At 28.9% G+C, this 62,604-nt stretch overlaps 4 protein-coding genes and 1 long non-coding RNA gene across 6 annotated transcripts; 4 read left to right on the forward strand and 1 right to left on the reverse strand.

Annotated features, from left to right (window-relative positions):
* The first annotated feature begins 10,740 nt into the window (after nt 1–10,740).
* On the forward strand, nt 10,741–14,439 carry LOC132933894 (uncharacterized). The gene is made up of 2 exons (XM_061000170.1): nt 10,741–11,051; nt 13,539–14,439. Exons 1-2 carry the CDS (start codon nt 10,741–10,743, stop codon nt 14,437–14,439), a joined length of 1,212 nt encoding a protein of 403 aa, XP_060856153.1.
* Nucleotides 14,440–15,484: 1,045 nt separating this feature from the next.
* LOC132933903 (solute carrier family 49 member 4 homolog) lies at nt 15,485–34,754 on the forward strand. Its single transcript, XM_061000181.1, has 12 exons — nt 15,485–15,494; nt 17,983–18,137; nt 22,082–22,255; nt 23,080–23,233; nt 23,410–23,497; nt 25,290–25,402; nt 25,519–25,653; nt 25,736–25,877; nt 25,951–26,059; nt 26,136–26,322; nt 26,433–26,598; nt 34,475–34,754. The coding sequence occupies exons 1-12, from the start codon at nt 15,485–15,487 to the stop codon at nt 34,752–34,754; spliced, it is 1,713 nt and encodes a 570-aa protein (XP_060856164.1).
* A 3,590-nt stretch (nt 34,755–38,344) lies between these two features.
* LOC132935144 (uncharacterized) lies at nt 38,345–42,830 on the forward strand. 2 transcript variants are annotated; one of them, XM_061001609.1, is made up of 9 exons: nt 38,345–41,155; nt 41,243–41,353; nt 41,660–41,701; nt 41,775–41,816; nt 41,929–41,970; nt 42,027–42,098; nt 42,170–42,367; nt 42,425–42,571; nt 42,686–42,830. In XM_061001609.1, the coding sequence occupies exons 1-9, from the start codon at nt 41,021–41,023 to the stop codon at nt 42,761–42,763; spliced, it is 867 nt and encodes a 288-aa protein (XP_060857592.1). In that variant the 5' UTR covers nt 38,345–41,020; the 3' UTR covers nt 42,764–42,830. The 2 variants fall into 2 exon arrangements, with proteins under 2 accessions (XP_060857592.1, XP_060857593.1); XM_061001610.1 differs by lacking the exon at nt 41,660–41,701 and having other exon boundaries at nt 38,346–41,155.
* Nucleotides 42,831–43,338: 508 nt separating this feature from the next.
* Nucleotides 43,339–45,725, reverse strand: LOC132935146 (uncharacterized). The gene is made up of 3 exons (XR_009663174.1): nt 44,216–45,725; nt 43,983–44,134; nt 43,339–43,818 (listed from the first exon to the last, which is right to left on the reverse strand). It is a non-coding gene; the product is annotated as an uncharacterized LOC132935146 (long non-coding RNA).
* Nucleotides 45,726–50,697: 4,972 nt separating this feature from the next.
* On the forward strand, nt 50,698–60,094 carry LOC132933922 (nuA4 complex subunit EAF3 homolog). The gene is made up of 9 exons (XM_061000200.1): nt 50,698–50,728; nt 51,415–51,616; nt 53,839–54,017; nt 54,084–54,625; nt 54,690–54,763; nt 54,837–54,939; nt 56,337–56,457; nt 58,912–58,993; nt 60,020–60,094. The coding sequence occupies exons 1-9, from the start codon at nt 50,698–50,700 to the stop codon at nt 60,084–60,086; spliced, it is 1,401 nt and encodes a 466-aa protein (XP_060856183.1). The 3' UTR covers nt 60,087–60,094.
* The last annotated feature ends 2,510 nt before the right edge of the window (nt 60,095–62,604 follow it).

Below are 62,604 nucleotides of genomic sequence, written 5' to 3' on the forward strand. Positions count from 1 at the left end.
CTCTTCAAGCCGTGCAATAATTTCCAAGTATTCGAAAATAAGATCTTTAATTAGATTTAAAATATTGTCAAAATATTAAATACAATGACTCAGCGACTATATATTTTTAAGTATTCCCTATCAAGGGGGTGTGGTGCCTCTTGATCTTGAATCGTATTAAAAAAAAAACCCTGAAATAATAAATAATTGTGGTATATTATTATCATGGCCTGCGCGGTATAAATTATTATATCCATTATGCTCGTGTAATATTTCGTTCGAACAAACGCCCGAAGAATATAAACGAGCAAAAAAGGAAAAATAATATAGTTCGTCCGTTGCTGACAGTTTCAAATAATTATTAATAAACGGACAATTGCTTATGGGTTAGCGACTAAATTTTGTTTTATTCGGAACAAATTTTTTTTTGAGAATAGCACTCGCCCATTTTCGGTTACTCTTGATTGTACAATGTACAATTATATTTTCTTTTCGGGCTTTTCAGTAGGTTAATATAATATTATAATGGGTCGGACCAGTAGCAGCGCTAGGGACCTACCACGGGCCTGACCTTAGACATAATAATAATATATTAATTTTTCATAAGCAGAAAATACTGATATTTGTATTTTGTTCACTGTATGTAATTTAGATTAATATACTTCTACATTACATTATATGATGATGATTGATAATCCTCCTAGAATAAATAATACTCCTACTTGTATTTATAATTTATTGGTGTTATTACGACGTAATAAGATATTCATTATCGTATTCATTATTAGTTTTTATTTATTACCTGATTACCTGCCAACGAATCTACGATAATGATTCATTGTATTAAATATTAATATGTCTTGTGATTACACTACCAGGTATCACAGAATATAATAATACTATTCAGCTGATGTATGGATAGGTATAATATTAAAATAAATTATAGATGTTTTCCAATTTCATAACTTTCTTGGAACATGACAAAGCATTTTCAGAAACATATAAATTATGCTCCATTGCCATAACAATACCTGTGTCATCACTCATCAGCTGCATGTGAACATACATTCTCATGTATGAAACGCGTCAAGAATTATTTATGAAATAGTTTACTAGACACTAATAACCTTACAAATTTAAGCATCATATCAATTGAAAACGTGAAGCAAAGTCACTAGACATTGAAATCGTAGAATTATTTTAAAGTACCTAGTTTTGTTATAGGTAGTGTTATCATCATTTAAAGTTTTTAAATAATATAGAAATTCGCTAATATTAATTTTTTTTTTAATCTTATTTTTTGTGGCCCTACCTTATAATTGTAAGCTTCTCATTGGCCATACCTAGAAAAAAAATGCTGGCACCGCCACTGTGTTACGTGTATATATTATGTAGCCTGATGTTTAAGATTTAGATAAGCATATTATGGGTGTTTACTTAATAATAAATAAACTTGCAATAGTCATTTGAATATAATATGATCTCTATCTAGGGCAAGTAGTTGAATCAAAAATTGGATAGATTCATTATCAAATCAAAACAATGATGGGAGGGTGAACCGTGCTCGGTGAATCAACCTGTACATAAATGAGTGGTGGAAATCCAAAACGGAATAATGACAAAATTAACAAAATTGAGTTAGGTATCGATTCTTATGGAAAAAATATCGATACATCGATTGGCGTCGTCAGAATAGATCAAAACATACTATTTCCTGGTCAAATCAGCGATTCAAAATGACTGGTTAGACCAAAACGAACCTTTCCCATACATAAAAATGATATTTAGAAAATCAAAAGTACTTTTTCCAGATTTAAAGCCAAAACGTACTATTCCCTAAGTCAAAAGAATAGGAACAAATCATTAACTATATCAAAACGAACTATTTCCAAAACGTACTTTTTTTTATATTATAACGTACTGTTACCCGTGTTGTTCGTATCAGAGCTTGAAACCGATTACAGAAACCGGTATAAACCGTTTTAAAACCGAAACCGAAACCGTAATCAAAAACGAAACCGAAAAAAATGGATACCGGTATTAAAGTAAAAACCGAAACAGGAAAAAATTGGATACCGGTATTAAATTCAAAACCGAAATCTGAAAAAATTGGAAATTGTTATTTTAGATTCCGAGTGGAACGATGAATATATTGATTTTACAATGATGTGTGTTTTTTATTTTTTGACACATCAAAGTTAAAACTCGAACGAGTAGTCATTGACTTGTGTATCTTTGTGTACTAATGGTAATCATGATAGGTCCATGATAACGTGTTTAGAAAATGAAAAATCTTCGATGTTAAGATATTATTAGCCATTTTTTTGACGAAGGGTTTTTGTTGTGATATACGTATTATAGATAAAAACATTTATATTTATTTAATCGAATATTTGTAGGTGTGTGTCTTACAAAATATGTAAGATAGTATGCGATAAACATAGATTATATTATGATAATATTATTATTATATGGGTTTACATGGATTGTCACTAAAAATTAGGCGTTTTCGCCGTGCTTGACATCATTCATAATGACTCCGATGGTGAGAAGGTAAAATGGCGTAAGCAGCACTTTTTTCAGTGTTAGTTAAATGCGTCAAAATTTAATACAAGGCTCCTGATATATTTCTAAAACAGCAGTTGAAAAATAATAAAAATACACATGCACAGTTTTTTTTTATATTAAGTATTTTTGCCATTTAGTCCAAACTAATTAAATCATTCTAACTTTTAATTTGCATTTATTGCAATATTATGTTTTTATATTATATTATTATAAAACTAAAAAGGGTTATGTATTGACAGTTATATCTATTGTTTTAATAAAAACTTAATTTTACTCGTGTTTTTTGAAGTTAATTGAATTATGAACATTATTATTTTCATTATAAAAATAGTCTTTACTTATTAATTTAAAATTTGTTAACTATGATTTTAAATTTGTTACTGATTTTTTATATAAGTAATTGTGTTTTGATTTTACTGAATGTTGTTTATCCGTTCTCAGATTGTCAATATTTTGCAAATTAATTGCAAATAACGTAAAATTAGTTTTTAAAATCTGCAAATCAATATTTTTTTTTTGTTGAATTTTATAAGTCGGATAAAAGATGTAAATTTGATAAACAAAAGACAAGTTCAATAAAAAAAGCTTAGTTGAATAAAAAATTAGATTTTTGATCATCTTAATTTGCCTTTTTAGATTCTGAGTGGAACGATGAATGTATTGATTTTACAATGATGTGTGTTTTTTTATTTTTTATTCTATTTTCTAACCTTTCAGGACAGTAAAAGTGCTTAGATTTTCTTCAACAGTATCTTTTTTGATAGGAAAGTTAATTTAGTTAGTACTTTGGGAAGTCAAAAGTGAAAATTTCCCAGTAGTTTTCAAAAGCGCCGTTAAAAACCAATGAAAAATTAAGAAAAAACTGGAATTTTTTCCACAAAATCGATTTTCGTTTTTGGTGCAAATACAAAACGAATGACCGTAAGTACATGCAATTTTGACTGTTTTCCAAATATTTTGACTTATTTTTAACAGTTTACCGACATTTTCAGTTTTTATATTTTTTAGTTTTTTTATTCTATAAATATCAATAAATTTTTATTTGTTGGTTAAAAAAGCTTGAAAATTTAATAGAAGATTCCTAGTATATTGTTTCAAAGGCAGACGAAAAAAATTTAAAATCCATTTTCACAATTTATTTTTATGAGCATTTAAATTTTAAAGTTCAAATATTGACAAAATACGTAAAAATGACGAAAATTTGCAAATTATTTGAGTTAGAAATTCATAAAAAATTTCCTTTTTAAATATAAGATTTGAAAATGTAATACAAGATTCTATATAAGTTTCTCTACCTTTATCAAAAAAAAAATGTCTATGACAAAGTGAAATTAATTAAAAAACGAATGACTGTAAATACTTGAAAATTTTACTGAATTTATATTAGCATTTTCTATAAGCCATACAATTTTAAATATAATTTGCCTCTTTTTGAGCTTTTTACGGACCATTTCAAACAAGCGTGAAAATTTAATGCAAGACTTCTGCTTTTTTGTTACTATAGCAGTTAAAAGATATTAAAAATACATAGGCACAATTTTTTTTATAAGCATTTAAAGTTCGAATTTCGGCTTAATTTATCTTAATTTAACAACTATTTTGTAGTAAAAAATTTAGTAAAACTTTATTGTTAATTATTTCCGCCTAAGCCTATATTAGAATACGTGAATTGAAAACTACAAATTAATGCAACGGGTTTAGTGTTCATATTATGTCAAGTAATATAATATATTATTATATATTATTATTTATTATACTTATGATGCTAAGATCAGGGCCTTGCACCCGATTTAACCCGAACCCCTAACACCCCTAAACACCTTTAAAAAATCAAACACCTGAAACCCGTATAACCCGAATGATTCTGTTTTCAAAACACCCGTGTTAACCAAAACCCGAATAAATATTTGGGTTAACCCGAAATCCCGAATAATTTTTATTTCTCATTCTTCATGCGACATATCATTTCATATGTATTTCTTGTGGTGAGTTCGATTTTGTAGAGTTAAATAATCAATAATAATAATAACAGGAACAATCTAACAAACAATCATATTAGGTAATTCCTTGAAAATAAAATCCATTAAAATGTTTAATAATTTAATTGATTCTGATTAAAATATTAAGTATTTAATTATTTCTTATACCTATTATGTTATATAATTTATTACTTTATTACTTTATTAGTAAAATAAATCCAAATATAGCCAATAGCAATATAAAATAGACGTGGTCTCAACAAAACTGAAAGTATTGACAGCCGTGACCAAAATACCAAACACTAATAACTAATAATAACTTGTGTTATTTCATTATTTGCGACGAACTTCCAAAGCGGAATTACCTATGTCCTATAATATCTAATTTAGTAACTCGAATATCGTAATACGCGGCTATATTTATTATTTACCAGTTTTTCGGTAATCACGAAATCATAATTTATATTTTATTTTATTTGTCTATGGCTCAACAGTCAGCGCCCCTATGGCCATCTATTTTAAACATTTTAATATTTTATTATTTATTATATCTATCGACTTGGCATGTAGGAAATTGTACATTTGTAATTTGTATCACATTCGGCTTACGAGTCTACGACGCGCCTCTCACAACATACCTACTCAATTTTCAATTTTATTATTATTTCATCGTACAATTTGTAAGTACCTATACATTTTTTATATTACCTTTTAGTTATAGTATAATAATATTTATAAAGATTATTTTTTTTAATTTTTAAGTCATCACAAAATAATCAATACCTATAATTCTGTTATATAGGTACGTAACATTATGCAAAATTAAAATATCAATCTGTTGTAACTGTTGATTTTGTAAAATATACCTATTCATTATGTTTTTGTATTTACTTTTAAATGGGATTAGGCTCTAGGAAGTTAACTATTTTTTGACCACAAAAAGCCTTGTAAACATTTTGATTTTTGATGACGTTGCGAATTTGGGTAAAACATTTATATTTTATTATAAATAACATAAACATGAACACTTTTTGTTTTTTTTTTTGGGGGGGGGGGGGTCATCAAAAGTTCTGTTTAATCCAGATTTCTCAGCACCCATATTAACCAATATTAACCCGAATAATAACGGTTTTGAAAACCCAAATGTTTGTTTAAATTTTTTATTCGGTCGTTTGAACACCCAAATACATCCAGCACCCGAAACCCGAAACCCGAATAAATGATTCGGGTGCAAGGCCCTGCATGGGCACAGCAGCGGACAGTAATCTATGAATTATTTACGTAAGTATTTACGTAATTATTTACGTAAGTAGGATAAGTATAACAACTAATAAGACATATTGTTTAGGTTATTATTCTGAAAATGTATACAATTTGTTCACTGTCAGTGCTTTGATACCTATTTTTTTGAGCGATATACTCAACTTGGGCACAAAAATATGAAGCATTGGAATAAAAAAGTTAATTTATTTTCGAAATCCAGAGTGTTCTTTCCGATAAATATAAAACAAGACCGTTTTGCTCACTGGGTACTTGTGTGTGCAGACGTCGTACAGAAATGAATCACTTATTGTGACAGTCTCTTTGAGTGTGACAGTTATTCATGTTCGGATATTGTACGTGAATATTTAAAGGAAGAACACCGAAAAAAGTTGGGTATAGACGACTGGAAATTAGCAATAATTACCAATTATTGGTGTTAACCTCTATCAGAAGAACGGAAGAGAATGTAGAGTGTTAACCTGCATATTCGCGGAGTATTTATCGAGGGATGCTGCGTTCAATTTTAATCAAACTCATATTATAATGTCTTATTATGTACTTTTCCTGATAGATTCCAAGTAATTTCATTGATAATGAACTTTTGTTTGTTGGGAAAAAAAACTTAACAATTTTCTTGGTCCTAACAAAGTCATTTGAGTATTTGACACGTTAACCATGAAGGTTTTATGATTTAAATTATTAATATTTAGATTTAAAGTAATTCGATAACGGCAACGCCATCTGCTGCCGCCAAATAATTTTTAACTTAAATGCGTGGGTGAATAACTGGCTCTCACTGCTACTCATTTTCCTAGTTAGATAGCGTTGCCATATATGATTATGGTTTAGAAATAAAATATTATAATATAGTTTTTTTTTTTAATAGTAAATTATCAATATTATTATTTTTAAATTTATAAAATATTTAACGATGATCCATTTTTATAATAATGATAATATTCACGTAATATAAATGGCGATATTAGGTAAGACTTTCGAAAATTGCTAAAAGGGTCCGAATAGTCAGTTGTGGAATGGTGTGCCGTGTGCGACGTAATAAAACATCATCGAACATTGTTTAGTCATAGGTATAGCCGTATAGGTATATTTAAAATTAAAAATTGTTATGCAAATTTAAAAAATATTAAGGGGTACTTGTCAATTATCATTAGTAGGTATGGAAAAATGCTATAAAAATTTTTTTTTTTTCATTTCCAATAATATGGATTATTTAATGGTTTGAGACAACTATTATCAATATTTTAGAAATGAAGATAATCTGTCCCTGTGTAATTTTCGATATTTTAATATTACTAAACACAATAATTCAAATTCAAAATGTAAAATATCATAATTACCTCCTACCTATTAGGTATATCTAAATATTTGGCACTGCAAATAAAGTATCGGATTTCGACTAATAAACCTACATAATAAACTTCTTCTCTTCAATATTTGAATAATAATTAATGATCATACTATAAATTCACTCAAGTAAACATATTATTGGAAATAGGTTAGGTTTCAAATTAATTCACATTAATTGTAATTATTAGTTTGTAAAGTGATCACTTACTAAACACACATTTACACGACCAGAGTGCCCACACATTGCCTCCATTGGACTCCTTAAAAATGTATTACAAAGAAAAATTATGCAACGTCAACCTATGAATAAGTGTTGAACACAACAAAAAAAAAAAGGTGGATAAATGAATGTCGCTCTAATGTACAGTAGGTTGAAAGTGGTTCACTGTAATGGATGTTGTTAAATTTGAATTCAATGATATAATATCATTGTATAAGAAAAACGATTCTGAGCGAAAACGGTCAGTCAGCCTATGATATTACCAAGTATATTTGATGATATTATTGTGAATAAAGTAATTTATGTATAACCTATTTATGTGGAGCCTTGTTTTAAATGTTCAATCCTTAGCTATAAAAGTTGAACATTTTATAAATTTTTAACTACTAAATAATTATTAAATTTTAAAATAAAATAAAATAATTAAATTAAAATTAAATTTTGTCGAAATTTGAACTTAAAATACTTATAAAAAAAAATTGTGCCTATGTATTTTTAATATTATTCAACTGCTATTGTAACAATATATCAGGAGCCTTGCATTAAATTTTCACGCTTTATTGCCTAACAAATAAAATTGTATTGATATTTATAAAAAAAAAAACTAAAAAAATTGTAAACTGACAATGTCCGCAAACAGCTCAAAAAGAGTCAAATATTTTCAAAATTGTATGGTGTATTAAAAATGAAAATATAAATATTCAGTGAAATTTTCATGTATCTACAGTTATTTGTTTTTGAATAACAACAAAATAGCAAAATTTCAACACATGAGTTCAGTTTATTTCGTTATAAGTACGACATTTGTAATTTTTAATTCAGTTCTGTTTAATTTAACAATTTTGTTTTTAAATTATGGATGATCATTCAGAAAGTAATTAAAAATTAAGTTACTATTAATATGTAGGAATTCATTTCAAAGAAAAATATCTAATAATATTATTTATTTAATTAATTTAATATTATTTTATTTATTTAATAATATTTTCAATTTTTATTCTATATTTTTCAGTTAGTTCAGAAAATGACTGTGGCAAGGTGTTTTTAATTTGAGATATAATTGAACTCTTTATTCGAAAAAAAACATTCTGCACAATGGAAATGGTTACATCTGTTAGAAATAGAATTAGTAGAAAAGAAATATTTGAGTTCATACAACAAAAATGCGCTGAATGGGATAGTAATTATATTATATCATTACTAAACAATGAAACCGTAAATTTTTCTTTGGTATTATCAAGAAAATTGTTGAAATGTAATAGAAAACTTGATAAGTTGGAATTAGCTTATAAATAAGCTACATTTGAAATGCCTTATTTAAAACCATAGTCTTTTATACCAAAAACTGCTAATTTTGGTTGTACGCCTAAAGCCCTAAAACATTTACTGAGTCATCTGAACGAACTAAACGTTGTAAAACGACTAATTCGATTGAGTCTTCGAATATGACTTCCCCAGAAAGAATATACGCCTCAAATAGAATAATGCAACAGAGTGGACAAAGAAGTGTGGTCCAGCTTTTTAAAAATGCTAAATATTGAATGTAAAATTAAAAATGCGATCAAAATTCAAAATCACTGAAACTGTTCCATTTACCGCTAACGAAGCTTTGGCTTTTTTTGTTGAAAACGATTTAAGGATAAGCCAGTGGTGCAACTAGGGCTAAAATGTTGGGGGCTGTAGCCTCCACCTTATATTACATGAAAAGTAATCCGTGATGGCAATGCCCCCACACCACCATATTATATATTCACATAAAAATATAAAAATCAATCACAAAAAATATATTATCTATTTACTCCAATTTCATTTTTCACAGTTATAGTATACTATACCTGTGGTATTCAAAATAAAAATCCCCGGACTACAATATTAGTTTATATTACTCACAAACACATGAAAATGATTGAGCAAATATTTTTTAAACGCTATAATTAGTGTAAATATCACATTATCAATATTTAATTACAAATATGTACTTATAGTATAGGTAAGCACTATATCATTAAAAAAATTAAAAACCAAGTAGAGATTAAAGACAAATTAAATTAAAAAACCAATCTATGTTCAAAGTTTAAATATATATGTAGGTAGGTAGGTGCCTATATTGTTGAAAGTGAAGCTTGACGAACTAATGACTTTAGTATTAAGATAATAACTAATAAGTAATAACTCGACAATATGATTATCTATAATATAATATATAAGTAACGTACAACTTGGACAGTTATCTGTGACTATACACACCGTATGATTACCGTACGGCTTCCGTGCAAGTGAGTATTACATACATCAAAGGCACTATAAATAATATGCACAATTGAGGTCATCCCGTATTCCTATATAATATAGAAAGCGATAGTAAAAGTGTTGCACACCTATATCGTAACTGCTTAAGTATCTATTAGAAAACGACAATGTACATGCACACGTGTTTACATGGTTTGAATACTAAAATTAATTGTATATTTCAACACCCTCTCTCAATTAATAATTTCTTTAATTATTCTAGTCACTCCTATGACTGACCGCAATTTCTCGAAACGTTCCTTCACCAAAGGCTTTATTAGACTGTCTGCAATCTGGTACTCCGTAAGGATAAGATATGTTGAAATCGGAGCCCTCCTTCAAAAAGAAATTTTGTATACAGGATAAAAAAAAATAAACACCATTGTAAAACCACTAGATCCTTCACTCCGCTCTGAATCTAATAATGATTATAGTTGTTTTGTTGTAATTTATAATATTAATTCAACTTACAGGCTATAATAAAATAGAAAAACAATATAAAATATCTAAACTGACAAACCTAATTTCATATTATGTATTTTCTATTGAATTATTCTTTGTAAACTGTAATTTTAACTAATTTAAATATACACGCCTTTTTATTCAATAAATAAAATTTTCTACCAATTATTGTCATGAAATTTTATATAAAATACCCTAAGGGTCGCGACACACTACAGCGGTTTTGACGCGCGGTTTCAACGCGTGATTTGGACGTGCTACACTAGCGCGGTTTGCGCGCGTTCACTACGTGTTCAGACTTGCCTGGTTGATGATTCGGTCTTGTGCAGCTGTCTTGCACCACTGTCTTGTAGTTATTTCAAATTTGAATATTATTTGTATATTTTTTATTGATTTTTTTAGTGAATAGGTATATTGACATAATTATTATATATAAATAATTTATATTAATCCGTGGAACTAAATAGCAAATATAAGCAAGTACCTAGTTGAAAGTAAGTAGTAACGACTAACAAATATATATATTTATTTATTTATCCATATTAAAAAATATAAACTTCTATTTGCATATATTAAATTAAATTAAAATTATTTTTAATTTGTTTATTCAGTATGGATTACGATTATTATATGCATGCATTGAAAGTGATTGCAGTGGCAGAATCATTTAGGTATCTGAACCCACCAAGATCAGAAAGATCATTTTGGATTCATCCATTTAATGCAGTACGGGAAACTAATAATCGTTTTTTTTCTTTTTATGGAGAAATTCGAAAGTATCCGAGCAAATTTTCTGAATATTATCGAATGTCAATTTCTTCATTTGACGAACTATTAGAAAAACTACGTCCCCACATAAGCAAGAAAATCACCAAGTTCCGACGTCCGGTGTGTCCAGAAGAAAGATTGACTATTACAATCAGGTAATTAAATAATAATTAACTACCTAGTAAATATTATATTTGTATAGAATAAGTATAGTTAAATAAATTAAACCTTTTTAATACATAGGACAGTATTCAATATTTCAGTAGGTACCTATATGATTATCAATAAAACATAAAATAAAACGTAATTAACTTCAAAAACTTTTTATATAAATTAAAAAAAAAACAATAAAAATAACTTCTGTAACTTTAAATACCTACTTGAAGCAATACAATATACAACATATTGTTTTGTTCGTAAACAAAAAAAACATAATAATAATAAATTATAAAATATAATATAAAACGTAAATATTAAACGTACCTAATATGTATTAACTTAACTTCAAAAACTTTTAAAAAAATAATAAAAATAACTTCTGTAACTTACTAGAATATACTAATACTTGTATAATACAATATAAAACAAAATATAATATTATTGTTCCATTCAAAATAAAAAAAAAAAAATAATAATAGGTGTATTGTTCTATAATATTAAACACTATGGTTCATCCTAGGTACATCTTCCTGGCTGTAGTCTGGAGGTGAGGTTGGTGAACTATAGTTTTGTGGAACCGAGTACCTTGAAGAGGGGTGCACAGGTAGATACTGTTGTGAATAGCTGGGATAGGTGAGAGAAGTTTGCTGACCAAAATTGTTTGGATAATTATTGAATTGGTGAATGTTTGCGTTAAAATTCTGCGAGTGGTCAATAGGAGGGTTTAAAATATTTTTTACTGATTGCATGAATGCTATTTTAAAATCGAGTTTTTGGTTATCATTCATTTTTTTTGAATTCTGGAAGGAATGATAACAAGAAAGCTTTATCAGGATCCATGTCTTCCGAGCGTGATTGTGTGGGTGGGTGTTGCATAAGGTGCAGTAAATTTTGCTGGAAATGGGTAATCTTTTGTTTTTTATTCTGAGGCCCTGGTGTATTCATGCTGTTGTTTGATGGTGGAGGTGAAACATAGTCTTCTTCGGAAATGTCACCAGCGTCAACAGAAATTTCTATTTCTGGATCATGGATGATGGATGATGATGACATATTACCTGTTGTCCTGCAATTTTAATAATAATGTGAATGTTAAGAAAAGAATTTTGTTCCTAAAATGTATTTTACTTACTTTCTTTTTTTTAAAACTGGGTGTAAAAATGATAGTACATCAGCATAAGCATATTTTTTGGTAGGATTTGCTCCACTACCACTTGGTGTACTATTTTTTTGTTTAATGTCTCGAGCAAAATTGTCTTTGATATTTTTCCATTTTTTTTTAATTTCATCGACTAAAAAGTATTTTTGTATATAGATAAATAAGGTTATCTTATAAGAGTTGAAAAATTCTAAAATAAGTAAATACAATTCTGCAGTCTTGCAAAGTATTCAAATAAAAGTATTCAAATACTTTTGTCTTTCCTTTGCGTCGAACTAAATTTTTTGATGTGAGGCAATGAACAATTACTGATACCCAACTGTCTCCATAGGATATTAAGTCGTGGGGCAACCCCCACCCCACCAATTTTTAATCTAAAAAATATTTACACAAGTTATAATATTTACTGCATTAATAAAATATAAGTAAGAGTCACCACGAATAATGTTTTTGAATTATAACAAAATAATGAATATCGTTAATCTTCGTTTAAACATCTAATTTCGTCCAAGTTTTAACTTAAAATTAAGACTATACAAGAAAACTGTGATCGTATATTTTTTTAGATTTTTTGGTTACAGTATTACCCACTTAAGAGAAACCTCTTTTTAAATTTCCAATCCTTAGCTCTACAATTTGAAAATTGTATACATTTTTAACCAAAAAAAGATTTGCAAATGTTCGCGATATATTGACTATAATAATTATTTTGTAAAAATCTGTATTTAAAAAAAATAATCGTAGGTACATAATGTATTTTTTTTTTCAAAATTTCAAATGTCTATAAATAGGTCAAAAATAGTCGAAATATTTTGAATATTTTATCATGTAGGTACCTACAGACAATTATAATATTTTATTATAATTATTTGGTGGAAATTTGAAGTATCTATTTATAGTTAATTTTTGAAGTACAACAAAATATCAAAAATCGTTAGAGGAGAAACTATTAATTAGGGGTTGAATATCCATCGTAAGAAATTAAATTTAAAATGATTATACAAAATGAATGTGACTTTCTGGTTAACTTTTCTTTGGTAGGCAGACGAAAATATTTAAATTTTCTCAATTTTAATGCATTTTGTTAAAGTTATAACTTTAGACGCGTAATAAAAAAATATATAATCCAAACATCATAAAAAACACCCCTAATGAAATATTTTTTAGAAAATATTATTAGGTACTACCTACTCTAAAAACTCCAAACATAATATTTGATTTTGAGAAAAAAACATAAAATTATATGATATTACCTATATAGTATAATATAATTTAGTATATTATTTATATTATATTGTATAATATGGAAAGTCATAAATTATTTCAGATATCTGTCAGTTGGAACAAATTTTGTGGCGTTACAATATGAATTTTTGTTGGGACGAAGCACAATAGGAAATATTGTTCGAGAAACCTGTCAGGTCTTATGGAACACTCTACAGCCTGAAGAAATGCCAGAACCTAATCCAGACCAATGGACAGAAATAGCCAATAAATTTTATTTAAAAACCAACTTTCCAAATTGTGTAGGGGCAGTCGATGGCAAACATATTCGTTGTATTAAACCCATTAATTCCGGATCAATGTTCTACAATTATAAAAAGTATTTTTCCATTGTATTAATGGCTGTAGTGGACGCAGAGTATAGTTTTATTTCAATCGATGTCGGTGCATATGGTAAGGAGGGTGATTCTACAATTTTCAAAAATTGTCCATTCGGAAAAAAACTATATTCTGAACTATTAAATCTACCAGCACCTGTTGTTCTCCCAAATACAGACAATTTTCCTCAGCCTTTCGTGGTAATTGGTGATGAAGCTTTCGGACTACACAAAAATCTTTTAAGACCATACCCTGGACGAGGTCTCACACAAAAAAGAAAAATTTTTAACTATCGTCTATCAAGAGCTCGAAGGTACGTAGAATGTGCTTTTGGAATACTCGCAAATAAATGGCGTGTTCTACATAGTGCTATTCTAGTTGAACCCGATTTTGCAGACGACGTTATAAAAGCATGCTGTATTTTACATACAGTTACATGCATATTTTACATGCATGTTAGACGAAGGGATGGTTATAATTTCGAAGACACCCTCTCAAACTCTTTGGAAGACATTCAAAATGAAAATAATTCTGGAGCTCGTCAACAAGGATTAGATGTTCGAGAATATTTTGCTGAATATTTTATGGATGCAGGAGCAGTTCCGTTTCAATATCAATTTGTTTGATTTTTTTTTACTTCTAAGTTTTTTTTTTAATATAATATCAAAATTATAATTTTATATAATATAATTATATATTTAATATAATATAAAATAAATTCAGGCGATCATATTTTACAAAAATAAGTAATTTTTAAACTATTGTTAATACACGTTCGACGCCGGTATCAACACGTTGTCGACATGCAGCAACCTGCTCGTACTTCACTATTTATAAATTTACATTTACATTTCATAGATCGTACAAATTTAAAATATTTGTGTCAGCCATTCAAAAATTACGTACCTATACTTATGTTTTGTTTTATTTAATTATTTTAAAAGTACGTATTATTATTATTTTCTTTATATAATATATAATTTTATTATAAATTGCATAGAAACATAAAAATTAATTATGCTTACCGTAAGATTCTTGCTCCTTGTCAGAAAATGTATTCCAATTTTTTAATACAGCACTGGCCACATTTCTCCAGGCCTTTGTTTTGGAGTGTTTGTCCATATATTCACTACTATTAATATTCCACAGGCATTCTTCTTTCTCCACTTCGTGGATTAAAATATCAATATCAATCATATTGATATATTTTTTGTTAAATAAATTAACTCGACAAAAAATCAATTAGTCAATTTAAAAACTAAAAAACTGGTAAGAACAGGTAAAAAAACTGGTTTTAAAACGCGTCGTAACCGCTTTGGTATGTCGCATGCCATATAAAACAATGTGCTACGGTTCCAAGCGTCAACGCGTTCAAAACGCAAAACCGCGACAGGCAGCGGTGTCACACGGCAACGCGCGTCAAAACCGCGCTAGTCTGTCGCACTTCATTTACATGTATGCATTTCCATCCCGCGTTTTCGACGCACGGTGCTCGCGCGTTTTCACCGCGCGTCAAAACCTCTGTAGTGTGTCGCGACCCATATGCTGTGTCATATTATACTAAATACACCTGAAGTGAAAATTGTTATGTTTAAAAGATTTAGTTTTAATTTAAAACAAGGATTATATTACGCGAATCTGCTGAGCTGTCTCGAACGATAATTAAAAACGATGACTTCAGGTAAGTATGGTATTCTGTATAATGGCGCGTGGGCGCGTGGCACAAATATCGTGTTTGGTAGATATATATATATATATATACATATACAAAGTGATTCACCAAGCATGCTCACTTCCAATTTGTTATTTTACTTATTTTTAATTAATAACAAATTAAGTCAAATTCTGATTTTTGAAATTTTAATTTATACTCGTTGACCACATATTTTCAAATTCTTCAAATTTGTTTGTATTACTCAAGGAGAAATATTTCTTGTTGTGATGCAAACTTCTGTTTTTCATTTGAGAATCTACCTTTTTACTGTAAATTATTCAGTGGATTATTTTTTTGAAAATGTTGACTTATTTCAAAATTCAAACAAGTAATAGTAGTTACTCAGTTATTAAAATGTTTACACCAAGGAAACTAGTCCTCAAAAGTGGTTTTACATAAATATATAGTGGATGTTATTTTGCATCTAGTATATTTATTTAACTTGGACCGATTTAACAAATTAGGTATACATAGATTAATATTATTTACTAATATTTTATAATCAATAAATCCCTCATATTAAATTTTTAGTTTTTACCTCCAACATTTTGGAAAAAAACAATTCTTTTTATACACATTCACATTTTTGGATATCAAAATATGTTGTGCAATTAGTACTGTTTGAAGTAAAGTATAAAACGTTTTGATAAAAAATTCAAAAATTTCACAAATATCTAAAAGATGTCCTCTAACTTTGTTCTACATATAATATCAAATATAAATAGACATATTATTATATTATTATTATATACATATTTTAAAGCTTATGGTTTATAATATTTATACAAATTTATTACAATTTATATATTTCCTAATTTCGTAAACTTGGCACGCTGATAAACTTTCAACGGCTTTAAAAAACAATTTACTGCTCTGATTTATATGAAATTTGAACTCTTTGTATAAAACTATTATAACATTATAAATTATGGTTTATAAAAAATCGTTTGTTTAATAAACACTTGAACGTGTAATTTGCATAAAAAAATGTATTAAAGATTTAAAAAAGTCCATTGTTAATTGATTTAAATTTCTATATAGAATCTAAAAAATTGAACATTGTTAAACATTGAATAAAAAAATTTCTTACATCCAAATTTATAAAAGGGGAATAAAGGTAACCGCTCTTATGTATACGGTATAGAAGTCAAGTGTACCTATTCCCTCGTCATTCAGTAGATACTTATGGATGACGTGTTAAATTTTAATTCGATGATAAATCCATGAAAAACAATTTTGAGCGAAAGTAACTAACGGTCTAAGTTTTTGGTGAACAAGGTTACTTAACAATTATTTTAATAATAATAATAGTAAGACTACAGACACATCGAGTCAAATTTGAACTGACGTTTGACCTGTTTATTATACCTATTATATTAACATTTTTAGTTAGAGTAAAATATTCCATTACAAGAAGTATATAATATATACTTATTCTCTTTGGAAAAAACCATAGCACGCTACTCGATATTTTCCCTCTAAAAATAAAATCAATGAATCATAAATATGTTTTTGTTAATAAGTAACCACGACAAGAAAACCCTTATGTAAAATCGGTCAGAAACAAACAATGCAGCATAACATAATATTATATTTAAAAAAAAATGGAACGTCTATAATATGAAATTCACTTGTAGGTAACATTTGATTTTGTCCGTTATCCAGGAGATACGCGCCTCGTCATTGTTTTTATACGTTCGTCCAATATTGTAATTTTCAATGATTGGTATGAATAAACCATCAATTTTTCGTCGTTAGTATCGTTTAGTTTTCGTGCTGACCGCTCTATATATTGTACAAAAATGTAATTTGCATGCGCATTTTCGCCATACGCGTAGGTATACCTAGTACGCCATATAATTTTATAATTTCTTTGAGTTGGTTAAATTTGCAGAACAGATTACATTTTTAATTAAAAAAACGAGTTTTTGAAACAGATAAACTAAATTAGTTTAGTTAGTTTAGTTGGTTTAGTTTAAACTAGAACCAGAAACCACAATACTAAATTTGGAATGACGATGGGACGGATATCAGTCGTATATACATGCAGCTTTCGGAACACTTACGAGTGACGGCACAAAATCGTTTTCGCAGCCATCGAACCTCGCAGACTTGTAAGTTTAACGCCAACGTCGCGCGTCGACCGCGTTTCATGAGACGCCACTTTCCTTTCGTCGAACTATGCGTATTCACCACCACCCTTGATCGTATTTGGGTAGCTTAAAAGGTCTGCTGTTCGGACATCTTTGACAGCGGGGAGGCCACTTTTTTTCACTGAAGCATAATATTATATAGTGATAATTATTAAAAAAATCGTTGCCATGTGTACACAATGTTGTATTTCTTTATTGTTTACTAATTAGACGTTAGTATAATATGGAGCAATCGTCTTTCATATTATTCGCGATACAATGTTTTCATTCAAACTTTATAGATAATTCATCTCGCGTTATAGTATACACTACGGTTAAATCGACTGTGCAACTCCACTGTCGTACCCTGGCGAGGACGTCCGACCATAAGGAAACTAATTCCTTGCACGAGTTAATCCACAAGGAATCCAGTATTCATTTGTTTACGATGTTGTTAAACGCCGAAGAGATTATTGAAGTACGTACGTACCTACTCATAAGATGTATGTGAAGATCGCTGTGTATAAGTACTTAGGCCGAAGGCTGGAGCCACGGGGTCTTGCAAGGCATATGCAGCTGGACGTCCTAAAATATTTCATAAAACTGCTGTGTTGTATGCATATTTTGGTCCGTTTTAAACTGTATTTTTTTATCATCTTTTATTTGTATAGTGCATTAAATTCACATCCCCAGTTATCAGACATAAAATCATATTTCCTACTTTTAAATCCTTGCTCAAGTTTTGACATTTTAATTCTAACAAATGTGTAATATCTAGTTTATTATTTTTGTAATATTATTGAGTTTTAGATACAAATGTATATGGTAGTAGTATGGGTGATAGATAGGCCTCTCATTAATTCATAGGCCGATTAAGATTCCTGCCCACTTGAATACAATTATTCTGGCTTCGACTATTATGCATAGATATCCTTAATATATTATTATATTGTATTACAACCGCTCCATATAGACAACTCCAAAAAGGCCTAAAGTGGTGTAACAATATTATTATAATATTATAATTTATAATAACCATCGTGGTGGAATATTATTTTGTTATCTGACATCATTAGCTGTGTGCTAGTGCTATTAATCTAATTAAAAATAGAATAATTCAGATTTACTTAAAAACGCCTATACGTAGTTCAGTAGTATATTGCATACAATCAAGCCACCATGGTTCATCAGAGGTCACTACTATCTGACGTAAAAAGGTGTCTAATATAGTATCATAATATACCAGGCAGACCTGCAGTTGCCATTTTACCGCCACCTCCAGCAGCATACCCCATACAGCATAAAAATATTTCCCAACTAAGGTAAAAATATATTTTCAAGAAAATAATATAGTTGTCAAAATATTTTAAAAAGTTGCGTAAATAATTAGGACATATTTTAGTCATATTCTTTGGCCTAAAAGTTCATATATTTGAAAATATTTTATAAAAACCATTTACAAAATATTTTAATCATATATTTTCAAAAGACATTTTTACAGAAACTTTATAAAATATTAAGTCAACATGTTTATGCAATCATATAGTACAATATTTTTTTATCATAAGAAGAAAATATTTATAAAATAGTATTAGTTAAGTATTTATTATTCAACCACTTTAAGACTTTCACAAAATATTATCATTTCCAAATGCTGTGTGGGCGACTCTTGGATTTTTAGATTTTGAGCGAAGCGATTTGATTTTACAATGATGTGTTTTTTTTTTTTTTTTTTTAATTTTTTAATTTTTTTTTATTTTTGTGTCTGTCATCACCTTTTAGGACAGTAAAAGTGCTTGGATTTTCTTCAATAGTAACTTTTCTGATAGGAAAGTGAATCTAGTTGGTACTTTGGGGGGTCAAAAATTTCCCAGTAGTTTACACAAGCGACGTGAAAAACAAAAGAAAAATTATGGGAAAACGGGAATTTTTACGCAAAATCTGTTTTCGAGAAAATAGATTTTGGTTTTTGGTGTAACTCTAAAACAAATGACCGTAGGGACATGAAATTTTGACTGAATGTTTATATTAGCATTTTCTATACACCATAAAATTTACAAAATAAATTTTTGAGCTGTTTACGGACATTGTCAGTTTTCAATTTTTTTAGTTTTTTTTTCTATAAATATCAATAAAATTTTATCTGTTGAGTAAAAAAGCTTGAAAATTTAATAGAAGGCTCCTAGGTTATTGTTCCAAAGGCAGATGAAAAAAATTAAAAATCCTTAGTCACAGTTTTTATTTATAAGCATTTAAAGTTCAAATTTTGACAAAATACAGAAAAATCACGAAAATTAGCAAATTATTTTGAGTTGAGAATTCATAAAAATTTTTCTTTTTAAATCTAAGATTTGAAAATGTAATATAAGATTACTCATAAGTTTGTCTACCTTTATCAAAAAAAAAATGTCTACAAGAAACTTTAATTAAATTTTTATGAGCGTCTGAAATTTATATTTTTACAACATTTGATATTCACTCGATTTCTCATGTAACAATTTTCTTATTTTATTGTAATTAAAAAACGAATGACTGTAAATACTTGAAAATTTCACTGAATGTTTATATTAGCATTTTCTATACACGATAATATTTTGAAAATATTTTGACTCTTTTTGAGCTGTTTACGGACGTTGTCAGTTTTCAATTTTTTTAGTTTTTTTTTCTATAAATATCAATAAAATTTTACTTGCCGGGTAAAAAAGCGTGAAAATTTAATATAAGGCTCCTGATATATCATTCTAATAGTAGTTAAAAAATATTAAAAATACATAGACACAATTTTTTTTTATAAGCATTTAAAGTTCAAATTTTGACAACATTTATCAAATTTATAATTTATTAATTATTTTGTGGTTAAAAATGTATAAAATGTTTAACTTTTATGGCTAAGGATTGAAAATTTAAAACGTCAATAGGTTATATATAAATTACTTTATTCACAATAATATCATCAGATATACTTGGTAATATCATAGGCTGACTGACCGTTTTCGCTCAGAATTGTTTTTCTTAAACAATGATATTATATCATTGAATTCAAATTTAACACCATCCATTACAGTGACCCACTTGTAACCTATTGTACAGCAGAGCGACATCCACTTATCCACCTTTTTTTATTATTATTTGTGTCTGTGTACAGTCGAAATAATGCTTCGATTTTCAACTTATCCACCTTTTTACTATTTGTCTTAAGATCTTAACAAACTTATAAGTTACCTTCGAACTTAAACTAATTTGTTGTTTTAATATAAAACAAAGTACTGCAGTGTATAGTTATATTCATGTACATAATATATATATCGACGGTGGGCATTAACTTGTTAAAAAGTTAATTTTTTACCTTACTTAAACTAGTTAATTATTTTTGTTTTTAACTTATTAACTTATTCAGTTAAAATTTTTATTGTTGTAACTTTTTATAGTTAATTATCATTGTCGTGCAGTAAAGTTAATTTTATATTCGTGGCATGCGTAATCAACTAGACAATACTGATTCGTTAACTTTTTTTCGATTTTGGTAATTTATTTTCAAATTATATATTATAATAATTTAATTGTTTACACAGTGTTACATGTCTTGGTAAATGTTTGTGTATAACAAAACACTAGGGCACCTTAAAAATATTGTAACTTGAAAAAAAATTAACTTTTTCTAACCGAGTTAAGTTAATTTTGTTTACTCCTATTAAAAATTATCTAGTTAAATTTTTTTTTGTTAACTTGTAACTTAACTGAAGGCAATTTGATTGAATTAACTAAACTTGCCACTGTTAATTATTTTTATTAGCTGGCCCACCGTTGATATATGTATATAGGTATATAATGTATAAGTAACGGTTGTTACTAATATTAATACCTATCCGTAAGACAATAAACTCAAAATGTAGAAAACTTATTTACGGTGTTCATCCCAACGTGAACGTGACTCGACGGACCGATAATGTGTTATTGGCACGATAACGGTTTATGGTTTTTACCGAATAACAATAACATGTTAACGGTTATCGAGGGCTAGACGTCAGACCATATTGTAAATTTTAGAACTCAAAACGTTATGTATAATACGATGCATCGTTATAATATTTAAAAAGTCAGCGGCAGCTATGTCTATACAGATATTAATGTGCATCGAACAACTAAACACAATATGTATAATATGTTGCACCAGTTGTAGCGTAAAACAAAACTTAACTCCTTTATCGTGCATTTTGTTTTTTTTTTGCATAGTGTGGTGTTACATTTCATTTTATAATATTGTAATATTTGTGTCCAACCCGCAAAATTTGAAAGATTTTGGCGGTACAGTCACCTCTGTGTTATTATATATTTATATAGTACTTATATTATACGAGTTGTGAACACTATTAATAAATCAATAACTGTCATGTGGCATATCTAATTTTGATTTTTCTCAAGAAAATCGACAATGGACTGTCGTCTTCGTCCGATGCTGACGATACTTCGACAATCTTTCCAAGCTTACCAGTCCATTCGGTTACGTCGTACAGTTCCAACAGCAGCAAGAGTATCGGCCTGTCGGGGATGAGATTTGTCGTCATCAGTATAATGTCTACAGTGTTTTTACTCCAAGTATATAATATAAACATGGTATCTCGCGAGATCTATATAATAGGATCACGTGATACCAAAATATCAAATACTATAAAATAACGTTTACGCCCATAACTATATATTATTATTATTATTACCTATTATACTTGAGACCACTTCAATATCTTTTTACGATCCAATTCAATGTGCGAAACACGTTTTAAAGCGGGACGCGTAATTTATATTTTCAAAATGTTATATCCTACGCCTGCTACCTCAGATTCGTCATAATATATTACCTATTATTGAAAATAATATATTATAATATAATAGGTTAGAGGTAGGTACGTCTTAATTATAACGTTGGCTTTTTCACACTCGTACACAATGTTATATTCTTATTATCATATTGCAGTATACCGCTCGCGTGTTCGTACCTATATCGCATTCGATTAGTGAAAAGAAAAAAACCGCGCCATAAGTGTAAGATATTATAATAATTCATATTATATACTTACATATTATATTATAATAGCATTGATTATAATTAATATTATAACCAATGATAATAGGTACACTGCCTGTGGTAGTACCATGTAGTGGCGTATCTAGGTACGGGGCGAATATGGGTGTAAATCCACCCCCCCCCCCCCCCCCACAACCGGAGACCAAATTTTGTAAGCAATACAACATTTATATAATAATATGAATATAATATATGTATACTGAATGTCTATTAAAATTTTATATCCCACTCTCTTGAAAAAATCCTAGATACGCCACTGGGAAGTAGGTACACTAGTACGTCTCTGCTGCAGACTATAAAAATATATACCTATACGATTTATTTTCCTCCGGTTTAGTCATTTTCTCAGTCCATCTGGAGCGCTATACACGAGCCGGCACTGTTGGCTTTTCCAAACTGGACCAGCAGATCGCTGTCCTTGTTGCCCATATGGGGTAGCCTGATGACTGCGGTGCTAGTGTTCCCAGCATGTCTGACGATCAATAAATACGGTACGGATACGTCACGATATAATTATAATATATAAATAAATACATTTTTATTAAATTATACATTATATTATCGTCCGTCTGGACGTTAGTTGTTGTTATTATTATTATTATTATTAGTGTTACTACAATATCACTGATAGTTATTAATATTACATAATATATTATTATCACCACAGGATTGAAATTGAGCCTGTTATGGTCGTGTTATTTTTTCACGTTGGGCACGGCTGTAAGATGTATGCCGACCATGTACTCGTGTACGATGTAAGTGTGCACATATTCCGAAAAACGCGAGTATGTATCATTTACATTATCTACAATACATACGTATTGTGTAGGTACGTAAAAAAAAATATATATTAGCACCTCAAATTTATGGCCACGTGGGCTTGAAACTTAGTTTAAATTGAAATTTAAGTTAAATTTAAAGTTAAGAGTTATATTATAATATACTTCTAAATTTCATAAAAGCATATTATACACAAAAATAGAAATATTTTATAGTTAAATAACACATGTGAGTATGTGCTCCATTTCTGTTATTTTTCTGTCGGTTATTTTTATCGTAGGGCTTTCTATGCATTTGCATGTTTTTTCTTAGAGTCCAAATTGATTGGTTGTAAGATATAATATGTCCCCCATTCGGATTACTCTCGATAAAATAGAACAACTTTTTTTTGAATATTTTTGCATATTTTGAACAAAATTCATGTAAGTGCATAGTTGAAAACTTTGCAATTAGAGTTTTTGAAAATCTTATATTTTGAAACGATATTTATAATGAATGTCTATAATTATTAGGTTATTTGTCGAATTGTCGTCAATTTATACTATCTAATCTTACCTTGGTCAGACAACCAATATAAAATTATACCTAAACATTATTTTTGATTTTGTATATTTGTTTTCATATTTTGGTAAATAAAATGCATATTTTATAATTATTTGTTGCATATAAATCCTAGCCCTACCATATGAGTAATCGATAGAAATATAACAAAATTGAGCTGGCCATAAAATGATAGACACGATACTTACTAACAGAAGATATTAATTATTTATGTAAATTTTTATAGTAGTAGTGTATGGTTACATTATTAACAAATTTGAAATTAAAATTATTGGGTGAGACTGTAATATTTTCACTATGGATATTTATAATTTAAACTTGTACCTACCTATTTAAATTGTTTTATACTTGTTATTTTGATTCCTATTGAAATCCAGAAATAGTTGATTCAACACTTCGTCTGTCTAAAATTTAGTATTTATACAATACATAATATATATTACAATTATTGTCAATATTTACGATTATATTACTTCTTTTTTTCTAAAAACTATGATATTTTGTAAGAATAAATTTATTTTTAATCTATGGTGTTAATATTAGGACAAAAAAACTTAACGTGATTATACAATTAGTTATCTTATTATCAATAGTAACTGCACACTATATATGGATACAATTTAGCTCGTTATTTAGAAGTTACTTTACAAGAAAAAAGTAACACGTTAAGACTTAGTCAATAGTAACTTGACTATAACATCTTAACTCGTTTTTGTTAATGGCCAGCCTTGCTTATAATAATATATATGTACCTATAACCTATATGTACCATTGTACCTAAACGGCATTTCAGTTAATATATATTCGATGTTCGGAGCAGTACGTGCAGTATTTCGATGATTATTTAAAATTTAAATAAGTGCACTTTTCGGTGAGTTTGCAGTACCTATTATAATAACTGTCGCACAAAACCAATTGCCGTTTTATTGAACAATAAGCGAAACAAATATTAAATTGTAGCACTATTGTACAATTAAACGTTCAAATTATATTACATTTTGGTAGATATAATAGTAAATAAAAATTGATTCGCTTGTATATAAGCGTTTACCACGCGCTAAACCGGTTCAACCGATTTAGTATAATACTATAATATATAGATACGTATATAGAAAGTAGCACTCCCCTTCGTAACGCGTACAGTTATAATGATTACAACGATCATACCTACTTAATATAATATTATATTATATAATATTATTATAGGTGTTTGCACTTGTCGGCCATATGTCAGTCCGTGGGCGGCGTGGAGATGACGCCTCTGATAATAACCATGTCGGCGCAGTGGTTCCCGAAGAACGAGCGGAACATGGCAACTGGTCAGTGAACGATCATGGTCGCGTGCGCTTTTAGCATAAATGCCGCATATACCATATTATACAATTTAATATTATATTTTGCCGTGATATTGATTCGGTTGCGTGCGTGTTTAAAGGTTTCTGCCTGGCAGTTAGGATGCTAGGATCGGCGGCCACGTACATAATCGTCCCCAACGTGGTGTCGGTGGTGAATAACGGACCGCTGAAACCGTTCATCATGAGGAGTCAGATCATGCACATGTTGTACGCATGTACGGAGACTTGAACGCCCCGCGTGAAATACGCGTATTATACAACGCCGTTTGCTTATTAATTATTATTATTATATTACAGGCCTGGCTCTGAACGTGTTCGTCACGCTTTTGGTGTACATGTTCTTCCCGAAACGCACTACGCCGCTGACGTACGAGTCGAAACTGTCGATGGAGTCGCACCAGAGCGCCAAAATGTTTCACTCGCTCAAAACGCTCGTCACGTACGTGTGTGCCCCTCCCTCCCCTCCCGTCGCTTTAATCCGTAACCCTAATTTTTTTATCTCCGCTTTCAAGGAATCTCGACGTTTGGTGTCTCGTGTTTGCCTTCACATTGTCCAACACGATGTCAGTTCCGTGGGCGGCGCTGATACCATCAACTTTTTCCAAACTCCACGTGCCACCCGTAATCCGTCGTCGACGGCGATTCGTATACATTTTTTTTAAAAGTTCTCGTGTATTTATGTGGTTTTTCTCCCCAGGAATTCACGACCGAATGCAATTTTTTCATGATTCTTCACGCTTTTGCCCTCAGCTTGTCGATCAGCACGTTTGCGGACCGCTCCCCCGGCAACAGCAAAACATTCATTCTGGCCACCCGTTGTGTGTCGACGTTTTTCCTCTGCTGGCTGATGCTCATGATGAACTTCAAATTCAAGCTCACGGCCCGTACGCGCCCGTAATCACATATTATGATAATATACATTTCACCGCGATAACGATCATAATTTTATTAATAACATAATAATAATAAACGATAATTTTACGCACATTTTCAGTCATCTTGCAATGCGTAGTCCTGATAGCATTCCCGTACGCCTGGTGTAGCCAGTCGCTACTGTACGAAATGGGCGCTGAAATGATGTACCCGTTGCCCGAATGTTTCGTCGCGGCCTACATGACGCTGTTGAACAACCTGTTCGTGGACATTGTATACGTAGTGTTGTATGTTTTTCCCCATTTCGGTAATTTTAATGGATTTTTTCGAATGCTCCGCCATAGGGTACACTGAGAAAATACTAAAGTATACGATTTTTACCTTCACACGATCGCGCCGAGTTAAAACGTCAAATACACCTACGTGCTATATGCAATATATAAAATATATATAACCGATGTCGGCTGCGGAAATATCGTTAAGACTATATTTTTAACTTACTAACTCGATTTTTCAGTGTTCCAACTATTTTCATTTTCAAGGAATGTATATATGTTATAATTTCCGTGTTTATTTTCCAGACGAATACTGGATGAACGTCGGTGTATTCAGTTTCTCGATTCTAAGCATCGTCTTTCTATGTCTTACGAGGGACATGACTAAGATAAAAAAGTAAGCACTTGATATAAACCCAGTTATTTGAACATATATAGTTTATAATTTTAGTTTAGTACGTTTATAGGTATAGTTACATAAACTTTTATCATAATAAATAATATAATTATGATGTTTCTGGTTTTAAATAAAGTGGGTTCAATATTGTATAATATTTATATGTTATTTGGTCTGTAATGGACACGCCATCGTTCTCGTCAAGGTTGGGCAAGTTAATGATTTTTTTTAACTCAGTTAAGTTAAGTTAATATTCACCAACAACAAGAAGTTAAAAGTTAATTTAACTATAGGTTAACTCAGTTAAGTTAAAATTTAATGCACACTTATTGTTAACTTTTTATGAAGTTAAAAAAATGAATTTGTTTATACTACGTTAGCGTACTTAACTTTTTGATTTTTCCAACCCAAAACTAAATTATAGACTATATTGTTTATACTTTATACAGTACTAGCTCTCTGATCGTCACTGGGAGAGACCCCCAAACCCCCCGAGTTGGCAAAGAGTTTTAACCGATGTCAGAAGCTGCAGTGTTCTTTTGGTCTGGTCATCGGTCTTGAGCCGGTTGGTGTGTGATAAAGGAACTGTGATAAGGTTAGGACCATCGCGGTACGACGTGGTAACCCGGGATATGCCACCGGAAATTCGAAATTACATACAAAATCATATAGCCACCGCGATTTTTTTGGTGTCTAGCAGGTCAGTCACCTCAGTTATCCGGGTAGCAAATCCGACTTCGTCGGATAACGGACAATGTGGGACTGCCGCCGAAAACGCGACATTACGTGAAAAAAAATTTAAAAAAATTTGGGCGTCCATGCAAATCATATAGCCACCGTATTTTTTTGGGTGTCTAGCAGGTTAGTCACCTAGAATGACATTCGTTGTAGTTAGGGGTAGGTTGGTAATTAATAATTTAATGTAGCATACAAATACTGCTACAGCAGGGGCTAAAATATTGTGTCCCCTGACACACTTTGTGTCCCCTGAAAATCAAAGTGTGTCCCCTGAATGACAAATGTGTGTCCCAAGGGCCAAGTTTTATAACGTATTTTTAGTTTTATAGAAATAACAAACATTAATCATTTAATATTCTAATTTACTAGTTACCTATTCTGTTAACTTAAGTTAATTACCTATCTACTTATTTTATTTCTATACTATGGACAAGTTTGTTATAAAAAAAAGAAGAAATGATAATGAGTTAATTCTAAGTAATTAGGTACCTGCTTTAGTATAAAATAACTAAACATGCAGATACATAGAATATTTAAATTATTCTATGCTATGTCTATTGAAATACAATATTGTTTATATGGTAATACCTACTGAAAAGTTAACTAGTAAGACTGTAAGAGCATCGTAATTTATAGAATATTTTCATAATATTATTTAGGTATAGGTACTATAGCATATTAGCATATTATAAATATGTATTGATGTTTATTTTAAGTCTAAAATATATTATTAAAATACTGTCAAACGGCCAAAATTGGGGCAGTTTTGAAATTCTATTATAAATAACTTTAAGATTAATTAATCTAGACATATTTTCAATGTAACATTTTTTTTTAGTTAAGGTTTGATGTATTGATATCTGTTGCATTTGAATCATACAAATTATTCCTTTTATGGTTTTTTTTTTATTTTACTTTTTATTTAGCTTTGAGCACTATGTTAAATTTTTAAAAAGTACTAGACAATTTTCTGAATTTAACAAATATATTTTGTAACTGGTGAGTATTAACATTTAAAAAAAATAAAAACATTCTTGTTGACCAATCAAATAAGTACAAAATAATATATAAGTATAATAAAAAAAAAATTAAATAAAAAAATAATAACATTCTTGTCAAGTATTAAATAATAGGTCAGTAACTTTTTTGTTTACCAATTAAATAAGTAGTTATTAAAATATTATGTAAATAACATTAAAAAATCAGGGTTTAATAACAATGGCCCAAGTTGGACTACTTGGACTAAATAAGTAAAACGTAATTTACAGAAATGTATGCCAGATTATAATATTTTATAATATAGAGTAGTAAATTTTACACACATCCAAACATATTCTTTATTATAAATTTTTATGTAAAACGTCTAATTCAATGAGTATTAGTGTAAGTTTTCGAACCTTTTCAAAACAATAGATATTAAACTAAAAATTAATACTTTCGTTTAAAATTTGATGCTGTAACACTATCAAAGTAATTTTAAATATTGTTAAGATAACAACAGAATATTTGTATCACATTAGTTAATTGAAAAAAGACCATTATGGAGGTAAAACTAAAAGTTAATATTTTTGGCCCCCATGTTAAACACACGCCACAAGTTGGCCCATTTGACGGTATTAAAAAATTAAAGTTATTGAACTGATTATTATAATCATAAATTGGATTTTAAAGAATTAGATAGTTATTTTTCCTTATAATAAATATAACTAAAAGGATCTACATACATAGTAATATACATATTATATTATTTTATAAGTATAACAGTTTATTTAACAAACCCAATATTACTTTCAAAACATAATAAAATTTGTTTTTTAAAAACCTTGAATATTCTCATAAACTATTTTGTTACATAAAATATATTCTAATTGATGATGATAATATACAAAAATATTTAAATGTTTTTCAATTTACTACACACATAGGCTTTTACTGCGTTTAGTGATTTAAAATAATTAAAAAAGTTACCTCACTAACTCACTTACAGGGTAAGTGGTATATTAAAGTGTGTGTTACAACAGGTTTATTTGCTGTAGAAAACTGTCAAAGCCCAAAAGTAACAGTTAAATTAATTGTGTGGTGTGTCCCCTGAAATCAGATGTATTTTAGGCCCTGTGCTACAGTTACTATATAAAATATATAAATAAATAAATAGATCCTCATTAAGTCATTTAGTATACATGTAGGTTAGCTATTAATTTGATTTTATGCTCATGATTAAGCATACCCATAGTATAGTCGACTCGACTTGAGCTAGGATATTTTATTATATAACTAGCTGATCCCGTGCACTTCGTTGCCCGTTAAATGTACAAACTGTATCTTAACTTTTTGTTGCCCGGAATAAAAATTCTAATTCGCAGCAGTATACCTATTATCAGGTAGGCAATCTACCTGCGGTGGATCGCGGACCCCGTGCTGTTTGTACATAAGTGTATGATTTAACTCTAAAGTATCAAAGTTATACCAAGTTTGTCGTTTTTACTTAATTCCACCTACGGTGGATTAATATAATCAATTAATACAAAATCCTAACCTAGCCTAACCGTACTGAAATCCGATGAATAAAAAAAAACCAACATTTAATCTTTTTTAAATTAGCCTATGTTCTTCCCAGAGGTCTAATCTAGACACAAACATTCTTTTTTATGTATTGTAACGTGCCCCAGTCAATAAAATTGAAGGATGATGGAAAAAATGTAGATCTTGAGTTTTTAGTATAATATATTAATATGTTTGATTTATTTAACTTATTAAACTGTGATTGATTATATAAAAATTACTCTAAGTCCAAATATACGAATGAAGCTAGCGAGATGTGACAATAGTTACTGATGACTGTTCCTAAGCTCGTCGGTTGCTCGTCTGATGAACGCTTGTCCATCAGCTCTCCTCGATGGGTCTGTCCCTGTCATTACTTATTCTGGATAACCGTATATGGTCATCTCGCGGCATCGTCACGCGCTTGCACCCGGCAGGAAGTTGAACACATATACATGTTGTTATTGTACACGTGCGGTGCTTTATTCCATATCACTCACGATTTACATGGACATTTTATGCGAGTTATTTATATAAGTAGTCATATATTGATTGACGCACGCCGTTCATGGTCGCGCGCTCGATATTCGTTTGTACTACAACACACGCAGCGCATCTGCTATTATTATTACTATTAATGTAAATATTACGCGGCGCGTACTATATACGATTACTTTGATCTACACTTTGATCTACTGCCTATATAGGTGTTATTTTTAGATAAATGGTTAAACAGCAGTCACAGCTCGCTACAGTATATATTTTGACAAAAAATACAAATACAAATCAACAAACATGCCCTATTAACTAATAGCAACCAATATATAATACACTATTATTATTTTTATTTTTATTTTTTTTCTGGACAATCCTTATCACTTAGGGGTATGAATAATAGATAGTAGCTGATTCTCAGACCTACTGAATATGCATATAAAATTTCATAAAAATCGTTGAATTAAATTGTTGATCATTTGCAGCATTATTTTTAACTACTTCTGTGGCTCCGAACGATGTCATTTGGAAACATGAATTGAATGTTCGAATTGACTTCAGGAACAGGTTAGAATCTGGATCCGTACCGATAAGTAAACCGTGGGTGGTTTTTCAGTTGTCAGGTGGTGTTTCAATTTCCGGTAGTTGCACTTTTCCTGACGCGCAACACATACCGGCTGGCTCATTTTTGAACTCAAGCGCATTACAATGCGGACATTCCTTGTCCATAGCACCAATCTCTACTTTCGAATGAGCGTAATATTTAATATCGGGCCCATACTCGAATGCTAGACGAAAGAATGAATTGGATGTAAATGCTCTATGTACTTGATACCAATGGTATAAATTTCACTTTACCATTTGCGCAACACAATCCATTGGCTTCGTTTTTGTATTTCAAAGCCTTACAATATGAGCAAACCGAGTTCATAGAACCAATAACAACACAGTGGTAGTTACTGTAGTCAATTGACACATCGTAATTGAAAGCAGCTCGATTCAAACTTGCGCGATTATTAGTTGAATGTCGCGCTCGCGCTTCACGCGTTTGTGATATCCGAATTATTTCACGTTCATTTCGATCGTCACGTTCTTTTGCACTTTGGTTAGATCGGTAATTACCTTGGTTTGTAGCATTTCGGGTTTTTCTACCTAAATTTTTTCGTCGTATATGAGGCATATCAAATATAAATTATTGTGTCACATGCAATAATTAGTGATCATAGGTAACTTAACACTCTGCACAAAACACGATATACGAATTTAATTTAATTTAATTCGCATTGTAAAATTGTTCATCTACCAAATCATTATAATTTTAAATGTTCATTAACAAAGAGCTCACAAATAATCGACCACCATAGATGATGTTCTTGATCAGTGATTACATTGCCATGGAAACGATCAATATTATACTATCTATATTATAGTAAGGGCTGTTTTAAAAAGAAAAGGGCTGTTTTTAGGGTCTTCCCAGCAATTATTCGAATTTTTCTCGCTGTAAAAACCATCCTTGGACTTCAACGAACATTAAAAAAAATAATTGGCCAAATTGGTCCAAGCGTTGTTGAGTTATGCGCTTACCAACACATTTTGCGATTCATTTTTATATTATAGATTAATATTTATACGTTTATGTATTATAATATATACATGTACTTACCTCCAGACCCGATACAATGGCCATAGCGTGTTTATTTATGCCAAATCAAATATATAAACACCAATATAAGGAAGTCACGGCGTGACCGAGTAGGCAAAAGGACAAAAGGCAGTCAAACATAATATAATAATAACGTAGTTTATTAAATCAAAAAAAAAACATGTAAATACATCGATAAAAAAATCGAACTTTTCGACGCATGTATTTATGCCTATATATAGTAATAGGTACCTACGCGACGTAAAGTGGTAAAACTCGACTTTTCTTAAAAATTATCGATAAACACGCGCGACGGCGGCACTCGGTTTGCACGTTATCTAAGCCGCGGCGGGCTGCCGGAACAAAGTACGGCCGCGCGCGGGCTGTAAATTTAGCGGAGAACGCGAATAACGTCCGAGCGAGGACGCAGGAAGTCCTCAAAGGGGTAAAGATGAAAAATCTGAAGAAATTGATATCTTCATACATAAACTAAATTATTTATATTAATAGATAAAAAAATTATTAGTTTTTATCTTTAATCTTTTAGTATAAATACAAAGTTCTTCGTAAAAATACCTTTTTTTTCTGATATATAATATTACAAAGCAGAGACCAGGGAGACCTCCCATCGAATTTTTTCATTGGCCGTCTCTTACGCTAGTACAAAAAATCGCCAAAGGAGCGACACACGGGTCTCTGCTTTATAGTTTTAGATTTCATCCATATAAATTAGATTCAAATGATATACATTTTCAACTTTAAATAATTCATGGTAAATATTTTTTGACGTGAAAACGAAATAGACTTAAATAGCGAAATATAACAAAACTAAAAACAAAATAAATCAACTTAACTTACTTTTTAAAATGAAAAATTAATTCGTTAATTTCACGTTAATTAAAAAGAAATTTAGTAAGTTAACAGTTAAGTTAATAAAAAGCCAAAAGTAAATAGTTAAGTTAAAAAGTTAAAATTAAATTAACTTAATAACTTAAATTAAATTTTTTAACTGATTAATGCCCAATCTTGGTTCTCGTACACATACACTCAAATTTATAATGGAGTCTATGTATTATATTATGTCTTTGGTATATTACAGACATGTCCGATGTCGAAATCAAAAACCATCATGTCTGAAACAACCAACTTTTAATCCAGCCGTGATACATGATGATTAATACTTCTAGTAAGTAGTGTTTAAATGTGCAGTTCATTCGTGTATATATTATGCCTTATACAATGTTTGTTTATCGTGATTTGACGTACCGGAAGTTAATAGTTACGATGGGTGTTTTTTTTATAAATTAAACAAATTAACTAAATCATTATATTGAACCTATGTATAATGACGTGTATTATTAACGTAAACGCAAAAGTATTTATGTCCTAATTTTATATCCAATAAAATAAACTATTTTCAAATTGTGTACCTGCTATAGTTCGATATTGCATTATTGCATTATTAATAAAAGTAATTATATTTAAAACATAATATACGGTGTTGAGACCGGGAGCCCCATAATTTGGTATTGACAGGGGCCCACCGGAAAAATCCCGATTTCCCGATTTGACTATACGCACCGGTGTCTAATAATATTATAATGTACCTACTATAGGTTTGTTTGGACAAGACGATGTGCGTTCTCACTCGGGCTATGTCAATGTCACGTAGTGCGCCGCAGATGAGAAATACTCGACAAGAATCGAATACGTATCTTAGTATAATACAATATATTATATTATTAGATTTAAGACACATATTTTTGTATTGTATTCGAGTACTGGTTCTTATCGTTTCACGTGATTGTTCACCACATTTTACATTCAGTGCAATCGGTATTCTTTTTTGATAAACCATATAAATTTAGGGCCGTATTGTTAATTAAAAGAGTTTAATGTTCAACACACTTCATCCGCAATTAGGTATGTACCGTAATTTATGTAATTGCTTTTGTAAAAAGTTTTAAAAAATAGTTAACTTACTCTTAATAAAAAATAAACGAATCTTTATTAACATTTTAAAAATTGTTTAGTATTTACATTATTTAGCGTTTGATCATTTAAATATGATCAAGTTCTTGGCTTAAATACCCACCCATTCAGGGTTGTTCAATTCCGGTGACGTACGTGACGCAGCAGCCTCCGCCTCCAAATCCGGAAAGTGTTGTCGCCGCGTCCTTCGATTTTCCGCCGTCGCCGCTGCTTCCAAAATGCTACGTGGAGCCGGCTTGGTTCGATATGGCCCGCCACTTCTTCCGTTTGCGTGGCCGCATCCTTGTTCACGTACCCGCCCCCGCCGCTGCATTGATCCGGGGAAGCGCGGAACGGCAGTTCAGGCGCTCCAACCGGAAGTAGGAACGGGCACTTCACGTCGAAAATGGGCCGCGTTTAGTCCAAATTTTGGCCATATCGCACTGCAGAGGTCCTCGGCGCATCCTGAATACTGCGCGTGTGGCCGGCTTTGTTCGATGTGTCAATATCAGACATATCAAAATGACCTAGTCGTTTACACTAAAAAAGACAAAAAACGCTTGCCAAGTCAGGGATTGGCATGTAAACTTTTTAGATTTTTAATTTTTAGAAATGTATTAACTGATGTCACACCCAAGCGGGGTATAACAATTTGAATCCAGAAAAATGTCGGTGTGAACAGCCCCACAAAAAATCATTTTCATTTTATGAGATATATCTGCAAAACCGGATTGATTTCGTTGTTAGGGGTCTTGTTAGATTCACATTGGTTAGGATAAGTGCAGTGAAGATTTCCAGAACTTTATCTTTAATAGTTAATTACAGTACATTAAAAAAATTAAAACAAATTTTATTGGGCGTTTTTTGATGTTTTTCAGCTTTACAGCTTTGTAGTGAATTAACGATTTTAGATAAAGTTTTAAAAATCTTCAATGCACTTCTCCTAACCAATGTGAATCTAACAAAACCCCAAAACAACAAAATCCGTTCTCCAGTTTCAAAAATCTACCTCGCTAAATGAAAATCTGGCGAAAAATAACTCTTTTTTTATCTGTAAAAAATTAAATCATTTTTTAAAAATTTTAATTCCACATTTAGTATTTACTTGATAATCCTTTTTTAATGAGTTATCAACCAACTTTCTAGCTATCACAGTTTAGGAGAAAAATTAAAAAATAAAAATGTTGGGACTGTTTGACGTTCCGACGTTTTTATAGATTCAAATGGTTATACCGCATGGGTGTGATCAAATCTCTCTCATTAATATTTTATATTAAAGCTAGCTAAATTACCCACCTACTCATCATTACTGAGTTACATATTTATTATTTTCCTATTCAACATAAATTCTTAAAGTTTTCAAAATTCAGATTTTTTTCATTTCAATTATCATACTTACTTGATTAAAAATCAAGAAAGTAAAAAGGTAGATAATTATTGTTGTGTTTAGGTACCTATCAAATTACCAAAATATGATTCATTGTCGGTAAATACAAAATAGTGTAAGCAATAAACTTACAAATTACCATATAAATTATCTTCGTGACTTCTCGTTGTTTTTCGAACCTATGTTATTTTATTTATTAAAATCACGATTAAAGAATAATATATTATACAGGTTCAACATCGGCCCATGATATAATGTATTTTTTAAGACCACCAAACTGAGAGCAAATTCTATAGCTGTTAATTTGGAAGTTCAGACTGTCTGTTTGCTAAACAATGAAACATTGCAAACTCCATGACCCAGCATTTTGTCTGTGCAGTTCCAATAACCAATACCTACCTTAGTATAATAATATCAAACATAATATGTATGTTTCATATATTCTGTGACATGACGAAGTAAAAAGGTATGTGGTCACCACTTTGTGGTACGCATACCACCCTTGCCACGTCTATCACGAGCGTCTCCGCGTAGTTTTCCACTTTTATAATACCCTATTGATATTTTCGACCAATTAAATGCGAATAACTACTAGTAACTTCTAGAATAGTAGGAAGATGCGCCAACCGGACTAAAACTAGTTTTTTATAATCATACCATGGTACAGTATATGTTAACTATGAATCATACCTCTTTAGACATGTTCTGTAATATATAATCTGTGTTACCACAGACTTATATTACGGAGTACCAGTGGTATAATTATTTATGACTTGTATTTCGCATACCACACCAAGCAACTTTAAATAATTTATGAGAAAAATAAATTGTATACAAAAAAGTAAAAACCAAGTTTAATTTTATTACAGTAAGAGTTTCAAGTTTCTGCTAGTAATATTTTTGAACTAAAACTAAGTAACTAACAACATTATAAATATCTAATTCTGTGCAAATTTGAACTTAAAATTTTATAATAATTATTCATTTGATAGAATAATATGTTTAAAATCATTTTTGTTTCCTGGCTTGAATCAGTAAACATGTGTGTAATAAACCAGCGATTGGGTTAATTTCTTAGTTTATCGATTGCAGGTAGCAAGACCATTGACGTAATGAATGGATTGTTGATATAATTTATTTAGGATGGTTGATAAAATTTAGACTCGTTGAAAAGTTAAAGTTATTTATTGTAAAATATTCTTCAGAAAATATTCTATGTCCAAAATAACAAAATCGTTAAACTGTCTCTCGCGTATACGATGGGAAATCACGTCTGAATACAGGCCGTTTCGGCTCTGGTTTTATAAGGCTTTCTTAATCTCCTACCTTCCCCCTGTCTACTGACTTATCCGTGGACCACACAGGACGTATGTCAATCTATTATCTATTATTATCTATCAAATCCCACGCTTAGTCGGTTCGAGTACCACATCCCACTATCATATATTTCTGTGTTCGGAACGTTCACTAAAAAAATTAACTCGTTCACGTTCACGTTCAGTCCTTAAAAAAGGAACTCGTTCACGTTCAGGTTCGTGTTTTTTTTCAAACGAACGCGTCACGTTCACGTTCTTTTAAAAAACGAACGCGTTCATTGGGTCGTTAATTTAATTTTTTTTATGAATCTTTAGCCTGCAGTCAATATAAAAATTAAAAACCCATAAACATAATATGTTCGTATATTATACGACTCAACCAAAAATAAAAATATAATTTAGACTTTAGAGCACATACAATTTATGAAGTATCTGAAATAATTTTTAATAACTGCACGTTATTTGAGTTACATTTTAATAAGGATTTTCTTGTGATAAAATTAAGCGAATACTTGGGTACTTATTATGATAAACCGAATAAGTTTGTTACAAATTCATAAAAATCATAATATTATTGTTGTTGTATGTCTAGCCGGGGACACTTAAATTGCACGTATTTAATTTATATATTTTGCAATCAAACAAATATTATAGGAATTATAATGGGAAAAATGAAAATATTATTATTATAATATAATTTATTAATATATTTTATACATATAATATTTATTAAATGGTAGATAAATTAAACATCTTAAAAATCGATCAAATTCATTAAAAATATAAACGTCGTTCACGTTATATTTGCAAAAAACGAGTGACGTTCACGTATCGTTCACTATATAATATGAACGTGAACTCGTGCGTACATGAACGACGTTCTTTCTTAACACTGATTTGTTATTAAATATTAATGTATTATTATTACTACAACATCAAATCTTATAATACATCGAACATAAAATAATATGTATTAGGTAAACTTATAAATTATAACTGAGGGTTACCATGGTGTGTCGTGTGTGCCGATATCCAACGTGGGTTGAACTGATCGTCCACGGGTTCTTTTCAGGTCGTTGTCACCCATCGGCCATCGACTTCCACTATCGACTATCCACTAGAGTCTAGTGACTAGACTATATTGACTCTCGACCATCCAACTATCGACTTCCGACCCTAGACTGCCTCCATCGACTACCTAACTATAGAGTATACAGGGTGTCCCACGAAGTTCTGACAAATGAAATAACTTGTATTCTAATCAATATTTTTTCATTTTTTTTTTTTTATACAATTAATAGACGTTTGTACTACACGTATAATATAAACTTTTTTATTTTCATTTTTTTGTGCATAAAATAAGAAATTTTAAATTTGATTTTCATTTTTTTCAAAAAATTCAAAATAGCCAATTTATAAACATATTGAAAAAAATAGATTTAACGTTTACGGTATTTAATTTGAGTAATCCATTTGCGACTTATTAACATTTAAATATTCGTTCAATTTACTGCTACTGGGAAATTTATCAAACCCAACAGTAAAAACCAGAAGTCAAAACGAACCAGAGATAAGTGACTAGTAACTAAAATAGTACAACAGATTACAGAATATTTATGATAGTCATAGCATAGAACAAGGTCATAGTACCGTCATATCCACGGTTTAAAGATATGTATATCCAATATTTAATCTATTCTGTGGTATATCTACAACCATGGTCATATCTAATATTATGTGGTATAGTATTGATACTACTATCTTAATTCGTGGTTTTAGCGTGGTATTGTTCTATGGTTTTAGGCAACTAATAATTTGTAACCATAAAAATGAAATGGTTATAGTCTGTGGTTATAGCAGTACAACCACTCTTATCGGTCCTTATCATTTTTCGGACAACTGCCATCGACCGGTATTCATAGACGGAACTTACAACACAAACACACAAACAACTTAGAAACAACAATAACAACATATGTATATATTTTTGTGACGAATTAAGTTTGCTAATTAATTAATTTTAAAATTTTATTTAGTACTAATTTATTATAAAACAGTAATATAACTTAATATTTATTTTGAAGAAAATAGTTCAACTACCTACTACCTATAATGTATTTTCAAAATGACCTCCATGATTCGTTACACATTTTTCGTATCGTTGTAATATTGACGCAGTCACTGAATTCAACATTTGTAGTGTTATGGACTTGCATGCTACTGTTATGCGCTCTTTCAAATCATCCAATGAAGTAGATTGTTCAGTGTAAACACGATCTTTTAAATATCCCCATAAAAAAAAATCCAGTGGAGTAAGATCTGGAGAACGTGGTGGCCATTTCACAGGACCGTTTGTTCCTATCCATCGCAACGGAAAATTATGGTTCAAATAATTTCTAACCACATTAGCATTATGTGGAGGGGCACCATCTTGCTGTAACCACATACATTCCCGAATATGAAGAGGGACATTTTCTAGCAATGATGGTAAAATATTTTCCAGAAAATCCAAATAACGCTCACCATTTAATGTTCCTTCATAAAAGTAAGGGCCAATTAATGTGTTGTTTAATATACCACACCATACATTTGTGGACCATCGAACTTGGGACTTTGTTTCTCTTGTCCAAAATGGATTTGAATCATTCCAATAATGTGCGTTATGGCGATTTACCATGCCGTTATTGTTGAAACAACTTTCATCAGTCCATAATATTTTGTTCAAAATATTGCTATCCTGGTCATATAAGCTAACTATTAATGATATGAATTGGAGTCTTCTTTCTGGATCTGATGGTTTCAACCCTTGAACGCAATGCAATTTGAACGGGTGATATACATTGTTTATTAATATGCGATGTACAGTTGATTTACTAATATCTGTTTGCCGAGCTATGGATCTAATTGATGCATGTGGTGTGGAACTAAATGCAGCTAAAACATCAACATTGTGAGAATCATCTGCAGCAGTGTAATGTTTTTTCAACCGATGGCCATTTGGAAAGCTGCCTGTTCAACAATTTGTTTTTTTAGTTTATTTAGTAAATTATTTTTAAAAATGTCAATGCAGAGCATATGTAATTATTGTCTAAGCGATACCTATTAGTTCAAATTCATGTTTGCCCTTTATTTAATATTTTTTTAGTTTTTACAAAATATCCGCTACGATAGATTGTAATATTAACTTCATGATAATATTTGATGTTATTATTGTCTAAACGATACCCATTAATTCAAATAATATTTCATTTTATTTTATATTATATTATAGGCTAAATAGTAAATTGTATTTTTATTTTTTTTTAAATAAAATCATGTTGCCCTTTATTTAATATTTTTTTTTAGTTTTTTTACAAAATATTGTCTACGATAAATTGTAATTTGTATGTGTGTTACCTATTATTATAATTCATAAAAATATTTATATTTTTGTCAATTATTAAAATTGAAATCTACCTGTTTGACGCAATGTTTTTTCAATGTTGATAAATGTAGCCCGTGAAGGTTGTCTTCGTTCTGGAAATGTTTGTAAATATTGACGAGAGGCATTTAATGTACTTTTACCACATTTATAAAAAATAGCCAACATATCAGAATACTCTGCATTACTATAAATAGCAGGCATCTTGAAATTTAATTAGTTTTAATTACTAAATAAAATAAGTTAGTCTTATTAGAAAACCTAACTAATAAAATACCAAATGCAGTTTGAAAAAAAACTGGATTTCCATAACCAAGATATCAAACTCATCTGATCTTGATTGTTAAATTATAAATAGTATATTTATTAGTCTTATCTAACTGGAAATTTTGACAGTCAGTGTGTTGTAAATATATTTTTATAGTATTTCTTGTTTCATATCTTGTTTGATACTTGCATTGAAAGGTACAAATTACACTTTCTCTGTCAATTATTTAATATTTAAAGTACCTAGACTTTTTTAAAAATGGAAGTTTATGAAGATGTTGGTGAATTATATTGCGAATATGTCAAAAATAATGAAGACGACACCATGACTGAATTGGATTTTTTTAAGTCAGCATTTAAAGATGCAATGATCGAAATTGATAATCTGCGTCAGGTATGTAAAAATTGAAATTAATATATACATCAATTTTATTTATATTCTGAAAATAATAATAAGAAACAACAATACACACATTTACAGCAATACCATAATTTAAACGAGCAATTTAACAATAAAAAAGTTGAAAGCAGTTACTATGCTGAAGATGTGATACAGCTTCAAACTGATAATAAGTCACTCACTGAAGAACTTGTAAGTGACCAAATTATTAAAGCAGTGGAGTTGTTGCATTTTCATATTTTTTTGTAGATACTTAATATTATATTCATTGCTAAGTGAGCTTAAAATATGTTTCAGTTAGCTATGATTTTATGTTTTTATTGAAATAAATGCTATTTTTTTTCCTTAAGTGCAATTTTTAATATATTTTAGTGCAATAATACAATCAATTTGTTGAGTTTTTTAATGCAATAACTTCACTGCCCTAATAATAAATAATGAAAAAAAAAAATTACATAGTTAGTATACAATTTATTAACAATTACATAATATTATTAGGTGACATTAAAAATTCAAGAAAAGTCATATAAAGAAAAATATGTATGTTTAAAAATAAAAAAAACATGCTTAATAATAATAAATAATAATAGTAACACATTTTTTTTTTATATAGGCTATACTTAAAACAAAAAATGAGATTTTGGAAGAAGACAATGTAAGTACATTGGTAACAAAATTTATATTGAATTTAAAAAAATTTATAATGCTTAACAATAATAAATAATATTAATTACATATTACAATTTTTTTGTTTTTTTTTTTTATAGTCAGCAATTAAAACCAAAAATGATTCTTTAGAAAAAGAAATTGTAAGTAAAAGTAGCAAAATTATTTAAATAAAATTTGTTAACTGTTATTTTTGTAGAAATTATTTAAACAAAAAATGGCCACTATTGAGGTGAAAGATAAGGCAGAACATTACGAAGAAAAAAAAAAAGTAAAAATAAATTTAGTAAATAAAAAAGCATGTCCAACACATTTTCCTAAATTAAAATTATTTACTTTCAGGAACAACAAAATGTGCATAGCTTAATCTCATCTGCTAAAAATATGAATAATTATGTTAAGAGAGATGATTTACTGCCGATTGAATCCAAGGTTTCTTTTATAGAAAAACTTGTATGCTCAAAGATGGATAGATTGAAATTACAAGATGAGACAAGCAGTCTGATAAATGTCATCGATGATACATTGAAAACAAATTATGTAATGTATTTATTTAAAATAGTTTTAATATCATATTTATAATTTGTATGTTATTAGAATTGTACTGAATGGTGGTGTCCCAAGCACAGTAAATTTTTGGAAATTTTAAATGGCATCAAAATTGGCGAACAAACTGTGGAAGATAAATACATTATAAGGAAAGCCAAATCTAGATTTGCTTATTGGGATGATAAAAATAATAAAGTAATATTAATGTTTTTTGTACTATTTACCATATTTAATAATTTATTGTAATTCATTCTACATAATATTATGTACATGACTAAATAATGTTTTATATTTTTTTGTATGTTTAAGAATACACCAAGGTGTCCTACTCAAGACAGAAAAAGAGGAGAGGTTATTCATTATCAAAAACCTAAATGTTGGCCGTAAAATAATAATGTTAAAAAAAAAAACCTTTAAATAAAAATACGATGGTAATTATTAAATAATAATTTATTTATTTTGATACCTACTTATAGTAGGTATGTACTAAAAGGTAAGTATCTTAACAGCAACATTAATAAACTTGCATTTATCGATATTTGTGGGCCCTACTGTTTAACTTTTATTTAATAATTAAATAATATTAATTAAACATACATTTTACATATTAAATCCGAAAAGATGCATCAAATATAATATTGTTAGAGGCATGCACAGACATGTTTAATTTAAAAATCAACTTTTTTATTTAACCTTCATTGTAATATAACAATATTATTAATAATTAAAAATTAACAGTTCATAAGCATTAACAACTAATATTCATGATCAATGACTATATTAAAACTATATAGCTAATATCAATTAGTTATATCTTTTAGTTATTGAAAGAAACAAGGGATGCAATTGCGCACATTAATGATTGCTGTTAAGACAAAAATTTAGTAAAATCATTTTTTTTTCTGAAATACTGACTAAATTCACTAAATATACAAAAAATAATGGAATTTACTTAACGGATTGCATAAGCAGAGTATTTGTGTAAAATCTAAAATCTTTTAGTAATTCAACAAATCTAATCGTTACTTCTAAGAAAAAAAATGAAAAAGTTTCCTGCTTATAATCCACCTCATCTGTGACAAAGATATAGATAAATTTGAAAAAAATAGAACTAAATAAAGATCTTTATACGCTAGAAGTCTACGACCTTAGTCTCACATTTTGTTAAATTTAGAAAAAGTTGTCTTTGCTAAGTATTTTGTAGAATTTTAGATTTTTCTCAGTATAGTATTATTATTAAAATTATAACACCTATAACATATGTTTTTTATAATTTAACTAATTTAATCATACTTAATTTATCTATTGGTACAGTTAGATTGCATAGCTGGTGTAGTGCATGTATGTTAATATTCAAACAGTCAAGATATTATGTGATATTCAATGTTGTGAGTAGGTATACATTGTTGAATTATGAAATCCATGTGGAAAGTCACTTTTACCTAAAAGATAAAATAAATAAGAAACTATTTATGAATATTTTTTTTAAGTATAATACATATCTTATTATATTATTCACTATTTAGTATTTAATTGTTTAACAGTTATTATTATTTGAGTGTATAATATTAAAATGTAAAGATCTTAGGTGTTTAGTTATACTTACATTTTGTGATAAGACTTTCTATTTGATTTTGTTTTGACAATAATGAGAATTTAGATGAATCCAAATAAAGTTTATCACCAGTTAATGTTCTATGTTTGTTCTGACACATCAAACAGTAAACTAATTGTAGTAATTGGATCATATTTATGGAACTACATAAATGTTAAAATACAATTTAAATAGAATGTTATATTATTTTTAAATATATACCTAACTTAGTTGATTATACTTACATTTTATGACGAGCCTTTTTTTTTTTAATGGTCAGTACCTAGTCCACAATGCTTGTAATGACCCGCGGTAACCAACAAATTAAACTTCTTAGTTTTATTATAGTACTTTATTTATAAATAAATCAAAATACTACATAGTTTTCAATTTGCATACATATTGTTGAAAAATATTTCTTCTAGTTTAGGCCAGTTGTTGTTCGAGCAATAAAATGTATATTAATGTCACCATTAAAAATTATTAAGTAATAATTTTTTTCTTATTTCATATCTTCTTTGATTCTTGCATTGAAAGGTAAGTACACATTAGGTACACTTTCTTTGTTGATTATTTAACGTTTAAAGTAAATACTTTCTTAACAATCGAAGTTTTTGAAGATTTTGGTGCATTATATTGCAAATATGTAAAAAGTAATAAGGATGACTTATCAATTACTTGGTTTAAGATATACTTAATTGGACTTGACATTCCCTCAAATTGAATGATAAAGGCTCTTCATACAATTTTTTAATTGATAAATTTGAAATAATTGTAATTGGTATACCTAGTAGGTACTTTGTTTTTATTATTTTTTTTTGTGATACAGAAGACGGATACGCCAAATTCTTCTTTGTCAACATTTCGTCGACATATCATTAAAATGTATTACTTATTCTATAATACTGATCACTTCATTAAGTAATAAGTTGAAATCATTGAATAAAAATATTTATTATTATTTACTACTATCAATAATTTACATTCGTTAATTGTTGATCACGATCTAACATAATAAAATTATCATAAATCGTGCTGTAAATTAACCGTTTAAGGTTAAAAATCTTAATGTTAATTCTCGTTTATCTACAAACGTGATAAGTGATAAAACCGTATACCAAGAATCAATAACCAGTGCTACATTATGTAACCATGAAGGTAAATTGTAAAATGTTATTTTTATACTTTATAGCTGATATTCTGCAGGCTGATACAGCTGCGGCAGACTACAACTACAGGCTTGACGTTGTTCACTCAACAATCAGTGTTCTGGTAGGAGTGGGGATTGGAAAGGAAGGTCCAAATGTCCAATTCGTATGACCATTGTACATAGTACATACTAAACTCATTACTTATTAGTTATTATCGATTTTGACCGTAATGGGTATCTTTAAATTGAGATATAATTTCATTTTGGCTTCTGGTTTTTACTATTGGGTTTGATAAATTTCCCAGTAGCAGTAAATTGAACGAATATTTAAATGTTAATAAGTCGCAAATGGATTACTCAAATTAAATACCGTAAACGTTAAATCTATTTTTTTCAATATGTTTATAAATTGGCTATTTTGAATTTTTTGAAAAAAATGAAAATCAAATTTAAAATTTCTTATTTTATGCACAAAAAAATGAAAATAAAAAAGTTTATATTATACGTGTAGTACAAACGTCTATTAATTGTATAAAAAAAAAAAAATGAAAAAATATTGATTAGAATACAAGTTATTTCATTTGTCAGAACTTCGTGGGACACCCTGTAGACTGCCAGGAGTCCCGTTTGGGTATTCTATGGATGTGCGCGGGGTAGGTAATTGAGTCTGTTGCAGGTGAAATACTAGTTGAATAGTCGATGCGTAATGTTTTGCGTTTTGGTTCGGCAATCGTCGCGCCTCGTATCACATATATTATTATTTATACGATATACCCGTGCTTTACGTGCCTATAGGTTACTTTCCGGTGGAAATTATCATTGTAATAAGTGTATTAAATACTGTGACGTGTCGTCGAGAGTATAATAATCGCCGAAATTTTTATTTGTCAATAATAATATATCGATCGATGATGTAGCGCGTACCTACCTACTTGACAAAAGAAGAAATATATATACGTTTAAAACGCGACGTTTAAGCTCATCGTGGTGTATTTCACGCATGTTCTTGCAAAGGACGCGTAAAAATAAATCATTGACTGCCAACACAATACGACTTTGAGAGGATAGATGACACCTATACAGAATAACGTTGGAGTATTTCAAACACGTTTCTGCTGTTGTCTTCGAATCGTCTCCGATTGTCATCTGCTAAAATATATTATATTATAGCTGATCCCGTGCACTTCGTTGCCCGTTAAATGTATCAACTCTATATGACTCAAACATTGTTCAATTCATTATTTAATATTCAGTGTATGGTGTTCAAAATGTATCTTAACTTTGCCGTTGCCCAGAATAAAAAATTCTGATTCGCAGCAGTACATTATCAGGTAGGCAATCTACCTGTAGTAGATCGCGGCCCTTGTGCTGTTTGTACGTAAGTGTATGATTTAACTCTAAAGTATGAAAGTTACACCAAGTTTGTCGTTTTTACTTAATTTCAACTACGGTGAATTAATATTATCAATTTATACAAAATCCTATCCTGGCCTAACCGTACTAAAATCCGATGAATAAAAAAAAACAAATTTAACCCTTAGTAAATAAATCTATCTTCTTCCCAGAGGTTTAATCTACCCACAAACATAAATTTATACTAACTATAACTATCTAACTAATACACTGTGCAATTACTTATCAGATCTTCTTTACATATATAATATATATATGTATATTGACAAAAGATAATAATACAAATCAACAAACATGTCCTATATTTTATATGACTTATAATATAATAAAACTCTTTAAGTCTTAAATTGTATCTAATTAATCTTATTCGTACCCCGCAAGGTTTCGAGATTAGTTAGATTATTATTTATAAAATATATTATACAATATACATAATACTGCGATGATGTAAAATATCCGTATTTAATTTTAATTTTTAACATCTATATGTTTTTTGACTAGGTACAACTTTTTTTCCCCGCCGATTTTTGTCTACATTATACCCATGAAAACATATCTATGATTCTTCAATTTTCCTTGCTCCAGAGGAAAAATATCTCATGGCATGCTACATTTTTCATTTGTTTAATACACTGAGTTTTAGTTACGAGTATTATGTAACAATATTGTCATTATAAGGCGTGTGCATTACGGGGTATATTTCATTCTAATTTATTTATACTTTATTGCAGTTGTATTCCCTCAGGATTTATTAGAAAATGGTATTTTAGCTGCTAAAAACTTTGCTATGTTGGGCCTAGACGATATTATTATTCCAGGAATATTTATTGCATTTATGTTAAAATTCGATCATAGGTATATACTTTTATTAACTTAGATTGATAAATTAAAGAGGGTACATTTTAATATAATTTTTTATTTTACAGCTTAAATCGTAAGACAAATACATATTTCAATGCGACAGTTTTGGCCTATATTTTGGGATTACTTACCGGTGTATTTGTCATGCATGTATATAAACAGACTCAGCCAGCTTTATTATACTTAGTACCTGCATGTTTAATTACTCTTATGTTGGTGGCTTTAGTATGTGGAGATCTGAAAACTTTATTCAGGTAATATTAACATTAAAAATATGCATATAAATAATTATTTATGTTATCAAACATTACTAGGTATTAAGTTTGATTTTATTTGAATTTTCAAATAATTTGTATAAATACAAGTATAAAAATCTTGAGCAACTGATATTGTTGAAATGTCTATAGTTCAATTAACTTTTGATAATGAAAAAAATATGGTATTTTGACGACGGGCACAAAAGATTAGACCGACCTGTGTCTGTGAGGGCATTCAGTCTGATGTTCAGGCTCTGTTATATATTAAGTAGATATTTAGGTAACGTTACTGGGTAAATGGTGACAAATCAGTTCACGATTTAGGCGACGATACCTGATGTCAGTGGAGGTGAACAACCATAGTGCGCGGTGCTTATGTGTGTCGACACAGTATTTTAGGATTTTGAATTTTAAAATCATGATGACTTTATATTTGATAAAATATGCTCTTGTAAAGAATGTATTTTTATAAGATAAAAATGTATTAAAATAATAGATATATAAATATATAAATATTTTACAGTTATGAAGATCATAAAATGGAACCAGAAAATTGAAATAATCTAAATGTAAATTTTATTATTTCTCATGTTATATTAAATTTGTTTTATTTCCTCGGCGTTATTATTATTTTTTTTTTGTGAAATTTATTGTATTATCATAAAGTTATAATTTATAAATTGGAGGATCCATTATCCATTAAATTTAATATTGAGAGAGTATTAACTTCGAATATATGACACTTAAAAACAAATTTTACGAATTTCCTGACAACCGTACACAAAATATAAAAATAATTTGTCAGGGCAATAAAAAATAAACTAAATTGATGTATTCAAAGGTATTCAGTTTATTATTATTTAAAATAAATTAATCAACCAATGTAATACATTATTGTTACACTACTTATGTTATGTATGTTATGTATTATTATATCATTATTCATCGTAATTAACTCTTCCTAATTATAGCTTAATAAATGTCTTTTTGTGTGATATACTTTCTAATTCTTAATAAAAACATGATTTTTAATGTGGAATTGGAATTCAGATAATTTTTTATAAATATTTACTAACTATACTTTATTTGATCAATTCTAATAAAATGCATGTTTTTTTCTCTGTTTTGATTTAACTAAAAAAATATATGTTTATGTTCTTCCAGTTATGAATTAGTTTAATCTCGATTTCGTTTATAAAATTGTGCTTATATTTTCTCGGAGTGTTATGACTTATTACAATATATTTTGTAAAGTTAAATACATCTACCAGTGTATAGATATGTGTAATATATATTATACATTTTACAAATCGGTATTAATTCTAATTGTTTAAAACTTTGAACTCAATGTCTAATTTATCTTAAATTAAAATCTGTATAGTGATAATTTTAAGTAAAAATGTTTTTGTTTTTTTAATCTAATTGAAAACTTGTTGAATGTATTTTGTTCTTAAGATTTATTATTTAAAATAAATTATTATTACAATTCATTTGGTTTTAATAATAATTTTTACTTCTGACATAATAATATGACCTGGTGATTTAATCCGATCTGTTTAATCTATATGGGCCATAGCACATCCTGTCAAAATTGCAAAGAATTGAACACTCAAATGAGTGTTTGGAACATTTCTGTAATAAAAAAAGTTCAATAGTTTCGACATAAACGTGGTACCTTCATAAAAAAATTGCCCGTTATTCTATATAAGAATATTATGTTTTCCATTTGAATTAAATAATAAATATAGGTAGTTATATATGTAACGTGATACTGGGTAAACTCTATAACTCAGTCACCTACATTACTCAATACGCTATACATATATTAAAATTCTGTCTGTTGTAGATTGATGATCCAACAGTCTAGATTTCTGCAAACAGAATTCAAAAATATGTATAGACTAGAGTACTGAGTAATATGGGTAATTTAATTATATAGTATACCCTGTTTTCGTGGATACACAATATATATAAAAAAAATATATATTTCAAAATAATATAATTGCTTACCTAGGTGGCTAACAACACGGTTTTTGACTTTACACTTTTTATATAAGAAAAAACACCAGCCATGCGACGGCACATACCACTCTATCCACCGCAGGCGGATTGCTTATTTTGATTTCGTCTTAGACGGGTGATAACTGACTTTCTAGACACTCTAACATGCAGGTTTTCGAATTTACATTTTTTTACACATATAAAATGGCACCGGACATACGCTGGGGGATAGTATAATTGAATTGCCGATTTTCATGGGCCATGGGAGATTTCTAGACACTGAAACTTGACTTTCAACTTTTTTTAACAACAGGAGATAGGAGATCGTATCCAGCCTATCCATTTACAACGTCTGTGACGGATTGTTAGACGCTTTAACTTTTAAACATTCCCGCCAAAATGTCAAGCTATTCCCGCCAAAATGTCAAGCTTTCCCCGCCTTCGAAACGAGACCGCCAAAGAGCCTTATCAGACCTTATCACTAATCCTTATCAAAAATCCTAAACTTTCGTCTTACAACTTACTGTCGTAGTGTCGTTACTTCTATAACTCAAACGACTCTTACTCCAAAATCTGTACCTCCTCTCAGGAAGTCCAACGGCCCCCGAGTTTTACTTAGAGCTAGTAGTAATAATAATAAAAATAATAATTATAATATTTATATTTATAATATATAGATATATTAATTTATAAAATTATATTTTGAGGTTATGTTTTTGAATGTGAACATTGACACGTCAAGCAAAAGACTGTCACCTCGCTTATCTATTAAAACGCGGGACCATAGGAAGTCAGCTATTTAATTGTTATTACAGTACCTATTATGATACCGAAATGCTGAATTGGTGAACTCTGGTTTCCGACTTCCGAAGACTTAAGTCAAATACTATAATACTTGCTATAGTACAGAAATTAAGAAATCCGTATTTTTGCATTTCTAATAAAGTCTTGAGAGTTGAGACTTCTAAGTTATTTCTGCATCTTTATCTTCTGAATTGTTATACATATATTTTATGTTTAAAACCTTATTCAGTAATTGTAAATAATGGCAGCAGATAACTATCGATTCACAAAAAGTAAGTAGATGAAAATATAAATTGATGTAACTTGTAGATATGATTTATTCTTAGAGTAAAAGAGATGATTACATTTTTTTGAAGTAAGACTTCTTTCTTGAGGTGTGGGTGGAAAAAAAATCGAAACGACACGTTTGTTTATTTATTTATTTTGCAAGTCATGCACGGCGGCGACGGCGTGAACGTTTATTTTTATTGTATTGATTTTTCTGACTCTCTTCCTAATTCACTTATAATTTCACGGGCCCAAATACTTACGAAAGAAGTTTTACTTCCCCAGAATGTAATGGTGGGCTCACACACAGGTTTTTTTTTTAAATGTATAATACCTATCTTATATTGCACTTATATACTTAATATTAGGTGGCTACATCAATATTATTAGTTATTATAATTGTTTGGCTTCCCTATAAACTGTAGGTTAGTAATAATAATATCAAAAATAGTACAATAACTGATAAAACAACAGAAAAACTTAATTATTATTAAATATTATATGTAATAATGTGATGATATTTTAATTTTTAAATGTATAAAATAGTTGACATTGTTTTAAAATGTTAAAGGCTAAATTAGTACTACCTAGTTCAAACTATTTAAAATTAAATTTTTTTTTATTAGTTTGCGTCAAAAAGTTATAGTCATTACATTTAAGTACCTACCTAAATATATATTTTTTTTAATAGGTGATAGTTTACTATGTTATTATGAAAAAATGCTATATGAAGCAAAATGCTTAAAAAGAAGGAAGGCTAATGATGGTAAAGCACAATATTTTATTCACTACAAAGGCTGGAACAGTACATGGGAAGAATGGGTAGATGACGATCGAGTATTGCCTGTTAATGCTGCCAACATGAACAAAATGGCATCATTAAAAGAAATACAGTAAGCAATAAATTATTAAGTACTATTTATTTTGCGTATACCCTATTTTTATTTTTTTAAAGAAGAACACATATTTTCATGTTATTTTTATGTTACTCACGAATCAAGACGTTTATTGAAAATTTGAACCAAACATACTGATTGTAATATTCTTAGTAGACTGTATTAATTAAAATTACCCAAAAATACTCATCTGTTAAGGACCAAACGGTTTCAAAAAAATTAAAAAGTGTACGTTTAACAAAAAAATAGAGTGGTAACATATGATATATAAATTAAATAACATCAAATATATAACTATAATATAATTATAATTATTAGACTAGGTAATGATTAAAAATTAATGATTGATTAATAGACAACTTGATTCATTTTTTGATTGGTCTTGTCAGCTTGGCTTCAGTAGTACGTATTTAAGCCACTTTTAGTTGGTCATCACCGGTACTTGGAAGCAGTTGAGTGATTCAGGCTAACTGCTACTGTGTAGGTAAAGTCTGACTATCCTTAACTACGATAAAGTTGCCCGCTTGTACATTAAGTTGAGTGAACCTCCACTTAGGCCTGTTCTGTAAAGTACATAAATATTGGGATGTCCACCATTTCCAAAATGCCTTTAGAAGTCGTTACATGAGGTTCTGCCTAGTCAAACAATTCATAGAAACATCCGTTTATTCTGGTTCGGATAAGTCTAGAAGTGGCATTCATATAAGGAAATGTCCAGGGGTTAAAGCTGAATAATCTGAGGTATCTATGGAGACAGTTTGAAGTGGTCTAGAATTTAAGTAGTTACTTTAAATCTAGTTGGTGCGTTTGGGATGTCCAAATTTTGAAATTCTCAGTAAGATTCAAAAGCGCAGGGAAAATCAAAACACAAAAATTAATTAAAAACGTGAACTTTTACGAAAAAATGTTATGTAATTCTGAAAAAACTACCGTAGATACATGACATTTTCACTGAATGATTCTATAGAATTTTCTATTCATCATAAATTAATATTCTAAATAATTTGACTTATGCTAAGCTTTTTATAGGTATATGAAATTATCGATTTTATTAGTTTTTTATTTTAACATCGGTAATTAATGTATGCTTTATTGTGTGAAGAAGAATATGATGTTTTAATGTTCATATTTTACATTCCTTGTTGGCTGTTACTTGAACATTGATTTGTACCACAGAAAATTAAAAGTTATTTATTAACATGTGTATTTGTCTAAGTCATTTTTTTACCTTTAAAAAGACCATTCACTTTTAGTTGTACAATATCAAGTGCATGTATTTGATTTTAAATGAACATATATAGATTCTTCCACAATCGCAACTCAGTTGACTTACAACTATCTATTTTCCAAGACTATCCTTATGTTATTCAGTAATCTATTAAATACTATTTTTATGTACTAGAATTAGATTCCAATATTCTACTGACAGTTATAGTACTTAGAGCTGACAAATGATTTCTAGTAATGTCCAAAAGATTTCTTAAAGCGTTCACTGATTCACCATTAATAACTGGTTGTCATAATAAGTAGTGAAATTCTTTTTGGTACTATGAGTCGTTTATTATCATACCGGTCAATGAGAAGCGACCATGCTTCCTTATAGTTGAAAGAAATTGATGATAGGGTTGCTATGACTTCCACTGCTTTACTTTGTTGGCTGGTCATCAAGTACTACATTCTATGCACATCAATAGTTGTATTATTATGAACTATTGACATAAATTGATCATGACAAGAGTACGATTCTTCAAACTTATTATCAAATTTAGGTATATTAATGAATTTTATCAATTGATGTACATTGTTTTCAAGCGGTAATGTGTATGCTTTAAATGTCTTCTCTGTGTATATTATGTATTAATAAAATTAATTTAGTATTTGCATAAATTCAATCCTTCTGTGTTAGTATCAATTTTATCCTCTTCAGCAGTCTATGCCAATTGCTTAAACTCTTTATTATAAATTTCATACGCTTGTTCTAACATTTCAAATTGAACTCTTGTTTGTTCCGAGTTCAAGTGAGACACAGACAGATGATCCTTTTTCTTGATGATGATAACGATTGACTGATGATCATAATAATAATAATGCTAATAAATGGTAACATAATAGTTGATTATAAATAAATATAATACAATTATTAGTGGACTGTATAAATGAAAATTACCCTACTACTTTTAGTTATTAACAATTCCAATTTTTACATATTTTATACATAGTTCAAACACAAAAAAGAGAAGCGCAAAACATTCTATCACTATAGTTGAAAAAGAAACAATACCCAATGTTCTAACGCCTCCAATAAAAGGAAAAAAACTGAAATATTCTGGTATTTCATCAGAATTAAATCAAATAGTAAATGTTTCATCGTCAACCAAACTAAAACCAAAAAAACGAGGTAATTTATTTTTAACTAAATATTTATTTTGTTTTTAGCATTTATAAAAAAAATTGTTCTAATTAGGTCGTTCTCCAAAAATTATAATTCCTAAAATTGAAGAAAATAAACCTACTAAAGAAGAAGACACTTATAAAAAACAAGACACTCCTAAAAAGGAAGACATTCCTAAAAAAGAAGACGAAGGATTTAAAACGGTTGAAAGAACTGAAGACATTGATGAAACTGAAACTGAAAATGTTGAAGGAGTTGGATTGATTGAAGAATTTGAAGCTGAAGACCTTGAAGCTGAAGAGTTTGAAAGTGAAGAGATTGAAGGTGAAGAGCTGCAAGCATATGATGGAACTGAAGAATCTACAAATGAAGAAAGATTTTCAGATGAAGAATCTGATAATGAAGAAGCTAAAGAATATATGAGAAAGATTTATAAAACTTATATGAGAATAAAAAAAGAAAGAGAACTTGAAGAAGCTAAAAGAAAAGAAGAAATAGATGATACATTTACTGTTTCAGCTCCAGTAGTAAAAATAACACCAAAAATCATCATACCAGATGTCATTAAACGAAGAATTGCTTTTGATTTTGAAATGGTTGTGAACAGGAATCAAGTGCGTAACAATTTATTAGAGTACAAATTGAATAATTTAGTTAGACTAGTTTGCTTCTTTTTAGATATTAAAATTTTCAAAAAAAAACACTATTTATCGTTTGATCGAAGATTTTCAAAATTCAGACCCTGAATCTGAGTAACTATACAACTATTCTTTTCCATTTTACAAATATATATAATATTATTACTAATTTATATTATTGTCTTAGAGAAAATAAAACCATTGGTCTAATGTTCATACGGTATTTCAATTTTAATATACATGGACAATTATTGTATGCACCAGAAAAAAAGATACAAATGCGTAAAAAGGTAATAAAAAAATGAGGAATAAATGTACTATGCAGTTTAGCTCCCACGAATTTTTTTAAAAATTTTTTTTTAATATGTGTTGTTTTGCATGTTTCATTTTATCATACTTTCAATATAGTAGCTCAAACATAATTTAGAAGTTACGGTCAAAAAACTTCAAAATGCTAATTTTTTCCAAAAATTGTTTTTTTAAATACCAAATATTTAAATTTTCGAAATTCTTTTTTGAAATGTTTATATAACCTATTTGACATTATGATATAATTTCTTACCTAAATCTAAATCTACTTTTTAATATTACATAATTAATTCCTGTATTCCCAGTTATTATTTAAATATAATAATGTACATCTAATAATTTAAACTTAAAATTTTCAGCAAATATTATATTTTTTGCTTTTTTTATAAACGGTATAATTTTCAAAATATTTTGGCTCTTTTTCTGTTATATAAACATATGCAATTTTCTTTTTTTTTCATTAATTGTCTATAAAAAAAATTTTTCTTAGAGTTAAAAAAAAATCAATTGAAGGTTTCTTGTAAGCTCTTATTAAAGCAATTTAAAAAAATATAAAATATAAAAAGATATACCTAATGAAGGTATTATTTTTTTTTTTTATAAGCATTTGAAGTTGAGATTTTGACAAAAATTGTCAAAATCATGAAAATTAGTAAATTGTTTTATAAGTAAGAATATCAATTTTAATTATTTTGTAGAAATTCAAAAATATAATTCATAGCAACTTGAAACTTTTTCGAACATTATACACTACGACAATTTCAACACATTTAGATTAATTTTAAGCTATTGCTTATGTTTTATATCACTAACCTATTCTCTCCGTTCTACAGTAAGGTAGTATTGACTCAAAAGTTAATAACAATAATAAATTATATAAATGATAAACATAATATATAACTATACTATTATAATAATTAAAATATAATTAATGCAATATTTTTGGAAAAAATTATTTGAACTTATTGTATTACTAATTGTAAAATAAATTACTAATTTAGCAATATAAAATATAAATATATAATTAAATATAGACCGATAGTCTGTCTTTGTTCAGATTTGTTTTTCGTATGCCTGGTGTTATCATTATGTTCAAATTGAATACACACATTATACTGACTTACTTATTGACAAGTAATACTCGACACTTTCTGTATAAATGAGCAGTTACCTACTTTCTACCTTTTTAATTATTAATTATAAAATTATTTGCTCCATATTATTAGAAAAAACATATTATAATACATTATATGCCTTTAAGTAATAAATATATTATTGACAATATCATTCCAAATAAGAACCACAGTTCAATATTGGTTGAAAACACCTGTGACCGTACTTATATACTATAATTATTATATTTTCGATTATGTTATAGGCATTGAAAAGTTTGATCACCTATTTGAATGATGGTGAAGTTTACAATTGTAGTATAAACTTATATCCTCAAAAATGTTGGCATTTGGTGTATGGACCCTCATATCTAATACGATTATTTGGTTTGTATTAACATATAATATTATTAGCTTTACTCTCAAAACCATAACAAATATTTTTACATTTAATTATAAAATACTAAAAATTACTAAAAAGTATGCAATACCATGGCCATGCATACATTTCGCCTACTTTTCCAATTAAAATATGGAATATGTTTGATGCTGTGATCTGTAGAAGAATGGAATAAAGCATTTAATTTTGCACTGGTGGCTAACCACCTAACAGTGTGAACGTTTGTAAACATGTTTAAATTAGAACAAGGCCTGTAGGAGGCCAAAATTGAACAACAAACAGCTAGAGTACCGCAACCAAAAAAAGGTGGAAATATAAAAATGTTGACGAGAAATTTAATACTGTTGTAAAAAGATATGATGAAACAAATAATAATCGATATTTAAAATCAATAGCTCATAACATTATATTATTTCCATACAGATATTAATATTTTTTCTAATTTTTATATTTAAAATTTTAATATTTATTTAAATATTTTTATTTTAACTTGGTATTACAATTATATACATTTTGTATTCTATAAAATATGTAAATAATAAATGTATTGTATTAATATTTATGTAACTTTTATAAAGGTTAAAATTTTGAACTATTATTTACGCGGGGTATTTTGTCATGGAATAATTTTGCGGGGAATATTTTGGTTTCGGATATTTTGACCACTGAAATGTAATAGAGCTATGGGTGTTATAATTTGAATGGTAAACTTCTAGTGGCCTTAGAAAGAACTGGAAATGAAGTACTGTATTTCAGTGTTTCTAAAATTGTGTTTAACTCCAGGGTTCTGTGAAACTCAAGTGGTTTTCCAAAATATTCAAAAAAATTACTTTGGAAAAATCTATATTATTATATTTTAATATTACATAATAGACAATTACAGTCTGAAATTTTACTGTATTTACTATTCAGTATTTTAGTGTATAGTTTAGTTGCCGTTTATGGCCATGTCTTGTGTGCCCTCCTTTTTTGAAGATAGTTTTCATGGGGATTCCGCATAAAAAAATGTTTTATGTTCTGTGATTTCAAAAAGTTTAAGAAACACTGCTGTATAGTATAATCAAAAATGCCTATTTGATCGGTGAAGTACTTGAAGATTACAAAAAATGAGCAATGTTACCTGTTCCAAAGAAGAAAAAAGGCACAAAAATGTGAAAAGTACAGAACAATAAGCCTAATATCCCATGCGTCAAAGATTCTAACAAAAATAGTACACAGAAAAGAAAATAGAAGAAAATTTAACACATGATCAATTTGGGCTTAGGAAGAATAGAAGAACAAGGAAAGCAGTCTTAAGTCTTAGATTAATCGTAGAAAAAATGTTCAGAATAAATAAAATTATATATTATATCACCTTTGTAGATTTGGAAAAAACATTTGACAATGTGAGATGGGACAAACTTTTTCATATTATGAATAATGAGGCATATAGCAATATAGGTACATCAAAAACAAAAGAGATAAACTATGATATATTAATGAAAAAGCTGTGGTATAGGTAAATATAATGAGAATGTAGTAGCCAATGTACAAAAAAGGGTAAGGCAAGGGTGTATTATTACTCCCATTATTTAATTTACAGTATATTATGTTAAGAGATATGGAGATATAGAAGGGATCAAGATTGACATAATGCTAGTTCAGATACTGCAATTTGTAAATAATATCGCTATGATAGCAGACAATAAAGAAAAATTAGAAAAAAAAATAAAAAAATAATAATATGAATATTAATAAGGCTATGATAAAGATACTAGCTTGTAGCAGATGGCAAGTAGGCACAAACATAATCGTTGACAGTAAAAAAGTTGGAAAATATAAATTGTTATCCATACCTTGGAAGCAAAGTCGCAAGTGATGAGAAAAGTGCCACAGAAATAAATTGTAGAATAGCACAATCGAAGCAAGTGTTTCAAAACTAAAAAACTATACTAATCACAAATACAATAAATATAAAAATTAAGTAGGATAACATAAGGAAAATAGGAGCTTTTGAAATATGGGTTTGGAGAAGGGTATTAAAAATGTGATTATAACAAACGCACATTTTTCATCCTTACTGAATAATATTTTGATAGAAGTTTCTTAATGTAGTAACTGTAGTGAAAAAATCACTACAAATAATAAATAATAATAAAAAATATTTTAAGGGATGCATACTATATTCATACTAGATAGGTATATTTTGCCCGCCTGATGCTTGGATTCTGCTCGTACACACTAGCTAAGCGTTTAAAATGACAGCTTCTGGTCTCAGGTGAGCTTTTCATGATGTATACATTGTTGTTTTTCTTTTACTCCAATAAATAATGCTACAAGTCTTACAAAAGTTGTGCACCACTAAGCTTAAGGTTACGCAAAAAATAGAAAAGATAGGTTTTTATCATAATATTTTGTACTTGGTCAAGTAAAATTATGTGATTATGTGTTTTGTTTTTCAGTTTTACTTCCTGAAATTGTGGCATCCTTAACTTATTCAGAGGATATACCTAATGTTATTGAAATGTTTGAAGTTTTTATGAAGTAAGTATTAATTTTAAATTAAGATAAATTAAAATTAATTTTCATACAAGATAAAAAATTATAGTTTACTATTTGAGCTATTTATTCAATCAAGAGTTTACGTAAAAATAAACTTATTATTACTTTAAGCAATTTTTACACTTGCATACAAGTTACTTTCTAGTAAAATAATATAATAATATTTTTAAGAAAATTTGATAGTCAATAATGGTTTATGACAGAAGATTATCATTTATAGGCAGACACTTAGCATTGCCATTCAACCTGGTACTTTTTAGGTATTATTATATTTTATTTTCTTATTAGGTCTTTAGGCCACTGTTTTTTTAGTTTTCTACATACATCACGAGGAAGGAAGATGGAGGATAGTTATTTGATGAATGGGTTACTATGAGAGATGAATTCAGTAAAATTTGGCTAATTAATCTAGGGTAAGAGTTCTTAGGTCTTTATGAAGATTTTTTTTGTGAAATACCAAGGAGAGGACGTTATTAGTTGTAAGCAGATGGATTGAAATGTCTGAAGCTTTGCAGAACCCAATAAACGAATACCGTATGACTAAACTGGTCAAATTATTGGCTTGTATATTGTATAGTTTATTGAAGTCTAAAGTTAACTGTTTTACGCTTAAGTTTTTATGTGTAGGCTCCAGGTAAGGCGTTTATCTAGAGTTAAGCCAAGATATTTAATAAAATTTGCCATTTAAATTGTTTGATTGTTTAATTTGACAGGTGGCGAGTTGATATTTTTGAGTGGAAAGGTTACTTGAATAGATTTAGATGAATTGTAGATTTTGATTTTCCACCTGTTCACCCTCAAGCTAATCATATTTAAATGTATTGAATCATATCACTGGCTATAATTTGGTTTTCGTTAATATTTTTTTATGAAGTAATACTTAATTGTCTATGTTTAGACAAATATTATTCAGGTTACACATTGGTGGGTGTCATTAGATCCAGTCCAGTCTAGGCAACATTTTGAAATAATTTATAGTAATATTTTGTAAACAATTTTTGTTTTTAGGTTTATTGCCGTCAATTTTGATCAATATTTTTCAGACGAATCCCAAGATTATATTGTAAATGAATAAGGAATTAATTACGATGTCTTTGAAAAATATATTATTACATTACAGAATAACTAAACTATTACTAATTAAGTATTTGATAAATATAAAGCATAATTTGTGTTCTGTACTACTGTGTACATTAAATATTTTATAATTAAAATAACAATACCTTGTTTAGTTTTTGATTTTGGTCATTATGATAATACTTATAATGTATGAAATAAAACAGTCACAATTATTTAATAACAGTGTTTTTATGATTTATCTATTTACATTTTATCCTTGTAAAATATTTAGCATGTCTGTCAGATGTCAGCCCCTGTAAAAAAAACTAATTTCATTGATAAAATATGGATTGTGTGGTGTCCTCAGCTAGAAATGTGATATTGTAAGCAAAAAAATATAAATGGGAATATTCGGTTATCTGGCTACTAGAATATTTTCAAACAACTATTTTTCTACATCTGTATTATTCGAATGTCAAAATTATTTATTCTTTTAATCTAATATCTAATCTTTAATATAATTATTAGTTACTATATTCACCATCGAACAAGATACCGATGTTGAAAATCGAAGCATTATTTCGACTGCTTATCGTGTACATAGATACAATAAAAAATAAAAATATATAAATAAAGGTAGGCAATAGTGGGTACCACTTTGCTGTACAGTAGCTGTCAAGAATGTCGTTGTAATGGATGTGTTATGTTTGAATTCAATGATAAATCATGGATCATTTTATATAAAAAAACAATTCTGAGCGGAGACGTTGAAAAAAAATTTAAAATAATCGAAAATATTTCATGCCTATAAATAGCGTAACTTTTCGGTGAACTCTTTTTGATGGAGGTAGAAACACTTTTTGGCAACCATCTTTCAAATTGTCTAATGTTAGCAATTAAATGAAAAATATTTATGAATTTCATTCAAATTTTTCATGTATATGCAGTAATTTGTTTTAGAGTTACCCCAAAAACCAAACTCAATTTTGTCACAAACTTATTTTGCGTAAAAATTCTCGTTTCTTCTTAATTTTTCTAGGCGCTTTTTGGATAACTACTGGGAATTTTGACCACCCAAAGTACCAACTATATTTACTTTCCTATCAGAAAAGATACTGTTGAAAAAAATCGAAGCATTTTTACTATCCTAAAATGTGATGACGGACAAAAAAAAACACACATCATTGTAAATTCAATACATTCATCGCTTCGTTTAAAATCTCAAATAATTTGTCAAGGTTTAGCACTCCCATTTCATTGGCGCCTAAAGAAAATGCCTCAGTTGCCTCACCCTTACTACGTGCCTTAAGGCTAATAATTATAAAATAATAATATTGGGAAAATTTGACGTGAAAAAACAAGCGTGTGCAGTTTAAATGTCTTAATCTTATTATTTACCGATAGACGCGGGTTTTACAGACTAATAACTATTGGAATACGAAATGGAATTATACGAATTAGACTATTATTTATTATCAAGACAACTACACTAAGTACGTAGGAACCCACATCAGTGATACTATGTGCGGTTCCGTTTTCCTCCATTGTCCGTTTTCCACAAGAAAAAAAGGTTGGTTTCCATTTTCCTCCACATTATTTTAAACTGAAATTATGTTTATTTTCCTCTAATATTTTAGCCAGTGTTGTAGTAATACGTTCCGTATTATAAAGATAGAGTAATGGTATGATCCAGAGCTTGCAAACGTTATAACGTTATATTTGACAATAAACGATTAAAATTTGTAAAAGTAATTATAACGAAAAGCAATAATCAAAAACAATTAAATACCGCAAAACAAAACATAACGATTAACAAAATACATTATATATCATTAAACAATACATAACGCAAAACGTAATTTATAGAATATCATTAACTGAAAAATAACGCAAAACGAAATATTTTAAAATCTTTTTATTTACAAGTCTATTGGTTTCGTAGAAACATTAATTCATGCTACAATCTAAGAATTGATTATATTATTTTTCGTTACCGGGCCATGACCTACCCGAATTAGTTATTATTTTATATTTTATAGGTATTAAAACTATTTTAAATAACGATAAACGCAAATCTTGTATAACGTTTTAGTTCTAAATAACGATAAAAGCAAAACTTGGATAACGTTTTAATTCTATTTAACGATAAACGCAAATCTTGGATAACGTTTTAATTCTGAATAACGATAAACGCAAAAATTGCGTAACGTTTTAATTGTAAATAACATAAAACAGATTTTTTTTCAAATGCAAGCCCTGCAAGGATCATATTTTCGGTTGATACATTCTGGTATTGGCTATATCTATATCAGCTGTCGATTAAGCCTAGTAAATAATATTTTTTATTTTTTTGATATGCATAAATTATTTGTATTAACTATTTTAATATTTTATTTATTATTTTTTGGAGGAAAATGGTCAAGAATTATTTTTATTTATTTGGTGGAAAATGGACAGTGGAGGAAAACGGTATCTTGTTTTTGGAGGAAAATGACTACGGCCGATACTCTATTATAGCAGACGTATTCCACGTT

This window comes from Metopolophium dirhodum, chromosome 1 (assembly GCF_019925205.1).
Source record: "Metopolophium dirhodum isolate CAU chromosome 1, ASM1992520v1, whole genome shotgun sequence".
Lineage (NCBI taxonomy): Eukaryota > Metazoa > Arthropoda > Insecta > Hemiptera > Aphididae > Metopolophium > Metopolophium dirhodum.

What these genes read in the sequence shown, in the direction of transcription:
- LOC132933894 (XM_061000170.1), top strand. Translation starts at nt 10,741, where the DNA reads ATGGATTACGATTATTATATGCATGCATTGAAAGTGATTGCAGTGGCA. An exon ending in AGATTGACTATTACAATCAG is followed by an intron (nt 11,052 to 13,538) that starts GTAATTAAATAA and finishes AAATTATTTCAG; the next exon opens with ATATCTGTCAGTTGGAACAA.
- LOC132933903 (XM_061000181.1), top strand. An exon ending in CGAGCGGAACATGGCAACTG is followed by an intron (nt 25,403 to 25,518) that starts GTCAGTGAACGA and finishes GCGTGTTTAAAG; the next exon opens with GTTTCTGCCTGGCAGTTAGG. An exon ending in GACATTGTATACGTAGTGTT is followed by an intron (nt 26,599 to 34,474) that starts GTATGTTTTTCC and finishes AATATGATCAAG; the next exon opens with TTCTTGGCTTAAATACCCAC.
- LOC132935144 (XM_061001609.1), top strand. Translation starts at nt 41,021, where the DNA reads ATGGAAGTTTATGAAGATGTTGGTGAATTATATTGCGAATATGTCAAA. An exon ending in AAATTGATAATCTGCGTCAG is followed by an intron (nt 41,156 to 41,242) that starts GTATGTAAAAAT and finishes ACACATTTACAG; the next exon opens with CAATACCATAATTTAAACGA. An exon ending in ATTACGAAGAAAAAAAAAAA is followed by an intron (nt 42,099 to 42,169) that starts GTAAAAATAAAT and finishes ATTTACTTTCAG; the next exon opens with GAACAACAAAATGTGCATAG.
- LOC132933922 (XM_061000200.1), top strand. Translation starts at nt 50,698, where the DNA reads ATGGCAGCAGATAACTATCGATTCACAAAAA. An exon ending in TAACTATCGATTCACAAAAA is followed by an intron (nt 50,729 to 51,414) that starts GTAAGTAGATGA and finishes TTTTTTTAATAG; the next exon opens with GTGATAGTTTACTATGTTAT. An exon ending in ACTAAAACCAAAAAAACGAG is followed by an intron (nt 54,018 to 54,083) that starts GTAATTTATTTT and finishes TGTTCTAATTAG; the next exon opens with GTCGTTCTCCAAAAATTATA.